The sequence below is a fragment of the Pinus tabuliformis genome, chromosome 9 (genome assembly GCF_031772625.1).
Source record: "Pinus tabuliformis cultivar Carrire ecotype Pingquan chromosome 9, CPIR1, whole genome shotgun sequence".
In the NCBI taxonomy this organism is placed as follows: Eukaryota; Viridiplantae; Streptophyta; class Pinopsida; order Pinales; family Pinaceae; genus Pinus; species Pinus tabuliformis.
The window spans coordinates 995808618-995880706 of NC_142307.1; the positions used below are offsets into that span (position 1 = coordinate 995808618).

Genomic DNA, 72089 nt, shown 5'->3' on the forward strand with positions numbered 1-72089 from the left:
ATCAGCTACTCTAGTCCACTCACTGGGCCTGTTTATGATCTGAACAAACTGATCCACAAGTGCTCTAACAGCCCTTTGTGATAGATCTTAGTCCTCCTTTAAATCATCCTCCTAATTGTACCTAATTGATAGCTTTTATCCGGCCAAAAACTGTAGATCAAACTGCAAACCGTAACCCAGAACCCAGAACCCAGAAACAACTCTCGTTTCTGCTTCAGCGCAGACTCTGTGAAGAGGTTCTGCATTTCAACGCAGGTCCCATGAAGGCTACCTGCATTGAATGTCAAATCCTCTGTGTTGGGAGTGCGCTGATCAGTCTTTGCCTTGTGCAGCTGTGGTTCCCTGCTTCCTTTTGCTCAGTTTTATCTCTGTTTTTTGCAGCCTGTTATCAGTCAGTGTACCTATCTGAAACCCCTTTTCTTTGCCTCAATTCCGCCTCAGTTGTATAAAGAAACTGTATTTGTTCTTTGTGTATTTGTTACATCATTTGCAGTTTCCCATTACAAAAGTAAACTAGTCATACTGTCGCCCTTAGATCTAGACCTGTCATAAGTGTCGTTTTGATCTTAGGAGTGAGTTTGTTTGCTGTTCACAGTTGATTTAGCTTTTACTTTTGTCTTTTGGTTTGAATTTATGCATTTCGAGTGTCAAAACAAGTAAATCATAAAGTGTCATAATCGTCTTTTTGATTTCGAAAAAGGAACTTGTTTGTGTTTTCACTTGAAATCGAATTCAAATTTATATAACAACTTTCTTTTTAGGCATCAATATTAAGAAAGTGAAAACAAATACATGCATATGTGCATTTGCATTTTGTCAGTTTGTATGTTGATTTAGGGAAAAGTGCATTACTATGTGCTCTATGCTCTTTGAGAAAAGATGGTGTCTGTTGTTGGGAAAAGTATCCAATACGGAATGACCCTATCCCACTCTAAGGGTGATAGTACCTCAGCAACAACCGAAGCAAAGCTATCTAAGGTTTCTTCTTTATGAAAGTAAAATAGGGGAGAAAGAGATCCACTAACTGATGTCTTTCGCTAATGGTTGATCCAATCTTCTCTCCTTGCTGCTTGCTCCCAGCTCCTTGCTCTTTCACTGGCCCAGCTACACCAAGATCCTGCAAAATGGCAAGAAAGGGAAACTACAAGAAGCATACATTCATAATTGATTTAAGGATTAGAATAAATCAAATACACAAGTATAACAATACATCATTGAAACACATGTATATAGAAGAACCTCAAATGCTTTATTAATGGAAGAAGTAAAGTTCAAGAAGTGATACAACCATAAGAGGCCCAATCCAGCATCACCTTCCCGGCATAAAGAAATCTCCTCTTCACCTCCTTCAAAGAAAATCACCCAATAGTTCTAAACTCAAACCAACAACACTTCCTTACATTCACAAGATTCCAGCCTCCCTAGACCTCATGAGAAAGCTCTATATATAGGAGTTTTGGAGAAAGGATGAGTCAGCTTGAGGCTGGCATGAAGCTGACTAGTGTCCTCTCCCACTTCAGTTATTCTTCAGTTCTTGAGTCCACTTGGAGGTTCTTGCTTCCACTTGGAGATCTAGACCCTCTTACTCATCACCAGTCGAATTCTCTGATCCAAGTGTCATTTTGGAAGCTTCCTGGGCATTGACACCTTGAGGAATGACTGTGCCACTTGGCCAAACTCGCCCAGCGCAGGTAGCCTTCTTTGCAGTTGACATTCAATGCAGGTACACAGTGGAGCAGTTGACATTCAGCGCAGATGCTCAATGGAGCAGTTGACATGATCCAGAATTAGCTTGTTTTTTAGTGTTTTCAGGTGGAGAACTGATATTTAGTGCTGTGGTTTGCTGACCTTGTTCCTCTAGGGGTAGGAACAACATGTTTAGGGACTTTGGATCCCTTAGATTATGGACATTTCATGCTTCATGCTGTAAGGCACAAAAATGTCTATAACAGTTGCCCCCTAAAGTATGAGGTCGTTTATCGGGTGAAATGCTTTATCAGGAGGATCCGAAGTTCATTCAATCGCTGAGAGGTGACCTGTAATAAAATACAATACAATACATTATTTTTCATTCTGCTTTCATGATCTAGCTGAGGCGGGCATTCCCATGCTCAGCTTTATAAATTCATTTTGGTACATAGAACAGACGATCGTCTGATGGTAGACTGATAATTCTCTGCTGAAATTATCATCCTTTGAATAGGATGATCATCTGCTGCAATGATGTACATGTCAAATGTCTTTATATTTCCTGAATATATATCGCAGCCCGGATGGATGAAACTAGATCCGGGGTCTTCAAACTCGTTCGATCTTCACTCTAAGTACAAGTCTATCCATGTGAGAATTGCGCTGAAGTCGAACATGGAAAGACATCGCTTGATTACCGGTCAATGATGTAAACCGTTAACAAGCGCGAGAGGAATCACCAATAATGATAATGACCCTCAAGGTACTGCAGTACAATTCACGTGGTGTGAATAAAGGACTTGGCGTCGAACACCACGCAAAATCTTCTGGTCGAAGGTCATTGATGTATACCTGTCGCCGGAAGTGAGAAACTTGCCATTGAGGCATGCAAGCTTCAAAGTACTGAGGGGGGTGTTCCTAGATCAACTTCTTGGATAATGAGCTGAAGTCGACAAGAAGCGATCCATCAAAGGAGGGCCTTAATGAATCCCACATCAGTGACACGGAACGGAGCTAATGATTTTAGTGGAGGTGAAAACAATCTGTGAAATATGATTCAGGGTGGCGATCATGGATGGATGAAGGATAATGTATGGCAGTGGATGGGACACGGTTGACTCTTTTTGAACAACATCTCTTGAACATATAACGACACTGATGCGATGGATCGGTAGCATTACCCCAAATGTGGATGGTTTGGCGAGACCGGTGAATGAAACAACCCAATCTGATGTGATACGGAGGAAAAGTGTCATGTTCAAGAGCGACTTGCTACCATTACAGCTTTGAGGTTCTCCCAATTTTTCCCCAGTCATTTCTGACCAGTACCTCTTTATTTTTGTCAAGCTTGAGGAGGATAACATATGCTTGTTCTATAACCTGCCCTTCGGGCAAGCCCATCGCTATGTTTTAACGAGCCTAGTGATAGGGAAACTCGTTCTCGTCTAAAGACAAGTTTGTCGCGATTTAATTATTTTAACGAGTCTAACGACAAGGAAAACTCGGTCCTTTTCATTTTTAGAGAGTCTGAAAAGGTACAGAAAGTTAACTCCAAAATTCCTTTTTCTTCATCTAATCCCTTAAGTCCGAAAAAGTATAAAACAATACAGAAGGGATGAGTTTTCGATAACTTTAACGAGCTGAATAAAACAAGTGCTCGACCTTTTTGTGCAATAATCCCTTAGGTCCAAAAAGATTAAAATCTAGAGGAGGGATAGCTCTTCCTGTCCTTTTAATGAGCTGGAAGGCCAAAACTTGGCAATCTTTTCATATTTTACGAGTCAGTTGAAAAGAGCTCAAAGAAGACTCGTTTTTTGAGGAACGAGTGATAAACAGGGATAGCAGCAGATTCCAGGTACAGGTTGGAATTTTCCAATCACGGCAGTGTCACAAGGATGGCTAGGTGAAATCACTCTTCGCAGTTGTTCCTCAAAATAGGTAAATAATCACATGGAGGTGAACGATCGGCCAAATGAAAAGTGAAGGTGGTAGGTGCACATACGACCAAGGCTTTTATGGCTGATAAATTTACGATCACAAATGGTTTTTTACCGGTACTGGGTTCATTTTTTAAAGAGCTCGAATGCGCCAAAACACTGCTCAACCTTATGTTTATTTTTTAACGAGCATGAACTATGTGCTAAAACTGCTCGGATCTCGCTTTTCTATTTTTTGACGAGCATAAATTCCGCGGTAAAACTGCTCGAATCTTATGTTTATTTTTTAACGAGCATGAACTATGCTAAAACTGCTCGAAGATAAGTTTGCATGCCCCCAGCATAATAATGCAAATCGAGGTGCACGCCCCCCAAGCTTCATTGCATTCAACTCGGTTGTTGGAATGAAGGTTTATCTCGGGGATTTGTTTCATTTTTTAATGAGGTTGACACAAGATAGGAACTATCCTCGAAGTTTTAGATCCATTAGAAATAGAAGCTTTCATATTCCACAGTGGCCACTTTCGCCAGACTACTTGGAGGCGGTAGGGCAAAAGTACCCATTAAAGCAGGGTCTTTTAGCAGACCTACTCCGATATTTTGGAGCGAATGATTACTTCCATGGATCATTGGAATGCTTCCCGTAACTTGCGAACTGTTGGAGAGAAAAGTTTGTTGGTCAACGATTGTAATTTTTCCTTGGAAAGGAAATGCAATCTTCCTAAAATAGGTCGACACAACAGCTGCCATGGCATATATCCATGGTCTTCCTAGTAGGATGTTGTAATCAAGATTCCCATCGATGACTTCAACATCTATTTCTACCATTTTTCCCTCTAGTTCAACTTTCAAGTTACTTAGGATACCATATGGGGTATATGTCCTTCTGTCGAATGCTTTTAATGTCATCGAAGATCGCGACAAGGTTGGAGATCCTAAAGTTTTCCAGCAACTCATCGACATAATGCATGTAGATGCCCCCTCATCAATAATTGTTCGATGAACAGTTTTGTTGAGGGCTTTCACTTGAATAAGGAAAGCTAGTTGAGCTGGTAACTGAGGGTCATATCCTTTATGATCAAAGGCCACAAGATTGGAATCCATTGGGTCAATCCCACCTATTGCTGATAATAAAGCTTGCTCTTGGGAGAAGCAATTTTGCGGTACCTCAAGTGTCGACATAGCAGACGGCGATTGGGCCAGGTCCTGTATCTGTGCTATTTTCGCACAAGGATTAAATTTCGATTTGTGTACTGCTCCCTTTTGCGACTTTATCATTGGCTTAGGAATGATGGGTGGCACAACTTTGGTCAAAGTTGTTGTCGAACTACTAGGTTGTTCATTAGCCTTGTTGTTCGACAGCTTTGGATTCCTATAATCTTTATTCCTTGTCAAAGCATCATTTTGCTGCTTCGATACAGACAACATAAGCACTTGGGATCGGGAAGCATTTTGATTAGCAACCAGATTTTGACCTGGGTTGGGAAACGGATCAGTCAATACTGCTGGGGTTTTTGAACTCTTAAAGAGTTTCCTAACTTCAGCTATATGTGGACAATCTTTCGTCCAATGATCCTCATCGCATATATGACACCCTGCCAGGGGTTTCCTTTTTCTCCCTTTCTTTTTCTTCTTGCCCCCTGGTTGCTTCAGTTGTTTGCCCTTGTCGGTCGACACGGCATTTACTTCTGAGGCAAGAAGTTCTTCATTTGCATTTTGACTAGAAATTTTGTGTTTTCTAATCACGCCATCGCCGGCGTGAGAGTCATTGTTTGATTTAGGAGGAGGAGGAATTGAGAATTCCGGTCTACGGGCGTCAAGTATTTTGTCGTAGAGCGTGCCGGACTGAGTATAGACCAAGTCCAGATATTGCGCACGAGCGATAACCTGCTCTTCCGTTACGACTCCCCCCTTTGCCACATCTTCCGTGATGGCAGGAAGTAATGACTTGATAAACCATTCAGCTAATAGCTGATCGGGAACGTACGTTTTTACCATCCTACGACGACGTCACCACTCATGTATATGATCAGATATGTGGGTGGCAGTCGTCTGTTTGAAGTTGGTAAGGAGTTCTGTTCCCGTTTCATACCTTATTGGTAATTGAAAATGGGTTAAAAAGGTTGTGGCTAAGGTACTGAAGTTTTCGAACGAAGCTCTAGGAAATTCAATGTACCATTTTGCCGCTGGACCCGTTAACATCCTCTGAAAGAGGCGAAGTCGTATCGAATCATCATTCAGGGTGTTTGATGAACACCATAGATGGAATGTCATCACATGATTCGATGGATCTTCACCCGGATTTCCATTAAATTTAGGAATGTCTGACGGAAGTTTATGCGGAATCGCTGGCCACCAAGGGGCATAAGCAATTGGATCATTCGTCAGCCGGTTTAGATCTGGTAGTTCTAGAGTTGCTACAAAGGGCAACTATTGGTTCAGGTTAGGCGAAGCATATCCAAGATAAGATGGTATCGCCTGAGCAATGGGTCTTTGCAGACCAGCATAATGCTGACAACTTTGACAAGGTTGATGGGCATAACCATTATAATATGGTTGCCCATTACTTACAAAGACTTGTTGCTCAGGTCCTTGATATGATTGCTGGAATGGCGGTTGTTGAGATTGAACCAACTCTGGTTGTTGGACCATTTTCTGTTGACCAATACTGGATGATTGACCAAGATGAGGAGTCACAGTACTTGTTTGAGCCTGAGTCGCTCCAGATAAGGAGGCACTAACCTGAGGTTGTGATTGAGTCATTGAGACAAGATGCTGTTGTCTTGCAACCTGAGAAACTTGGGGTCGACATACAACAGGTAGAGCTTGTACTTGCGACGCATTCACTATAGCAGGTATGGTGGGAATATTTGACACAGGGTGTACTGGTTGCATTGAATATACAACTCCTGGTTGTTGAGGCAGTATCGGTACCCAACCGCTGGCTGTAATTCCAGTTTGACCTGAACTTTGTTGTAAACTCCCATATGGTTGTTCTCTCGGAGGGAACAATGAAAGAGCATACTGCCCTCCATATGGTGGAAATCCAGTACTTAAAGGGTAAATTGGCCTTTGAAGACACATTGGATCAATTTGTTGAGTTTCAACATAAGAAATACCAGATGATAATCCGGATGAAGAAATAGGAACTAACCATGTCGTCGTCCCTGATGGGACTCTGGCTTGTTGTTGATAACTTGCTGGCTCAGATGGTATACCGGCGTACATCGTTGGAGTAGCAGCAGGAGGCTCTGCTGCTGCTGTGTCGGACGACACAGTCCTAGATGTCGACGGTTGTTCAGACATATTGAGTCTATCCAATAGATTGCCTAGTGATTCTACAGGAACTTCACTGGTGATAGACTAACTTCGAAGATCAACGAGGGAAAGGTGATGATTATTCCGCTTAAAATAAATTTTAATGACGCTTGGACACAACTTGCTTTTTCAATTTTTAAGAGTCGAGAAAAAGCTAAAGATGACTCTAGTCTCCTTCGATGTTTTAACGAGCCCGAAGTGACAAATGCTCGGATGGACTTTTTCAGTTATAGAGTTTGAAAAAGGCCAAAAGAAACTACTCTGGAGTTCTAGGCAGAGGGTGTGCCAAACTTTTCGCAAAACCACAGAATACGTTTTACGGTACGAGTGGTCGATCTTCGTGAATGTTGTGTTCACTGCATTGCGATCAGTAGGGCGGTCGACACGGCTTCCTATGGATAAAGGCTTTGTTCCTATAGGGGTCTCCCAATATATACGCGACGGTACGTGGGAGCACAAGTCCGTATTGATACTTATCGCTTCACCGTGGAGGAATCACCCAACCACTCAACGCTAAGATATCACGTTTAACGACGCCGGAACACGTCTCTAGCTTAGACCTCTATGTGTTTGCGTTATGTTTCAATGCGTTGTTATGTAAATTCAATTCATTTTAATGTTGATCTTGTTTAGCAGTTTTCCTTTATGGATCACCACGAGATGTATGGTACAACTCCTAAATGCAGTCTAAGATGATAAGCAAGCTTTTCAATCTTTCAACTTTGAAAATCTTAACTACTGAGGGAAAAGAAAGACATCATCTTTTCACACAGATCATAGAGCACACACTAATGCACTTTTTCCTAAATCAACATACAAGCTGTCAAAATGCACATGCACAGTGCAGGTATTTCTTTTCTCTTTCTTAATGTTGATGTACTACAAAAAGAAAGCTGTTGTATAACTTTGAATTCAATTTCAAGTGAAAGCAAACAAGCTTTGTCCAAAATCAAAAGACACCTTAAGATTTACATGTTTCGACACTAGAAATACATAAATTCAAACCATATGACGAAAGCAAAAGCTCAGTCAGCTATGAACAGCAAACAAACTAACTCTTAAGATCAAAACGACACTTATCACAGGTCTAGATCTAAGAGGCCACAGCAAGACTAGTTCACTTTTCGTTATGGGAAACTGCAAATGATATAAGAAATACACAAAGAACAAATACAATTTCTTTATACAACCGAAGCGGAATAGTGGCAAAGAAAGGTGGTTTCAGATAGGTACATTGACTGATAACAGGCTGCAAAAACAAGGATGAAAACAGGGCAATAGAAAGCAGAGAACCCCAGTTGCACAAGGCCTAACTAGTTCAGCGCAGGTAGTACATTGTCAGTTTGACATTCAGCGCAGGTAGCCCCTTCGGGACTTGCGATGTAATGCAGACTGCCTTCACAGTGCCTGCAATGAAGAGATAAACTTTCATTTTTCTCAGGTTCTGGGTCACAGATTGCTCAAAAATCAACAGTTTTGGCCAAATCAAAGCTATCAATCAAGTACACACTAAAGGATGAAAAGGAGGATGAAAAGCTATCACTAAGAGCTGTTCAGAGTCCTTATGGATCAGCTCTTCAAATCATAAACATGCCCAGAAACTGAGCTAGAGTAGCTACCCTCTACTTTGCATTTGAAAGATCCAAATGCAGTTTGATTCGGTACTCCCTGTGTTTAGGAAATGAATAGCAAAAACACAAACAACCAACAAGATACGATCCCCAGCGGAGTCGCCAATTTGTTGTTGGGAAAAGTATCCAATACAGAATGACCCTATCCCACTCTAAGGGTGATAGTACCTCAGCAACAACCGAAGCAAAGCTATATAAGGTTTCTTCTTTATGAAAGTAAAATAGGGGAGAAAGAGATCCACTAACTGATGTCTTTCGCTAATGGTTGATCCAATCTTCTCTCCTTGCTGCTTGCTCCCAGCTCCTTGCTCTTTCACTGGCCCAGCTACACCAAGATCCTGCAAAATGGCAAGAAAGGGAAACTACAAGAAGCATACATTCATAATTGATTTAAGGATTAGAATAAATCAAATACACAAGTATAACAATACATCATTGAAACACATGTATATAGAAGAATCTCAAATGCTTTATTAATGGAAGAAGTAAAGTTCAGGAAGTGATACAACCATAAGAGGCCCAATCCAGCATCACCTTCCCGGCAGAAAGAAATCTCCTCTTTACCTCCTTCAAAGCAAATCACCCAATAGTTCTAAACTCAAACCAACAGCACTTCCTTACATTCACAAGATTCCAGCCTCCCTAGACCTCATGAGAGAGCTCTATATATAGGAGTTTTGGAGAAAGGATGAGTCAGCTTGAGGCTGGCATGAAGCTGACTAGTGTCCTCTCCCACTTCAGTTATTCTTCAGTTCTTGAGTCCACTTGGAGGTTCTTGCTTCCACTTGGAGATCTAGACCCTCTTACTCATCACCAGTCGAATTCTCTGATCCAAGTGTCATTTTGGAAGCTTCCTGGGCATTGACACCTTGAGGAATGACTGTGCCACTTGGCCAAACTCGCCCAGCGCAGGTAGCCTTCTTTGCAGTTGACATTCAACGCAGGTACACAGTGGAGCAGTTGACATTCAGCGCAGATGCTCAGTGGAGCAGTTGAAATGATCCAGAATTAGCTTGTTTTTGAGTGTTTTCAGGTGGAGAACTGATATTTAGTGTTGTGGTTTGCTGACCTTGTTCCTCTAGGGGTAGGAACAACATGTTTAGGGACTTTGGATCCCTTAGATTATGGACATTTCATGCTTCATGCTGTAAGGCACAAAAATGTCTATAACAGTGTCTTTCTTTTCCCCTTGTAGCTAGGATTTTCATTGTTGAAAAGATATAAAAGCTTGCTTATCATCTTTAGACTACATTTAGGAATTGTATCATACATCTCGTGGTGATCCAAAAAAGGAAAAATTCTAAGAAATATCAACCTAAAATAAATTGAATGAACTTAACAACGCTTTGTAACTTAATGCACAACATAGAGGTCTAGGCTAGAGACGTGTTCCGGCGTTGTAAAACCTGGTGAGTGTCGATCTCGCTGATGGTTGGGTGATTCCTCCTGAGGCACGATAGCGCCAGTACGGATTGTGCTCCCACGTACCGTCGAGTATATATTGGGAGACCCCTATAGGCATAAAACCTTTATCCTTAGGAAGCCGTGTCAGCCGCCCTACTGATCGCAATGCACTGAACACAACATTCGGGAAGATTGACCGCCCGTACCTTAAAAAGTATTCTGCGGTTTTGCAAAAAGTTTGGCACACCCTCTACCTAGAACTCCGGAGCAGTTCCTTTTGGCCTTTTTCAGACTCTATAACAGAAAAAGTCCATCCGAGCATTTGTCACTTCGGGCTCGTTAAAACATCGAAGGAGACTAGAGTCATCTTTAGCTTTTTCTCGACTCTTTAAAATTGAAAAAGAAAGTTGTGTCTAAGCGTCGTTAAAATTTATTTTAAACGGAACAATCACCCCTTTTTCCTGCGTTGATCTTTAGGTTGAGAAAATGGAGCCCACCAACCAAGGAATTCCCCTTGGTGGAAATCCTAGTCCTTTCTCCTCTTGGGGAGATGTTGGTGCGCCCCATATGGCCACATTGTCGCTTCCAGTACTGACAATTGGTTTTCCGGTCTGGCTCTTCTCAACCAATGTCGTTCAGAACACCACTATTCCTGAACAGTCGAATCAACAGTTAGACTAGTCCAGAGTTGCCCACCAGCCTTCTACTTCCTCTAATTCTTCCTCTCCTCCTTCCTCTTCGCTTGACAGAACTGGTAAAACAAAAAACCAAATTCCTAAGGAGAAGAAGGAAAAGAAGAAGAAAGAGAAGAAGAAGAAGGAGCCAAAAGCGACTGGGGGCAAACAAGTGTTGTCTAACAAGAATCCACACACAGCACTGACTAGGCCTAAATCGCCATGTGTCATATGCAAGGGAGACCACTTCCACAGAGATTGTCCCTGCATCCCTCGGATACTAAGGGACTGGTCTCCCCGTTTGCACAATCCGGTGGCATCAACCTCTGATAGCCATGTTGAATGCATACCGTCAACTAGCGAAAGTGAAGTCCTTGGACAAAAAGGGATAGCTAGATCTCCTTGTAGACTATGCGAAGGCAACCACGCCATCCACCGTTGTCCCTTCTTAGACGAAGCGAAAAGAGTTTTGGATGATCGTCCGGTTTCACCGTTATGACTCCCTCCTGGATATAAAAAACTCTTGCCGAGTCCTTCGTTAGTTGAAAATCCAGCTGGCCCGCTCAAGTGGTCAGCTGAAGCGCCGGTCATTGAAGATGAACCAGCTGAATCCATACCCGACGAAAGTCAAAAGGTCGAGGCGGCAGTTGACCCGGTCTTGCCTTCAGAGGTTTTGTCTTCGAATGATACAGTCACTGAAGAGGATAAAGATGACACCATCCAAATTCTCTTCATCAACACAGACTCTGACGAACACGGGGGCAATCCCCCCATTCCTTTATCGCAGGAAGGAAGTTCGTCAGAGCGATACTCGGCCGTCTACTCGGTCCCACCACCAAGCAACCTAGTTGTCTCCTTCGACGGGAACCAACTAGGCAGACCCCGTTTGCCAGCAAGCATACCATTCAGAATTATCGTCCAAATATACAGAATGGTCATGGCTGGCACCATCATTGATGAGGGGGCATCTGTGAGTATCCTTTCCTCTACTACTGCTTGGAAAGCACTTGGTTCACCAGCACTTTTGCCTGAAATGAGAAATCTGACAGGCTTTGATAAAGGAACCAGTCGACCTTTAGGGATCCTCCCCAATGTGCCCATAACATTGAGAGGGAAGACCGTTCAAATGAACGTGATGGTCATTCAAGGACCCTTGGATTATAACCTACTCCTACTCCTTGACGAGACTATATATATTGCATGGGAGCCATCGTCTCCTCACTCTTTAGAGTAATCTGTTTTCCGCACGAAGGAAGAGTGGTCAAGCTCGTGGACCAGCTTTCATTTCCCGGATCACGCATCGCAAATAGTCATATACCATCCCTAAATGGTCTCTTCACGCAAGAAATGTCTCAACCCACGGTCCGTCCCCCCGATGAGCGCGAGTGATTCGGAGGGATATGACTGGAACCTAGGGAGCATGCATCCTGGTCTGCTTCGGCAGGAAAACTTTTGGTATAAGGTAGGTTTCCGCGGGAGAATATGACTAGTCCGTACCCCGTCCATGGTTGGAAGTGGGGTTGTTCTGGAATAAGATTCTCTTGTTAAAGTTATGTGTTTGGCGCTCGTTGTCACTCACCTTTGTCTATCTCGGTAGATATCGCCGAAGAAGTGTTTTGTTTGAAAGATTAACAGGACAATCTTTGGGTAACCTGAAAGAGGTAGGTCTCTCTCGGTAAAACAATTGTTTTAGCGGAAGTGAAGTAGAGGTAACCTTGAAACTCTGTTTTATACCTGGGGGCATGCAAACCTTTTGGAGTGCAAGCAAAGAGTGGTTATTTATCTGTTTTTTGGGTTAATCGTTTCCTAACTTGCATAAAGAAAGGATGCGGGGCATAGCTTTGGTAAGGCGTAAGCTCCATAAAAAATGGAATCTTACATGAGACATTCTTATCATATGACTGGATAATCGAGCAGTTTTAGTGCATAGTTCATGCTCGTTAAAAAATAAACATAAGATCGAGCAAATGTTTCAATCCGCGTTTAAGCTCGTTAAAAAATGAACTATCTTCCGGTAAATAACCACCATGAATGTAACATTATCAGCCATTAAAGCCTTGGTCGTGTTTGCACCATCACCTCCACTTTTCATTGGCCGGTCATTCACCTCCATTTGATTGTTTACCCATTTTGAGGAATAGCTGCGAAGAGTGATTTCACTTAGCCATCCTTGTGACACTGCCGTGATTGGAAAATTCCAAACCTTACCTGGAATCAGCTGCTAACCCGTTTCATCACTCGTTCCTCAAAAGACGAGTCTTCTTTAAGCTATTTTCATCTGACTCGTAAAATATGAAAAGATTGCCGAGTTTTTGCCTTCCAGCTCGTTAAAGCGACCGGAAGTGCTATCCCTCCTCTAGATTTTAATCTTTTTGACCTGAGGGATTATTGCACAAAAATATCGAGCGCTTGTTTTGTTCGGCTCGTTGAAACTATCGAAAACTCATCCCTTCTGTATTGTTTTATACTTTTTCAGACTTTAGGGATTAGATGACGAAAAAGGAACTTTGGAGTTATCTTTACGTACCTTTTCAGACTCTCTAAAAATGAAAAGGACCGAGTTATCTTTGTCGTTAGACTCGTTAAAAAGCATTAATAGCGACAAACTTGTCTTTAGACGAGAACGAGTTTCACTATCGCTAGGCTCGTTAAAACATAGCGATGGGTTTGCTCGAAGGGAAAATTATAGAACAAGCATATGTTATCCTCCTCAAGCTTGACAAAAATAAAGAGGTACTGGTCAGAAATGACTGGGGAAAAATTGGGAAGAAACTCAAAGAACTTTTATTGGTAGCAAGTCGCTCTTGAACATGACACTTCCACTCTGTGCCTGAGTCGGGTTGGGTTGTTTCATTCACCGGTCACATCACCATGGTCTCGCCAATACCATCCATATTTGGGGTAAATGCTACCAATCCATCACACAAGTGTCGCCGATATGTTCAAGAGAAGTCATCCAGAGAAGTCAACCGTGTCCCATCCACTACCATACATTATCCTTCATCCTTTCATGACCGCCACCCTGAACCATATATCATCACATCATTTTCACCTCCATCAAAATCATTTGCTCTGTTCCGTGTCACTGATGTGGGATACATTAAGGCCCTCCTTTGACGGGTCGCTTCTTGTCGACATCAGCTCATTATCCAAGAAGTTGATCTAGGAACACCCCCTTCAGTACTTTGAAGCTTGCATGCCTCAATGGCAAGTTTCTCACTTCCGGCGACAGGTATACATCAATGACCTTCGACCGAAAGATTTTGCGTGGTGTTCGACACCAAGTCCTTTATTCACACCACGTGAATTGTACTGCAGTACCTTGAGGGTCATTATCATTATCGGTGATTCCTCTCGTGCTTGTTAACAGTTTACATCATTGACTGGTAATCAAGCGATGTCTTTCCATGTTCGACTTCAGAACATTTCTCACATGGATCGACTTGTACTTAGAGTGAAGATCGAACGGGATTGAAGACCCCAGATCTAGTTTCATCCATCCGGGCTGCGATATATATTCAGGAAAAATAAAAACATTGACATGTACAACATTGCAACAGATAATCATCCTACCAAAAGGATGATGATTTCATCAAAATCATCAGTCTACCATCAGACGATTGTCTGTTCTATGTACAGAAAAATGAATTTATAAAGCTGAGCATGGGAATGCCCGTCTCAGCTAGATCATGAAAGCAGTATGAAAAATAATGTATTGTATTGTGTCTTATTACAGGTCTCCTCCCAGCATTGGAAAAACTTCGGATCCTCCTAATAAAGCATTTCACCCGATAAACGGCCTCATACTTTAGGGGGCAACTGTTATAGACATTTTTGTGCCTTACAACATTGAGCATGAAATATCCATAATCCAAGGGATCCAAAGTCCCTAAATAAGTTGTTCCTGCCCCTAAAGGAACAAGGTCAACCAAAGATAGCTTCTCCCAGAAGTTCTCCACCAAAAAACACTCAGAAACAGTCAATTCAGGATCAATTCAGAGGCTCCACTAGCTGTCTGCGCTGAAATGCAGAGATTACACTGGCTAGGTGCACTGCAACACAGGTAGAAGCACTACCAGGGTGCGCTGAGCGGGAAATGACAAATGGCAAGTTCATTCAACGAGGTGGAAAGACCCTGGAAGCTTCTAGAATCTTCCTCAATGACACTTGCCTCAATGAATTCGACTAGTGATGAGTAAGAGGTTCTCAACCTCCAAGTGGAAGCAAGAACTGACAGAGAGAAGCCACAAGTCAAAACATAAGCTGACTCATCCTCTCTGCTTACATCTATATATGGATATCTCACCCAGAGGTTCAGAAGGCTAGAATTTGGTATTTTGCAGAGAATTGCTGTTGGTTTGAGATTGAGATTAGTACATTGGGTGATTTATGCTTTGTTGGAGGAGAGGAAGGGATTCCTTTGCTGGGAGGTAGATGCTGGATCGGGACTCATTTGGTTGTATCTCCTCTTGAACCTTGTTATCATATCAATAAAGCTACTTGAGTTTCTCCTATATGCTTGTATTTCAATGATGTTTTGTTATATTTGCATATTTAGTTTATATCTGATCCTAAACTAGTTATGAATGTGAATCTATGTCTTTTGTGTAGTTTTTCTCTCTTGTGATCTTGCAGGAACTGGGTGAAGCTGGACCAGTGAAAGAGCAGGAAGTGGGAAGCGAACAAAAGAGAGAGTGATTGGATCGACTAACTAGCGGAAGACACCGGTTAGTTACATCCTTCTTACTCTATTTACATCTCATAAAGAAGAATACTCAGATAGTTTTCCTTGTTTGTTGCTAAGGCACTATCACCTCTTAGAGTGGGATAGGGGCATTCCGAATTGGATACTTTTCCCAACAACATTGATGGAACTAATAAAGTCTCGAGAAGACTTTAGTTAATGTAATATACCATGTATTCATATGTATAGTGAGTTGTAGAGAGAATTTATGGAGTTGTTGAGTGTTTCAGGGAGAGGGTTGATCGGATCCTTTCAATGATCCGATCCAATGTTTCTTAGAAACTGATGAACCTGCGTGTTCTATATATATCGTGAGACAGACAGTCGATAGGGAGGATATAGAGTGATAGATAGAAAGTGTAAACCCGAGAGTATTCACAATGCAGTTGAAGGAGAACCTGTTACTAAGGCTAAAATGCCTTGGAATGTAATTATGTCGTGTATTATAGAAAAGTGTGTGTTTAATGTTGATTTTATGTGCCTGTGTGTTATGTAATAATGTCATTTCATGTTATTTATGTATATATGCATTAATGGCTTGAAATCCAGTGTTATAGAGTGTGTTGATTGACCATCAATCACTGTAGGATCGATTGCAATCTAATCATGTCAATTATATGAACATTGTGTGTTTTCAGAATGTGGCAGAACTATGGTTTTTAACGTAAATCCATCAAAGCAACCGAGAACAGAGCAAAGGAGGAATAGATGCAACAATGCACAGGAGTCATTTGATCTGGAAGATCAACGGTCCAGATGATGTCGTTGAGGAGAAAAGTGAAATATCGCATCGGCGGAGTTATTTACAAATTTTAATTCTCGCAAGCGGAAAAAAAACCAACTTACACTAAGAACTGGCACAAAACACAGTCGGATTTGAGATCCAGACTTGAAATCTTATAAAGGGTGGCCTATATCCATATTGGGTCCGTAAGGATATCGGATCAGTGCCTTAGAGAGGACAGTGCTTGGCCTTGAGGTTTTGCGAAATGCGATCATGTGATTTAATCTCAACCATCAGATCGCAAACCTGATCAACGGTCAAGATGTGATCGTAAATCGCAATCAGAGGAGTTAAGGGTTGGCAGTTATTGGAATGCTGATGTGCCGATATGCGATTACGCGATATCGCCGACTGTCGATTAGAGGTATCGGTGTTTCAGAGATTGGAGGAGCACTGCAAAAAAGTTTGAGCAGGAACGGATAATATTTATGAATGCGGGTTTATAGTTTTTGAGTTCCGGCTTATGTGTTCTGGTAGGGTTTTCCTTTGTATTTCCTTTGTTTCCATTATTTCCGATATATGTATTGTCTCGGGGTTTTTATGGTAAAAGCGGGTTAAGGAACATTCTCGATAGTGTAATTGCTCCGATAAATGTCATATGGTCTGATTTAAAGGCTAAAGGCCTCAAATATGCTTCCAATAGGGTCTTTGGGCCATAACTCACATGCCTCAAGATCGATTTTTTTTAAGGAAATGGGAATTGGTTATACCCCTATCTCCCTTTTCATCAAGTGGTATCAGAGTAGGGAAAGGATTTCCTGTGAGAAGGAAGAAGGATCACAAGCAGAAGGGGAAAGAGGTACAGTTATGTTAAAGCTGGAGAGTTTGTGGTCTTACTGTCGTGCAGAGAGCGGCAACGGAAGGTGAGAAGATTTGCAGAAACCTAGAGCAAGGAGTGCTCAATTAGTTCTAGAGGAGAGAACCATAAGGATGCCAAAAGACAGAGTGAGGAGGGCTTGGTGAGGTATCGTGTAGTAGAGGAAGACTATTACTGCAGAGGTTGGTTGCAGCTCACAGAAGATCATAAAAGCAATTCCACTGAGAGGTGGGTAGAATTGCTAAGGACAAGGAGAAGCATATGACTAGGAGGTCATAAATTTTGTGCCTCGGGAGTCTAATGTAGGAGCATCTGACCCCCCCTTAATTAAAGGAGGAATCCAAAGCGGAGAAGGAGGAGATGTGGACCATCGAGCTAAACAGGGAACAATTTTGTTTAAACAGAGCTAGATTTATGGAAATAATAAAGTCTCAAGAAGACTTTTGTTAATGTAATCTTCCATGTATTCATATGTATAGTGAGCTGTAGAGATAATCTAGGGAGTTGTTGAGTGTTTCATGGAGAGGATTGATCGGATCCTTTTAGTGATCTGATCCAATGTTTCTTAGAAACTGATGAACTTGCGTGTTCTATATATATATATATATCATGAGATAGACAATCGATAGGGAGGATAGAGAGTGACAGGTAGAAAGTCTAAACCTGAGAGTATTCATAATCTAGTCGAAGGAAACCTGTTACTAAGGCTGAAATTCCTTAGAATGTAACTATGCCATGTATTATAGAAAAGTGTGTGTTTAATGTTGATTTTATGTGCCTGTGTGTTATGTAATAATGCTGTTTTGTGTTATTTATGTATATATGTATTAATGGCTTGAAATCTAGTGTTATAGAGTGTGTTGATCGACCATTGATCATTGTAGGATTGATGGTGATCTAACGATGTCAATTATATGAATGTCGTGTGTTTTCAGAATGTGGCAGAAATGTGGTTTTTAACGTAAATCCATCAAAAGCAATCGAGAACAAAGAAAAGGAGGAATAGATGCAACAATGCACATGAGCTGTTTGATCTGGAAGATCAACATTCTGGATGATGTCGCTGAGGAGAAAACGAAATATCGCATCGGTGGGGTTATTTACAAAGTTTAAGTCCGACAAGCGGAAAAAAACCAACTTACACTAAGAACTGGTGCAAAACACAGTCGGATTTGAGATCCAGACTTGAAATCTTATAAAGGGTGGCCTATATCCATATCGGGTCTGTAAGGATATCGGATCGGCGCCTTAGAGCGGACAGTGCCTGGCCTTGAGGTTTTGCGAAATGCGATCGTGCGATTTAATCTCAACCGTCGGATTGCAAACCTGATTGACGGTCATGATGTGATCGCAAATCGCAATCGGAGGCGTTAAGGGCTAGCAATTATTGGAATGTTGATGTGCTTACATGCGATTATGCGATATCACCAATCGTTGATCAGAGGTATAGGCGTTTCAGAGATCGGAGGAGCGTTGTGATAAAGGTTTGAGACCGACCCGACGATATTTATGAATGCGAGTATATAGTTTTTGAGTTCTGGCTTATGTGTTCCAGTGGGGTTTTCCTTTGTATTTCCTTTGTTCCCGTTATTTCCGATATATGTATTTTCTTGGGGTTTTTATGGTAAAAGTGGGTTAAGGAACACTCCCGATAGTGTAATGGTTCCGATAAATGTTATATGGTCTGATCTAAAGGCTAAAGGCCTCAAATACGCTTTCAATAGGGTCTGTGGGCCATAACCCACAGGCCTCAAGATCAATTTTTTTATAAGGAAATGGGAATTGGATATACCCCTATCTCCCTTTTCATCACCCCCTCTTAGTATTATTTCTAACAATTGGTATCATAGCAGGTCCTTCATAAGAATCTTGATCGCTTGAAGGGAGATCCGTCAACATGACTAATAAAGAAAGCACGGGATCCATCAGACTGCTAATCTTCGATGGGAGAAACTTTATCTATTAGAAAATAAGAACCACAAACTATCTACAATCGCTTGGAACGGATGTCTGGGAAATTGTGGAAGGAGGATACACATTTCCAACAGCAATTCCTACAGATACAACAGGTAAAAATCAATATGAAACCAATGCCAAAGCTGTCAATAATTTATTGGGAAGTCTATCACAATCCGATTTTTTCAAAGTCATGCAGCTCAAATCAGCCAAAGGAATAAGGGACAAAATCGCTCTGAGCTACGAAGGAGACTCTCAAGTAAAATGTGCTAACAGAATTCAGTATGAAACTCTTAAGATGTATAGCGATGAAAGCATAGCTAGTTACTTCCTATGTATAGATGAGGTTGTCAATTGTATGAAGAATATGGGTGAAGAAATTAAGGAAGTTACCTTAGTTGAGAAAGTATTAAGATCCTTGTCTGCTAAATTTGAATCCAAAGTGTCTTCCATAGAAGAAAAACAGGATCTGTAGAATATCACTATGATGCAACTTCACAGAATCTTAACTGCCTTTGAGATGAGAAAAGGAGGAATATCAGATATGAGAGAAGCTGCATTCAAAGCATCAACAAAAGGAAAGGAAGAACACAATGAATTAGGACATATTCAGAAGAAGAAGATGAGGTAAACTTTGTCAAAAATATTCAACGGGGTTCTGGAAGGTTTAGAGGTAAGTTACCCTTCAAATACTTTTCTTATGGCAGAGTCGGTCATTATGCTGTCAGATGTCCTCATAAAGATAAATTTGAAAAACAAAAGGGAATATAAAACAAGTTGTGAATAAAAGGAGTTACTATACTTATGAAGGTAGTGATGGTTTATCTAATAGTGATGAAGATGAAACTGGACAAGAATACATACTTCTCATGGCTTATGCCGATGATAATTTTTTGGATGCTTTAGAAGAGGAAGACCTTCATGAAGAAATATCTAAACTCAAAATCTGTTTAGAAGAAAAGAATATGATTATAGATAACTTAACATACCAACTTGTTGAAAAAGAAAAACACAATGAAAAACTAGAATGTGAAATTATGGGTCTAAGAAAGGATCTTGAGAAAACGAAATCTCTCAATATTAGATTTGCTAAAGGATCAGAAACTTTAAATGAAATTATCAAAGTTCAGCGTTCTCCTCTGATAAAGAGAGGTCTTGGATATACTGAAGAAGCATCACAATCACAAAAGTTGTCAACCTCCACCAAAAGCTATATTGATGCAGCAAAGACCAGTGAACAGTATGACAATCGTCAGCAAAGGCATAAATCAGATCACTAGGTAAATCAGACTCAATTTACTCCAAGGATGAATATAAGCCACAACCAACCTCAGGTAAATCATACTCAATTTGATACAAAGATGAATAGAAACTACAATCACCAGGTCAATAGATTCTATAGTCACAAGAACTTCTTTAATGGGCAATTTTTTTCATGTCATAATTTTGGACACAAAGCTGCTCAATGTGTTGCTTACAAAACCATCATAACTAAGAGAAGCACGAAATCAAAGGAATGTAACAGGGATCAAGAAAAGTTCCTATAATAACTTTTCTCTTCTTGAAAATGAAACAAAATGCTCAATCTGCAACAACTTTGGTCATGAAGAATATGAATGCAAGAGAAAATTTAGGCAAACATCTCAAAAGGAGCAAAATCCATTAAATCCCAAGATATGAAGAAGGAAAGAATCTCAAACAAAAAGATGTGGTATAGCCTTGTATGAAAAAGGACAAGAAAATCAGTGGTACATCGATAGTGGATGCTCAAAACACATGAAAGGTGACAAAGAAAAACTTCACTCATATAATGCCTTAGAAAAGGAAAAGAATGTCTCATTTGGAAACGATACTCCTGCTGTCATAAAAGGTAAAGGCTCTATTTTCTTGAAAGAAAAGGTGAAAGCTGGAAATGTTATGTATGTAGACGGTTTAAAGCATAACCTGTTGAGTGTCAGTCAGATGTGCGATCAAGGAAATGAAGTGGTGTTTCAATCAAATAGATGTGTTATTCGTGAACTTGATACAAGAGAGACCGTGATCAAAGGTATAAGAACTCCAAACAATTTATACATACTCAAGGGAGGACAACAACAGTGCTATCTAAGAAAAAATGATGAAAACTGGCTATGGAATAGAAGATTGGGACATCTAAGCTTTTCTCAAATAATAAAAGCATGCAGATTCAAGGCTGTTTGTGATCTTCTAGATATTAGCATTCCTAAAAATACAATATGAAAACCATGTCAAATCGGTAAGCAAACTAGAGCTCACTTCATTGAAAAAGAAGGGTCAACTAGTAAGCCTCTTGAACTTGTCCATACTGACTTATGTGGACCATCAAGGAAAAAGTCACCTCATGGAGAAGAATACTTCATTTTGTTCATTGATGATTTTTATAGAATGTGTTGGATAGGTCTTCGAAAGCATAAAGATGAAGCATTTAAAAAGTTTCAAGCCTTCAAAGCTTTGGTTGAAAATTAATCAGATCAAAAAATCAAATGCCTCAGATCTGATCGAGGAGGGCAATTTACCTCGGATGAATTCTTTGACTTTTGTGAACAACATGGAATAAAAAGACAATTCTCCACTGCAAGGACTCCTCAGCAAAATGGAGTGGTAGAAAGAATGAACAAAACTATTCAAAAAATGGCTCGAGCTATGCTAGATTAATCTAGAACTCCTGCAACCTTCTAGGGTGAAGCTGAATTCGACGCCATAACTATTCTTGACCAAGCAAATGTTCGGGTAAATAGCACTCAAACTTCACATGAACTTTAGTATGGTAAGGCTCCTACTATAAAATACTTTAAAGTTTTTGGAAGAGAATGTTATATCAAAAGGACTGATGAAAAACTTGGTAAGTTTGAGCCCAGAGCAGATGAAGGTATTCTTCTTGGTTACTCCTCCCGAAGTAAAGGATATAAATGTTATAATAAAAGACTTGGGAAAATTGTTGAAAGTATTGATGTTGTAGTTGATGAAGCATGCAAAAATCCAAAACAGATAAAAACATAAGATTATAACAATGAAGAATATGGGGATTATTTTCCCACATCAAATCACAATGATATTGAAGAAGAAACCAATGAAGCACCAGAAGAAGAGACAACGGTAGAAGAAAAGATTCCGTCCAAGTATGTTTAGAAAAATCATCCAGAAACTCAAATTTTAGGGGGAAAAGAGGCAGGTGTACAAACAAGAAGAACTATTACAGAAACCTCAAGCTATCTTGCATTACTATCCTCGACCGAACCTCAAAATGTAAATGAAGCATGAAAATCTGAATGTTGGGTCAAGGCCATGAATGAAGAACTTGAGCAAATTGAAAAGAATAATACTTGGAAATTAGTTTCTAGACCTCATGATAAAAATATTATAGGAACTAAATGGATATTCAAAAACAAACTGAATGAAAATGGAGAATTCATTAGAAACAAGGCCAGACTTGTTTGTAAAGGGTATGCTCAACAAGAAGGTATATATTTTGAAGAAGCTTTTGCACCTGTAGCTAGACTTGAATCCATAAGGATGTTTCTTGCTCTTTTTAGCTTTTAGAAATTCAAAGTATACCAAATGGATGTAAAATCTCCTTTCCTTAATGGAGATTTAGAAGAAGAAGTTTATATTGAACAACCAGAAGGATTCATTCTTCGAAATGATGCAAAACTTGTATAAAAAAGGTTCAACAGATAGCAATCTATATACAAAGATTGAAACTGATAAATTTCTAATTATTGTTGCTTATGTTGACGATACCATTTTTGGTAGCAATGAAGAATCCATGAGTCAGAATTGTTTTTCAGTAATGCAGCAAGAATTTGAAATATCCTTACTTGGTGAACTTACCTATTTTCTTGGTCTACAAGCTCAACAAAATAAAGATGGTATTTTTCTTTCACAAACCAAATATCTCAAACAGAGCTTGAAAAGGTACGACATGGAAGATTCTAAACCTATATGTACCCCAATGGTAATACGATGCAGTCTCATCTCAAATGATGAATCAGCAACAGTACATCAACCAACTTACAGATCCATGATTAGCAACCTGCTTTATCTAACAGGTACCCGACCTGACATCATGCATGCAGTAGGAATAGTTGGAAGATTCCAAGAAAATCTAAAGGAATCACGCCTTTAGGCAATCAAAAGAATTTTAAAATATCTTCAAGGAACTTAGAACTTTGGTTTATGGTATCCTAGAAATACAGATCTTACTCTTCATGCATATACAGATGCAGATTAGGAAGGAAGTGTTGATGACAAAAAAAGCACTAGTGGTGGTGCATTCTATATGGGTTCCAGGTTAGTGTGTTGGTTCAACAAAAAACAAAGGTCAATTGCTTTATCTACAGCTAAAGCAAAATATGTGGCTGCTTCATCTTGCTGCACACAACTACTTTGGATGATACAAACCTTGAAAGACATTCAGATCACACGTACTCCACCCATCTCCATTCTATGTGATAATACAAGTGCCATCAGTATTTCAAAGAATTCAGTCATGCATTCCAAGACCAAGCACATACCCATCAAATACCATTTTCTACGTGAACAAGTGCTTGAACAAAAGGTCAAATTGGAGTATGTTCCCAACAAAGAATAGGTTGCTGATATATTCACTAAACCACTGCCCAGAGAGACACTTGAATATCTCAAACAAAATTTGGGAGTAGTTGCTGCATCATTGTGCTGTTAAATCCAATTTTTCAGAGAAAGGTTATTATACGCATGTTTCATGGAGTATACTCGCGTACACATGCGGGTTTCTGTGGATCAAGGAGCATATATGTTTTTCAGTCAAGAAAAACAATGGGGCAGGCTTTGATATGGGTGCTCTGACTGATATTGATGATTAATGTCTATTGATATGCTTTGTTCATTAATTCTTATCTGCCTGACAAAGATGCCTTGATCATTGACCTGTTAACAATGCACAAGTAGCATAGGTTCAGGGGGAGCATTAGCCTTCACGTACATTCAACATTGTTGGCATTATGGTTGCTGAGTCCAGCTATGGCTTCAGATATTTATAACATTTGTTGCTTAAGTCATGTAAAAGTCTAGGGTGTGATATGTCTTCTCATACATTTGAATGAGTCCTCTTAGACAAATGATGTAATTTTTATCCCCACTTTACATGGGATAAATGATGTAATATTTATTGTTTCTGTCATGTATAAATAATAGGTATATCCCGACTTAGTTGGGTGGATGAGTCAAATTTGGTATATCCCCACTTGGTTGGGTGGATGAGTCAAATTTGGTATATCACCACTTGGTTGGGAGATGGATGTATGTATGAGTCATTAATGATAGGAAGGTCATCCTCACATAGTTGAGTAATAGAATCATGTTATTCTTTTAGAAAATATTTTTTTGCAGACTCTGCTTGTGCTCAGAGGGAGCATAGACGTTTTCAGTGCATCTCAGCATGTACAAAAGGGGAGCTCAATCAGAGAATTGAGCATGTACTCAGGGGGAGCATGAACAACATAATGTATGTCAAAGGGAGAAAATATCTTGGACCACCCTTTTCCCTTGATGTCAAAGGGGGAGAGTGACTTGGTGTTGTTGTTGCCATCAAGTCCAAAGGGGGAGATTGTTGGCATTATGATATAGGTTTTTTCCTTGATGGAAACTCACTGAGATGAAAGATCACAGTGCAGCAGGTCAACACTAAAGAATTACAAATCAAACTCCAAAGAATGAAGAAAGAGAGGTATATGCAGGTTCACCTTGTCCAAGTTGCGTATACATGCAAGTTTACTGAACAAAAGAAGCGTATACGTACACACACACTTTCACAGAAGGAAAAGCGTGTATATCTTAGAAAACCAAAATTTTTTGTCCAAGGTATTTAATTGGTCTAATGTATTTGGTCCGAGTTATTGGTCCTAAGTAGTTTTGGTCCATGTATTGAAAAAGGTCTAAAACTATATAAGGAGGAGAAGATCATTAGGCCAGGGCGTGCAAGGATTTGAATATATTATGAAGTGTTGGGTCAAATATGCAAGTTAATGAGCTTTTGATGGTTTGCTTGATCTGATCTAAGGATGCACCAGGATCATAAAGGCTTAAGAGTATTATCATTATGTGGTTTGATCTTAAACAATCTAGATCTGAATACTGATGCATGTTTTATTCTATAAATGTGATGATATGGGTATGACTGAAGTCTGGAACAGTTGTGATGTTTTTAATTTAGCATTTACAAATCTGTAGGCAGGTTCGCTTTAGTAAAAGAGCGCATACACGCTGGTTCAGCGTATCAAAGTAGCATATACATCATAAATTTGAATTTGCAGATCTGCATGCCGGTTTCCTTTGGTAAAAGTGCATATACACACTAGTTCGACACATGGAAGTAGCGTATACCTTATGAAGTATGATGTTTAAAGTTTCAGTTGTTTCTATTTTTCGTTGTAGAGTTCTAGGTTCTGCTTTGTGTTCTGGTGGCAGTATTTTGTGACAGTTTTCTGAATGATCAGATTGATTGATTGTGATTTGCTTCAGTGATGATGGATTATCAAGTGTTTGATTGATTTAGTTGTGGTTGATTCAGAAAGTGATGATTGTGTTTTAGTGATTGGTTGATGCAGATGTATTTGATGGTTATATTACAGTTATGATTTTCTAAGTTTCAATGTTGTTGATGGGTCCAATAGGAAAATTGAATGAAACGTGGCCTTCAGATTGTGGTGTTGTGTTCCAGGAGTATCCAGTCTGAAAATTCATGAAACGTGGTCCCTGGTGGAAGAGTGGAGTTTTTTGTAGGCTGGCACCTACATACTAGTAAACATATTGGCTAGAACAAGAGCTAGGGGGTTGTAGCTCCCTTCCAGTAGTAGCTGGGGAACGAGAGAAGGTTGTAGCCTTATGCAAGTGGGTGCCTACGTACTGGTATGAGTCTGCACCAGTACAAGATTGTAAACAAATTTTCTCATTATTAGAAATAAGACAGAGACGACAATAACATGTGGTTTTTACCCACATTGGGTTTCCACCTTATATCTTGGTGTTCATGTGTGTTGCTTATGTGTGATGCTTTATTCTGCTTTTATTGCATTGTCTAATAAATCTCTGATATACTGGTATAAGCTCAATACATGATAAATTTTCTAAATCAAAAGTTCTCTCCACATACACTGGTTTCTTTAAGTACAGTCGTGTGTACACGCTAGTTCACTTCACCGAAGTAGCGTATATAAATCTATTTAGGAAATAAAATTATAGATCAGATAATACTGATTCACCCCCCTCTCAGTATTATTTCCAACAACTGTGAAAGAAACAACATATTTACAATCAAGCCACCAATCATAAATGAGAAGTTGCTCTCTTATCTTCATTGACTGCATTGATTTAGATTTAGACCATCCATTCCACTCTTGGGAAACAATAGTGGCTTGTTAGGATGCATGCACCTCAACCATACGTTGAAGAAGAATGAAGTATGTAGCATATCTTGTTTCTGCAAGCTTCAAAAACCTCTTCCTTGAGTACATCTTATAGATTGCTAAAGAGGCATGGTAGTTGTAAATGTACATTTGTTCATCTCTTATATCTAAAATTATTTTTTCAATCCAATATATTTTTCTAGTGTCTTTGAGGACATTATTCAAGTCATGTACATAACAAGGAGTCCAAAAGATATGCCTATATCGACTTTGAACCATCAAACCCGCTACTTTGCAAATAGGCATTGCATCTGTGATTACACGTACTACATTTTAAAGACCAAGCTCATCATTTTTTTCTTTCAATACTTCAAACATGAAGGTAGCATCCTTTAGTTTCCCACTACAATCAACTGCTCTTAAAAAATAGGGTCCAACTGGTAATATTTAACAATGGCCTTTGTTGAATGTCTGTCCAACCATCCATAACAATTGAACATCCTAAATAAATCCAAGATGATTTAAGGGGGGCCATAAGCCCCTACATTCTTGTCACCCCTTTATCTAACAATGATGTCCTCATTTTGTTGTAATTTGGAGGTGCATATCCTAGCCCAGCAGCTATGATTTTTTGCACCATTTCTTTGTAATGTGGAGAATAGGTAGCATTAAATGAAATTCCATTTGCCATAAAAAAATCAGCAATAGCATCATCATCCTCATCCCTATGTACTACATTGTAGATTTTAGAAATTTGTTCCTGAGCAAAACTAGCGGGCCTCTTACTCCTCTCAGAAGTAGACCCCCCTATAGACTCAAATTGTTTTGATGCATTTTGATTAACTGAATCTTCCATATCATGGGGAAGAAGATCCAGGTACTTTAAAATTACAATCATTGTCCAAGTTCATTACATTGGATCCTAGGGAAGGCATATGAAGCTTTGTCAACCCCACCCTTTTCAAAATAGTACATGCACAACCCTTTACACCATCACCAAATACGGAGAGAAGATGATGCCACACCCTAGTGTAGCTTCCTTTAAACACATGGTTACACAATGTGCACATCCATTCTTCACAACCACCACTATTATTTTTCTTGTTTTTATTAATTTTCTTCACAAACTTTAACAAGGGTTTCTTGGGGTTTATGCTTTGTTGGACTTGACCACTTGGAATTGGAGGAAGAGAATAATTTTCATATCCACTTGTTGGTATTGAACTACCACCCTCCATGATTTCCCTGATTAATACAAGAGACAAAAAAACACATTATAAACAAAATGTACAATGAGAAATCAAAAAATAACTTGTACTTACATACAAAAATACAAATGTACCTATCAAGTTATGCCTATGAATCAAAATTTGAATCAACACTAAGGCTTAAAAAAAACAAGCACACTAAGGTTTACATATCTACCTATGTGGGATAATACCAATAAAACAAAAAAAAAAAAAATGATTTTTTGCATTTAGTATAAAAAAATAAGTGTTAAAAAAAAAAAAAAAAAATTAAATTAGCATAAACTATTTATTTTAACTCTTAAGTGATTAAGTGATTGGGCTACCCACGCACTTTTTATTTCTTTCCATGCTTACTAGGAACAATATGTTAAGTTTTTGCACCATTAGAAATATATCTATGACAACATATCAATGAGATGACAAGAAGTCCAAGACAATAGAAAAACAGATTGAGCATTTTTTTTAGCAGATCTTCAATATGAGGTCCCATGAGTCACTGTGCCAAGGTTCTATATTGTCAATTTTTACTCACATTTTCTTTTGCATGTCACCAAAGGCCTTAGGGAAATGAAATTTTCAAATTTAATTGCTTCTTGTATTTTAATATTTAACTTAATTACATTGCAGACTATTTTGAAATTTGATGTATATAAGTGAATTTGAAAATAAAAATGAAGTTAAATACTTGAATTTTATTTATTATTAAAAATGTACCACCTAAATAAAAATAGCTATCCAAGTTAAAAATAAATAAATCAAATTGAAAATAAAAATGAGTTAAATACTTTGAATTTTCTTTATTAAAAATCTACCATCTAAACAAAAATAACTATCCAAGTTAAAAAGCCTCATGGAATTGCGATTTGCAAATTTAATTGCTTCTTGTACTTTAATATTTAACTTAATAAGTTAATTACATTGCATACTATTTTTAAATTTGATATATAGAAACGAAATTGAAAATAAAAATGAAGTTAAATACTTGAATTTTTTATTATTATTAAAAATCTACCATCTAAATAAAAATAGCTATCCAATTTAAAAATAAATAAATCAAATTGAAAATAAAAACGAGTTAAATACTTGAATTTTTATTATTATTAAAATTCTACGATCTAAATAAAAATAGATATCGAAGTTAATAATAAAAAAATAGCTATTTGAAGTTTAAAATAAATAAATAAAATTCCCTGATAACATCAAAGTTGAGGCCATATCAAAGTTAGGGTTACAACCATCTAATCTATAGAGATTAGAAATAGATGGGTTAACACCGTATACTAGTTCATGATAGTCTTAGCTGCATTTAAATATAGGCAGCTGGAATGCTTAACCAAAACCTATACAAAGCACTTTTATACATAAAAGAACATATTGTGGATATTATTCCAGTTTTTCCTTCCAAACCTTTAAAAATGCTTGAGAAGAAATTTATCTAAAGGTTGAAGTTTTTGTCAAAGAATGAGTTAAGCAATTTACCACTTTGTAAATTAATTTTGCACCATTACTAATATTAAATATATGATTAATATCCAATCCTGTGAAAAAAGGTGTAAATTGAGGATTTTACCACCCTGTAAATTAATTTTGCACCATTATTAATATTAAATATATAATTAATATCCAATCCGACGAAAACAAAAGTGTAAATTGGAGATTTGCAGATTCTTGATATTGATTTCTGTCATTGGCAATAAGGCCTTTAACCTCATTTTGAGTTCAACTTGAGTTCAACTCCTTTAACCCCATTTTGTTGTAATTTACAAAGAATAAGGCCTGGAATTTTCTAGAGTTGGTGTACAAGAGATTCGAAGATGAATCTAGAGAGAAATTTCTTAGAACCAATTGAAACAAAATTATATACTAATTCCAACCTTAGAACTCTAAAACTTTCTCCTCAATTCTTTTGGATATACTATAAATTTTAGATTTTTCAAATTTCTTTATGTTTACTCTTTTTTTATCATAGTTTTACGAGGCATTTGGTTTTGGCTTTATTACAAGTGTAACACAAGCGTATATCTCCTCCATTTACGCTATAGAGCTTCTAGATTCTTCCAGCGTTAAAGCATCGTGATTCTAAAAGTAGCGTACGACTTCTAGGCCAACACTCAAACCAGAAAAATATGGATATTGGTAAAATACAAGTGGGGAAAAATCGATAAAAAAATATGATTGGCCAAGCCAGGAGACGACAATTCCTTTTAACAGTGAAACCGAAATGTTTAGCCAACGATTTCGAAGTATTGTCCAAGCCAAATTCACTCTTGACTCCAAATTTATTATCGAGAAGATAAGGAGGAGAAAAGAGAATCAACCCTGAATCATCCACAGAAGTACCTTTAATTATATATCTAGGACACCATTAAGTCACATGTTAAGCTCCATTGATTTTACACAAAAGCTACCTTGATTTATGGAATTGCAGCTTTTCTTAACTTATGGAAACCAACTGCAGTAGTTTCCTTAAGTTAAGAAAATCAACTGCAATTACTAAATTTATAATTGGGAGCTACTAAAGTGGTCCATCACTTTGATCTGATCTCTACCTTGATTTGTGATTTTTTCTAACACATAGATTTTAGAAGCTTGATGGAAGCTTAGCTATATGTTCATCTGTTTGGTCCCCAAGCTCATATCTCAATCCCCTTCAGTTCTACACCATCTAGCTGAGATAGCAGAGCTCGGAAGTGCCTTCAGACTAGTTGTCTTCTTTCCTTTTTGCATGTGCAGCTGGAGCGTGGTGTTTCAGAAGGAAATTGCATCAACAGTTTCACCAATGGCTGGAGGTAATTCGTATCCCTGGGCATTAAGTTTCAGTGATTCTTTTCAGTTCTTTCCGCATGCAGAATCGCTGTTTAAGTTTATTAGTTTTCTAACAGTTGGTATCAGAGCGGAGTTTACCTCTGCCTTGGTGTGGATTCGAATATTTTGAAGTGATTTTTATTTTCATTTATTCGACTGAATCTCATCGTCAGTTTTGTATTGCTTCGTTTCATTTCATTCGCTGGTGTTGTTTCTGCTGCTTCGATGCTTTCTCCACTGCTGTTCTTCTTCTCCCCTTATTGTTTTAATGGTGGAGTTAGTTTCGAACCTTCACTTTCTTCACGCAATTTTCTTATATTGATATGCACATAGATCATAAAAAGAGCGTGCCTATCAGCCATGAATTTTGGGAAACAATCAGTCTATTTTGTCAGAGTAGTCAAAGCATGCTGACGAGATATGGTCTGTTATACGCATGGAATTGCATTGGACATATCTCGCATTTGGCTATAGGGCGAAATGTTTTTGGAAGACCGATTGATTATTCATGCGATTTTAGTGGCTGTGTGAGACCGAAATTATGCTTTATACCCGAGATTTGAATTCGAATGAGGCGGGTAGTGATCGAGCTCGCAGCTTAGAATCGTATAAAATTTTTCCCAACACGGGAACTTAAAATTTTTTTAATTAATGGTGCAATTAAATTTTTTTAATTGCATTCAAGTGTATATATGTTAGATATATATCGATACAAGTACGGGCAGAGATTCCGATCTCATGGTGCGTGCCTATATAACTGATGACGATGGATATATATGTTGTTTGTATGTGCAAGTCCTCCATTTGAAAATAGGATGATTTCTTGTTCCGGAGCAGAGTAGGATTTCAGGGTTTAATTTTTACAGGTGCCATCGTTATTGAGGTATGCAAGATGCAGGCTCTTTGTATTTGTATATATTTATTGGATTTTTGCCCTCTTAACGTGTATGTCAATCGAGTATTAACTATCACGGTTTGAAATTTGAATTATATCGTTTTGCTTGAAAAAACGGATCCTGGCGGTAGAAGACTTGTGTTGTTTTAAAATGGATCGGGTGAAAGTCTTGAATCCAAAGAATCAAACCAAGTTAATTTTGGTAAATAGGGCATTCTGTGACCGAAATTAATTTTGAAACCCTTTTGTCTTGCGTTTATTTATGGCTTAATAAGAATTGAATTCTTGATTGCTTGAAAAGCCTGTTCAAGCATGCTCCTCTTTTTATATGGTTCACTAAGAGGGAAAGAATGCTGCAATAGATTTGTGTTCGAATTTTTTCCTCAACATGAGGCCTTTGAATGATTCTCTTTATAGATTTTTTTTATTTAATGAGCTGAAGAACTAGAACTTGAATTGAATTGTGTAGTATGAATGAGTACAGAGAACTGTCCTGGTTATTGAAAGTTAAAATAATGGAATGCGTAAGACTTGACGAACAGAAGGCTATTGACTGTAAGGCACTGCCGTGGGTTGGTTATTGAAAATTATGATACTTTTGATTATGTTTGTATGAATTGGTTTTCGGTGTTAGTTATAAACCGTTTCCACAATGTAAATCAAGGAAGTGTCGAACTATTTTTCGGCTGTGCATGTTGCACATGTTGGAGTAGTATCTACCTCATTTATGTTTGCTTCTACTTCATTTTGTATCATGCAACGTTGGTTTTCTCTTGTATTTTGTCATGTTTGTAGCTTATATGTGTAGATGTATACACATATAATGTGTTAGGTTTATATGCACTCAGCAGCAACGTTGCTCATGGCGATTTCACTGCTGATTGACTTTAAGCGCTTTCTCATTATTTTGTCCAAGACGTGCATCTTCCAATCACTGTTGCACATGTTTGCTAGTGTCTGATGCATCAGCTGATGTTTGACAATGAAGCGTTATATGCTTGATTATATGCAGCCCATCTGAATGAATTGAATGATCAGTTGGATTAGATTCTTGAAAATGAAATGGGACATTATCCATTTTAGAATCGGAAAGTTAAACCACATTATATTCATTTTCAAGCAAATTCATTAATTGATCATTGAAAATAATTTATTCATTTATATTATTTTCATTTAAATAATATCACAACAAATCAGTAAATATGTTTCCTTTTTTATGGATTGAAGGAACAATATTTGTGTGTGAATAAAGGTTGCTGTTGATATAAATCATGGTTCAGATCTTGTGAGCAAAATAGCTTGTTTGCTGGTCTATTTTGTTGTTTTATAAACTTAAGGACAGAGCCTGAAGTCAAGCCAGCTAGTCTTCGAACTGCATTTGCTATGCAAATGCAAAGTAGATCAAAGCTGATTCAGTCAATCTCCGGGTTAAGTTTATAAATTGAACAATCAATTTGTAGTCATTTTCGGTAATGCTGACTGCTTTTGATTTTGCTAGAGAATTATTACAGTTTTATGGAGTTTATTAAAATGTCATTTTGACTTACTCCTTTCAGTAAACATTATTTTTCTCTCTGGTTAAGTTTTGTTTATGCAACAAAATAATGTCTAGTGATCCATATGATTTTAATTAATTAGAGTATAGCCACAGCATCTTTAATTAAATAAAATTATATATTGATTGGCAAGATCACATAAAGATTATTTAGACATTAAATTGTAATTAATTACACTGAATATAATAAATTTTATCCCACAGGAATTTTTATTATATTTATGTGATTAATTAGGATAAAATTTCATAACCTGCCCACAGGAGTTATGAATTAATAAGTTTTATCATAAAGTTTTATTGAATCTGTTTGAATTAAAAATTTAGCCCACAGGCAATTTTTATGTCAATTGATTCAATTCTTTTTAGCATGTTTTACATTGGTAAAACATGAAAGTTCATAAAGTTTTATTGAATCTGTTTGAACTGAAAATTTAGCCCACAGGCAATTTTCATGTCATTTGATTCAATTCTTTTTACCATGTTTTACATTGGTAGAATATGAAAGTTTATTAAGCCTCAACATAAGCATGTGATTCTTTATTTTGATGCAGTAGTACAACCTGCAAATTTCTCTGAAATTCGTTCTGACATTCCCGAACTTGAGGAAGTAATATCGTTTGTTTGTTATGAATCTGATATGGTTAATGTTAATATTAACACATGGTGGATTGATTCTGGATCAACAATTCACATTTCGAATTCCTTGCAAAGGTTTGCAAAACCTAAGGAAGCCAGTAGGAAGTGAGCAAAGCATCTTATCAGGAAACAAGATGGGCTCGCATGTGGAAGCTATAAGAACATGTTATTTAACTTTAAGTAGTGGCTTTGTTTTTGAGTTAGAAAAGACCTTTTACGTTCCAAGTTTTTCTAGAAACTTGATTTCAGTTTCAAGGCTTGTACCTTTTGGATATTCCTTAAACTTTTCAGAAAAATCTTTCAGTCTATTCTATAAATCTGATTATGTTGGGAATGGTATTTTGTCTAATGGTCTTTACTGCATTAATTTACAAAACAATGTCACATATGATTCAATGCATGTTCACACTGGCACTAAAAGATGTGTTGTTAATGAAGATTCCTCTAAATTATGGCACCGGAGACTAGGTCATATCTCCATAGATAGAATTAAAAGATTGGTAAATGAAGGAATACTTAATACTCTAGATTTTACTGATCTTGAGACTTGTGTGGACTGCATAAAGGGAAAGCAGACCAACAAGTCAAAGAAAGGTGCCAATAGGAGTTCAGACATATTAGAAATCATACATACTTACAGATTTTATTTTCCATCTCACAGCACTAGGATTGTGGAATCAGGAAATGCAAAGTTTCTTGAAAATGACTTGATCAGTGGGAGCGATCAAACCAGAAACATAGTTTCTGAGAAAGATCATTCAGAATCTCAACCTTCCACTTCAAGTGAAAGATTGGTTATTATTCATAGCACCCCTCAAGTACAAACTGGTGTTGAACAACCAATTGTTGAAGTTCCACAAGCTGCTGACGATATTCCAGTAGATCAAGGAGTTCAAGAGTTGCCAAGAACTTTTGAACAACAAGTTGAACCACATACTTCTCAGGAAGATGATGGTACAACATTAAGAAGATCTACTAGACCTAAGAGATCAACAATTCCTAATGTATGCTCAAGTCTACACAAGACTTGACATTGCATTTGTTGTGGGAATGTTGGGATGATATCAGAGTGATCCAGGTTTAGACCACTTGAGAGCTGCAAAGAAAGTGATGAGGTACCTTTAAGGGACCAAAGACTACATGCTTATGTATATCCTGTTTTGAGGCTGCTTTACATGGTGTATGGCTTAAGAATTTCATTTCTGGGCTTAGAATTATGGATTCTATCTCTAAGCCATTGAGAATACATTGTGATAATTCAGCTGCTGGTTTTATGGCTAAAAAAGTGGGAGTCGAAATAAACACATCGACATTAAGTATTTAGCTATAAGGGAACGTGTTAAAGAAAATAAAGTGGTCATTGAGCACGTCAGCACTGAGTTAATGATCGCTGATCCTTTGACTAAGGGCATGCCACCGTTTAAATTCAAGGATCATGTATTGAATGTGGGACTTGGTTCCATTATGAAGTTTTTCATTGTATGGACAATGATATTTTAATGAAATTCTTAATTATTGTGATGTTTTTTCTCATATTTATGTGCACCTTAAGTTGATTTGAGAAAATTCATTTAAGAAGGACCAAGAATAAACATAAGGTTTATTCATTAAGATATTGTTGCCACATACATTATAATAAGAATAAATGCATAGTAATACATGGAAGATAATACTCGTCAAAAGAGGACTTATCGCCATGATTCATGTATCTATTACTTAATACAGATTGTCAATGGTTTTTGAGACATTAAGTTTGGAAGTATGGACCAAGTGGGAGAATGTTAAGCTCCATTGATTTTACACAAAAGCTACCTTGATTTATGGAATTGTAGCTTTTCTTAACTTATGGAAACCAACTGCAGTAGTTTCCTTAAGTTAAGAAAATCAACTGCAATTACTAAATTTATAATTGGGAGCTACTAAAGTGGTCCATCACTTTGATCTGATCTCTACCTTGATTTGTGGTTTTTTCTAACACATAGCTTTTAGAAGCTTGATGGAAGCTTAGCTATATGTTCATCTGTTTGGTCCCCAAGCTCATATCTCAATCCCCTTCAGTTCTACACCATCTAGCTGAGATAGCAGAGCTCGGAAGTGAATTCATACTAGTTGTCTTCTTTCCTTTTTGCATGTGCAGCTGGAGCGTGGTGTTTCAGAAGGAAATTGCATCAACAGTTTCACCAATGGCTGGAGGTAATTCGTATCCCTGGGCATTAAGTTTCAGTGATTATTTTCAGTTCTTTCCGCATGCAGAATCGATGTTTAAGTTTATTAGTTTTCTAACATCACACGCAGAGCCTTTGAGCATTAATGGTTTACAAAGTTCAAGTTAAATGCTGCATTCCCAAACAACCTGAATATATACCCAAAAAAAAAACAGAAGAAGTATGCTTGATATTTATTTTTACCTGAACCTATGAAGGCGAAACAATAAGTTGTTTATTGCTGTAGGGAAGACACTATTCGTTCCTACTCTCAACACAGTTCGCTCTCAACACACTTCGCTCTCGGCTCTCAACACCAAATAACAACAACAAAAACTCTCAGTGAAAAGAGGTGTAGCAACCAACATTTATGGAAGAACTAGAGGTTCCTTTTGGCACCAAAAACATTCTCGCCAATTCCTATCCACAAAAATTGGTGGAAAGATAAATAGTGCATCGTCTAATTATTGCAAGTGTGTATTTTCCCTCTGATCGTACAGTGTAACAACAAGTGCGTCTTTCTCTGCCCGGGTCCCTTTATTTGGGGCTTACCTTATCTTTTTACTTCCCATATTGTTCGTTGGTAAAACCGACTATACAATTTCGTGGGTGAATAGCTCACACAACAAATTCTGGACGTGGGAGGGTCACCCGCATCTAGCATAAGTGAATCTCTACCCAATTGACAAGGTTTTCACTTATCACCATGAAGAAGGAATTTCCACCCATAGTTATTCAATATCAAGAAGTAATACAATTGAATTCAAAGGGTAAATTACTAAATCCGTATATGTACTCAATCAAGTAGCCAATTGTCATAATTTATTCTTTTCATACGAACAGGGTCTACTCACACCGACACTTTCCAATGAAACCATATCAGTTCGTTCCAAACTAGCCATCATAGCAAAGAGAGTGCCGCGACTGTCGGGTGTTCTCACACTGACACTTCCACTGAAACCATATCACGAATCTTTCATTCCAAACTAGCCGTCATAGCAAAGAGACTGTCGCGACTGTCGGGTCTGCTCACATCGACACTTTCCAAACTAGCCGTCATAGAAAAGAGAATGTCGTGACTGCGGCCAATTCCAATTTCCGTATGGGAACGCTGGAACGTTGCTGATTTAAGCCTTAACAGTTCCAGAAACTGTCTGAAGTTTCCTTTGCCGTTCCCACAGAAAAAGGAACGTTCCTGTGCAGCTCCAAAGTTCCAGGGAGCGTGGGAACCACCCGAACGGGTTTCTCAGCTCTCAGGAATGGTTCCCATGCAATATAGGTTATAATTCATAAAGAATACATATTAATGGTGTGGGAAGCCAAAACTCGTTATTAACCACAAGGTGGATGGTCATTTTACCTTTTTTGTTTTGGGTTGGAGTGTCAAGATTTGGCTTGATGCGGAGAGATTGAAATGGAATTTTTAGGGAGTAGCTGCAATGGGAGGGAGTTCTTCCCCTCTCTACACATTTCATTTCAACCCTGTACCCTTTTTCAAGAAGAAAAAACCTCCATCTTCTATTAAAAACAAAAGACAGGTACAGATACATAGGACTGTGGATCCATGGCAAGAGCAGAGAACATATGTGATCACAAAAAAACCCTGATACAAGAAGAATGGAAAGAAAAGTCAAGAGCATATCTCTTTACAAATTATGAAGAAGAATATATTCCAAAAGAGAAGCACAAGAATAGGAGAAATGGAACAGAGAACGAGGCATGAGGCAGAGCACTAGTGCCAGAGCAGAAAATGTGCACAAAATGCACCGAAAACTTATGGATGATCCCCTGAAAGATTGACCTCATACACATTGTCTCCAATCAGAAAGCTAGCAGACAGAATAATGACAGAGAAAGACCAAGAAGCCAAACAAACTTCCAGGCAACACAACCTGAAAAAAGTGTTGACCCAACTGTCCCAATTTGACCAGGTTGAAGGACAAAAAAGATATTAGATGTCAATTTGGCCCGATCGCATAAGAATATCAGAAGAAAATTCTTGGAAATGTATCGAACTTAGAGATGCTTCGCATCCTTGCTTTGATATAACATCAATGTCGTTGTTTTGTTCTCAAAAAATATGAGAGAAAGAGATGTGACCGAAGGACACGATCGGGGATCTGGTTCTCTATTTCCAATTAAGGAGGGCTGGAGTTTGAAGGTTTTTGGGGTTTTTGGGCCAATAAATAATAACCTTAGAGTCCCCAAAGATGTCGATATCTGTCAATCCAATCCAGGAGGGCTGGAGTTTGAAGGTTGTTGGGTTTTTGGGCCAATAAATAATAACCTTAGAGTCCCGAAAGATGTCGATATCTGTCAATCCAATCCAAGAAGCGCAGAAGAGTGTTACCCAATAATTCCAAGAGTTCTGTGTTGGTATTCGAGCCCTTACCACTGTACGAAAGGAAACTGTAATAATGCACAAGATCCAGAGATATAGCCATCCCACTACCACTTGTTCCAGAAGAATTGGCTCCATTGAAGAAGCCAATAGGAAAATAAGCCCAGATGTATGTGGAAGGGTGGGACGAGCAAGCAGAAATGGAGGGCTCAACAACAAATTCCTTAAAGAAAGTCATAATTGAAGAATTTTAATTGACAACAATATCTTATTTTTACATTTAATTTTTAGATAAAAACACAAAAACAAAAAACCAACAAAATTTATGTTAATAAAAATTTGTTATATATAGCATAAGTTTCAAAATATACACTATTTCTGTTGACAGAGTTTCACATTCCATAATATCTATTTTTGTTATGAGTCTAAAATAGGAATTAAAATAAACATTACTACATTACTACATCTTAATGAAATTGACATAAGAACAAAAATATTACAGAACATAAATGCTTATATTAGAAGTATATAAAAAGACTTTATGGGTGATTTTTTTTATGGTTTTATTTTGAGATAAAACCCCACCACAAGGTCCGTTCCCTAATTGTTGTTGGGGGAATATGGTTGGTAAGAAACGAGGCCATCTTCAAAGATAAGGATACTTCTACAACCAAGATTTTTATTCAATGCTTGGCCATCACACAAATTATTTCTTGGGATGAACATGTTTTATGTTCTCATCATCCTCATGTTACAGATATACAGACATGCAAAATTTGGGAATTCTTTGATGTGGTAGAACAAAGGACCCCCCTCTCTAGGAGGAGCTTGTGTAATTGTTAATATTTCTCTAGCATTTTCCATAGTTTTCTCTACAAATATTGGTTTTGTTTCAAACAATTAAGCTAAATTTGCCATAAAATTATTACTTCATATGGCTACCTCACATGGAATACTCTTTATTTATGTTTATGGAGACTCTCAAAATGATATTAATTGGGTAAAAGGAACAGAAAGAATCCGTAATTATATTTTCTCTCCAAATTTTAGAAAATACAACAACAAATTCTTCACTTTACTTAAATTTCCTTTGATCACCTCTACGAGAGCCAGAATACAGAAGCAGTTATCCCTGTAGAAGCCTGGATTGGATATGAACAAAGGAACATTTGAAATCACAGAAACTAAAGAAAGGTAGCAACACAAATATTTTCTTAACAGTGGGGTATAAGAACTTTTTTTTGAAATCACATGAACGTTTATTGATGTCTCTTTTCTCTGATTTTTTTAAAAACTTTTTGTAAAATATTTTGAGATGTATATGAAAATATATAAGCAAAGGGATCTACTGGATTTTTTTTATAAAAGATGAAAAACTACTATCTTCCTGTCACGAAGAGAATAAATTAGGACAAAAAATTATTGATGAAATTCAATGACTACAAAATGTCATGCAACATATACAATCTGTAATTTTGTATTGAAGAAATTTGAAAAAAATGTAGTAATATCTATTCAAATATATATTTAAAATAAATAAATAAATAAACCCGAGTACAAAAAAACTTACATGAATTTTAATGATTTTAATGGAAAATATAAAATATAATGTTTATATCAAAAAATTAAATACTACATATAAATTTTATATTTAAAAAATTTAGTTAATCAACCCCATAATTACAAAATGTTGTACTCTCCAGGTTAAGGAAAAAATATCAGTGAAAATATTTTTCTTAATGTTTCAACAATTACATTTAAAGTTTCATTCACAAATTCCAGGTGGTGTCTCATCTGTAATCTAAATATCTGAAAAAGAGAACCCAATATGTAGAAGGTGAACCCAAAGAACCTTTTGCAAAACACATTTCATACTCATATAAACCTTCGATCCCCAAAAAAAGTAATTGTAAATTTTCTCTAATTGTAAATTTTCTCACCTTGACTGGGTGGGAGCTTTCTTCCTTTTGCAGGGGATTTGAAACAAAGTAGTCTATAATGCAACTTTTTGGAGATTTTGGTCATCCAAAAAGTGCATTATTGTGGCCATCCACCCCTCTGATTCTCCGTCACTTCTATCTATGTCACCTCGCCAGAACACTCCTCCATTACCTCCGTCCCGGATGCCAGCTCCCACCGTCCCGGATACCAACTCCCAGCATTAACTTCACCCGGTCACCGCCAACTCCATTTGAATTTCCTCCGCAACGCTGCATCCCCTGCTACTCTGCCCGTAGTTCAAAATAATTAATATTATTTTGTATTAATGGAGAAATTGTTACACAAGTTGTAACGTATCTCCTTAGTTTAGGATTTGTTCCTAGAGTTTAGGAGTTTGGTTGCAACTTCCTGATCTCTAGTAATGTACTTAATGATGTAATTGCTCATTGGATGGAAGTAGAGTGTACGGAGAGAGTTCTCTTTGTTTGAGTGCAGTCTCCAGGTGCAATACTCACCTGTGAGCTGTAACTCCTTCTTTTCAATTCAAGTATGATTTTTATCTTGGTATCAGAGCAGAGTATGGATAGCCTTAATTTTTTTTTTTAGGATGCAACATTGATTACAGAACTGTAGTGGCAGTGGAGTGTATAGAAGCATTCGTAGGATCAGGTGGACTGCAGTAACACCTGGAGCACAGGTCTCAAATGACTGATCATCTCTGAGTGCAAGAAAGTGCTAGCGCGGTTTCGTCATGAACAGTCACGCCATTTTTTAGCGGAAGAAGAGCTGGTGCGGCTTTTTAAGGAACAGATGCGCCACCTGGCGCAGTTTTGATGGTGATAAGCGTGCCAGTGCGCTAGAAAGTCCTATTGGCGCAGAAAATCAAGCTTTAATCGCACCAATTTCGTAAGATGCGTGGATTTTGTTTCTGGCGCGGGTATTTTGCTGTCGAAGAGCGCCAACATCTTTCTTTTTGAAAAATCTGCAATTTTTTGCAGATCAGAGTTTCCCAGTGGTGGCACTTTGAATTTCTGGATCTGTTCGGTGGCAGCAGATCGGAGTAGCCCGGTTGTGGCACATTGAAGTTCCTAATCTACTTGGTGGCAGTAAATCGGACTTGCCTGGTGGTGGCACATTGAAGTTCCTAATCTGTTTGGTGGCAGTAGATTGGACTTGCCCGATGGTGGCGCATTGAAGTTCCTGATCTGTTCGGTGGCAGCAGATCGGACTTACCCGGTGGTGGCGCATTGGAGTTCCTGATCTGTTCGGTGGTAGCAGATCAGACTTTCTCGGTGGTGGCACATTCGAGTTCCTGATCTGTTTGGTGGTAGCAGATCGGATTTGCCCAATGGTGGCGCATTGGAGTTCCTGATCTGTTTGGTGGTAGCAGATCGGACTTGCCCGGTGGTGGCTCATTGAAGACTGATTCATCAGAGGATCAGAAATTTATCAGTCCAATATGAATAACAGTGATGAGTACTCTCTTAAGCCAGAAAAGACGTGGTCTATTATCAGGCCAGTAGATTATTTGCTCAGGGAGCAATGGTTGCTGTTAATTTTGATAGGAATCACCATCGCATCGACTTTCTTTATCCTTCAGCGTGGTTTTTTGGCTTCTAATGTTAATGAAAATGGAAGGTTTGTGCCCAACAAACCTCATTGGGTTGTTTATGAGACGCCTGTTTCTCGGTGTGCTCAGTATCATTCGGGTTTGATGGTGAATTTGGGGGCTAAAGTGTCCCTATGTTTGAAGAGAAAGTCCCTGCGAGTTGTCGTGATGGGTGGAGCTGGCTTTGTTGGCAGTCATCTACTTGACAGGCTCATGGCAAGAGGCGACAGTGTTATTGTTGTCGACAATTTCTTCACAGGAAGGAAGGAGAATGTTTTGCATCATTTTGGCAATGTTAATCCCATCGGAGTCCGCAGTTGCTATGATGAGGGTAAGAGAACAGCCAAAACTCTGACTATGGGAGCAAATGTTGAGGTGCGGATTGCTTGAAATTTCAATACGTAAGGTTTGCGAATGTGCCGTGATGATGGTCGGGTTGTAAGTAATTTTGCTGCTCAGGCTTTGCCCAAGGAGCCTTTGACAGCCTTTGGAAATGGGAAACAAACACAGAGCTTCTAGTTAGTTTCTGATCTGGTTGAAGGCCTTATGCGACTTATGGAGGGCGAACATGTTTGTCCTTTCAATCTTGGGAATCCTGCGGAATTTACAATATTAGAACTAGAACAGGTTAAAGAAGGAAAGGATGACTCTAACAGTGATTGGCACATTCCATTGCTAATGGAAGAAAACAGTAAGGAAGATGAAGAGCAGGAGCAAAAACAAGAAGAAGAAGTAACAGGAAATGTAATCAATAATGCAAGCCCAGAAAAGGTTGAAATAGACAAAATTGAGGTAAGTCCCCTACCAAGGAGATCAAGTAGGAATACTCGATTGAAAGACTATGCATTAATGTCAAAGTTTTTAAACATTGTAGAACCTACAAATTATGAGGAAGCAAGTAAATCTGATGCATGGAGGGCTGCAATGTATGAGGAAATAGAATTAATAAACAGAAACCATACTTGGGATTTGGTTGAATTGCCTGAAGGTAAAACCCCCATAGGATGCAAATGACTGTATAAACTAAAAATAAATGCAAATGGGAGTATAGAGAAACTTAAAGCTAGACGGGTAACAAAGGGTTACTCACAGCAAGAGGGAATAGATTTCGATGACACCTTTACTCCTGTAGCCAAATTAAACACCATTAGAATGCTAATTTACTTAGCAACAAAACACAAATGGCAGCTACACCAACTAGATGTTCAGTCCGCATGTCTAAATGGTGACTTGAAGAAATTTTTTTATTTAGTATAGCCTGAAGGTTTTGTGAAAAAGGGGCGGGAACATCTTGTGTGTAAATTGAAAAAGGTACTTTATGGTTTAAAACAGGCACCTAGGTTGTGGTATGAGAAAATTGACTCATTTTTTGTACAACATGGCTTTCATAGGAGCTTGAATGATCCAAATCTGTATACCAAGTTTAATAAACAGAGGAAAATTAGTTTGATTTCTTTGTATGTAGATGATATGATTGTAACAGGGAATGCCAACAATCTGATCAAAGAAATCAGATGTCACAAGTGTATGAGATGGAAAGACTCTGGACAAACCTTTCTTACTCAAGGGAAGTATGCCAGAAGCTTGCTGGAAAGGTTCAGAATGGTTATTCTAGCAGGTTTTTCAGATTCTGATTGGGCAGGTAACTTGGATGATCAAAGATCTATCACAGGTTACGCATTCAGCATTGGATCCGGGGTCATAGCATGGAGCAGCAAAAAACAAGAGCACTGTAGCTCTGCTTCATCGAGAGAAACTAATGTCAAAAGAGATATGTGTTGAATATTGTAAAACTTGTGATAACATGGCTGATATTTTTACTAAGCCTCTTGGGCGTGTAAAGTTTGAATTGTTTAGAGGGATGCTAGGAGTTCAGGATAATCCTTTCTCCATTAAGGGGGGGAGTTGAAAATAATTAATATTATTTTGTATTAATGGAGAAATGGTTACACAAGTTGTAACGTATCTCCTTAGTTTAGGATTTGCTCCTAGAGTTTAGGAGTTTGGTTGCAACTTCCTGATCTCTAGTAATGTACTTAATGATGTAATTTCTCATTGGATTGAAGTAGAGTGTACGGAGAGAGTTCTCTTTGCCTTCTTTTCAATTCAAGTCTGATTTTTATCTCCCGTACCTAGAATTTCCATTGCATCCACTCGAGTCAGAAGAATTACTCCACTACTGAGTTCTGCTGCATCTACTCAAGTCAAAAGAACTACTTCACTGCATATGCTCAAGTTAGAATAACTACTCTATTGCATCCATTGAATCTCATGGACTCAATTTATTATGTCCAGCATTATCTTGCTCCCCCACGAACCCAATCTCTAAAGCTCCCGGAAATATATGAAAGAGATCATCCACAGTGATGGACCGAAAGCCAAAATAAAACTCACAAGACCTCGCTTCCAAAGCAATCCCTTTTATCTCGGCGTCTGGTGAAATAAGATATTTACTTGAAAACATAAGATATTTGAATGATGATTCAATAGATTGTTTTTTCTGACAAGTTTATGTATATGAACTTGTTTGGAATTTTAGCTGACCACAATTTGAAGCTTAATTTTCCTCGGATCAAGTTTTACTTTGACAGGGTAAGGAACAAGATATCATAAAATTGTTAAAATAGAAATATGAAGCACCTTTTGAAATGTGATCACAAAAGATGACGTTGCAAGAGTTTCAAAATTTAGACTGGGAAGATAACTTGAAACAGAGGACATTATGTCACCCAATTACTACTATCCGATAAATTCAAAACAAATAAAAACACAATGATTTGATACATGTGTAATAGCATACCCCAGCTGCAATGAGGTATCAGAATCCTCATAGTCTTTCATGGGCGATTTATGTAATTTGAAATTAAAATCATGAGTAGTTATTGATTCAGATGACTGAGGATCCTGATTTTCCAATGGTTCAATGAAGAGAGACTTCTCTACATCATTATTTCCTACATGCCAGAGATATCCTTCCTTTTCAATATGAGTAATAATTTATCATTACCTATCCAGTGATGACTTGTTAAGCTACTCATGTTCTATTTAAGTAAAATAATATACCTCTTGACAGAGTTTCATATTCTCCTCTATGATTCGTATTCCTTGTTTCAAGAATACAATCTACTATTTTGAATCTCAACTAATCTTAGGATACATTGTTAAAAATAGGTGGATTTAATTTTAACAATAAACTACAGTCATTATATAAGTTAATAAACTAGAGCCATTATATAAGTTAAATGAATTAGGGAAGCCATGGTTCATCAACATTGAAGTTCAATATGAAACATCTTCAACATTTCTATATACATTTGGCTATGTATTTATGAGTGAAACAATTGGAAAAACAATTTTTTTTTTGACAACAAACTATTATGAATAAATTGACAACATTGAAGTTCAATTGGACATTTTTCAACATTTTGACTATACATTTAGTGGAGTATTTCTCAATGAGAGAATCAGAAAAACATTTTTCCTTGACAACAAACTATCAAACTATTAGGAATCAAATGATACTTATATTGTTAATTTAGTAAATAGATGTAATGCAATAAATAAAAAAATCTCAAATATTTTAAATTTATTTTATTTTTAATTATAAATAAATAATTAATATATATAAATATGTTGTAACCATAGTTACCATACCTTATGTTTTCAAGTAAAATTCCAATCCTGCTCATCCATTCTTGTTTCCTATTTCCAATATTTTGCACAAATGACATTTTTATCAATGCTCCTACACAATGGGCTTCCTTATTAACTTAGGATTCTTTTATTTCTTAACAAAATGTATACTTTAAGTTTGAATTTTTTCTTCAAATAAACCATTCAAGGATTAGATTATTAATTTATCAAAACTCAAATATGGAAAATTTAGGCTGTAAGCAGAGGTGACTGTCAAACTCTAATTCTGTTCATACCAGAAACTTAAAGTTAAAACTACATGAATGAAGCCCAAATGTCAAAAGACTCAAAAGTATGGTTAAAGCATTTCAGTTGTACTGAATTCAAACCTGAGGGTCGTATTTCCTTTCTAGCAGGAGCATTAAAATATGGCCCCAATGAAAATGAAGTTTCCATGTCCATCCTCTTGGTTTGGGATCCTATTGAGTTCATGATCCTCTGCACGTCAAACCTTTCCTATGAAACATTCAAAATATTCTCTCCAATTTGAAGTGATGTGGATCTCTCCACTTTCTCTTGCTCTGGACTTCCTTGATGATCAAATATTTGCATAGATGCCCCTTCCTTATCAATTTCTTCCTCTATAATTTTAGAACCTTTCATTCCCTTTTGTTCAATTCCTTGTTGGCACTTGTTAACTACTTTTTCAAATGCCTTCTTTTCAAATAATTGCTCATCATTAAAAAAATTCTCAGAGGGGAAATGACATTACTGTCCAAAAATAACCTTCTTTCCATGGAAAAAAATGAATGTGACTTTGCACTGTACTCTTAAATCCTCTATTTTCTCCAAAATATTCTTGAAAATATGGTATGTTTTGTGCACCCTCATCTGCTGACACTTCTCTAACAAAATTCTTACTTTCTTGATTTGAGTTAGCTCGTTCTTTGATGTTCAACTCTCTATCAAACATAGCACCTGCAACTTGAGAACATGTTTTCTCGTCATGTCCTGACAAACTAATCTACCCTCCATGCAAATTTCTACAAACATCCTTAGAAAATCGTTGGAAATAGTTTCATTCATTTTCTTGTACTCTTCTCTATATTCATAGATATCATATATATCATCATGGATGGATGGCATCTCTCTCAAACCAGTTTGGGAGCCTAACCCAGGAATTTTAACAAAGAAGTTTCTAACCCATCCCCAGCCTTGGGAGACCCAGGGAGTTCGAACTAGGCAATTCAAATCAGGAAGTTGCTAGAACAAAGCTAGCAAAATTTAAACTGGGTCAACATCCTGATAATGCCAAACTAAAGCACTCTCTTTTGTTTCTATTGCAGATAGCAAAATTTAAACTGGGTCAACATCCTGATAATGCCAAACTAAAGCACTCTCCTTTGTTTCTATTGCAGATCCATCTCTAGTTTCCTTATACAATTTCATAACAATATATGCAATTCATTTCCAATCGAAGTCTGCCACAACCACACAAGTTTCCCATTTTGCATCTTGGTTCCACCTGAGATTTGCAAAAGCATATAATAACATGTTAAATCATTAGTTTGGAGCATTTACAAATCTAATAATCCTAAAATTGGAGACCATTTCTGCATTGACGAGAGTAAGAGGGCTTTTTGGTGTTTCAAAACTTCAAATGTTGAACACTAGTTGGTGCATAGAATTGGAGGAGCTGTCAATTATTGATGCATTGGTGAAGAGATTACAGGGTCATTTGAGAAAGCTTCGAAAGCCTATTATTAGCTGGTGCATGAATTGTAGGAGCTCCCAAGGATATTAAGGGCTTCATGTTATTTTCAAAGAGAATTTTATGGACATTATGGATTTAATAGAAATAAATACAAAGTTCTTTAGATCGTTACCAAGACTCTTCAAAATAGAAAGTGCCTCCGGGTTGGGTGTTTTGTTAATAAAATTTCATGGCATCATAGTACCATCATAATCCAATAAAATCACCCTACTCTTGGTCCTGTCCTTTTATATGAAAAGAAAATATGTTATGTTATGTTATGAAATATGTTATGTTATTTCTTTGTCATCATAAGTAATTTCTTTGTCTCTTTTGACTCCCTTTACAAGTTCAATTCATCTTATCTTTGAGTATTTTCTCATCATTGTGTAATTATCATTCCTTGACCCATTACACATCTTTAAGATATTTGAGAATCAACAAATGTCACTATTAACAAACTAATAAAATATCATATTTCAACATTACTCTCATAATAATGTGACAATACAACATTAACTCTCATAATGACTTGTGTAACAAGTGCCACTGTTAACAAACTAAAAAAATATCATATGAAAACATGAGGCCCACAGTTACATTGGCAAATTTGTACAACGTTCACAACATCATTTCCACAGGGCGGTGAGCTTTTTCATTGATGATTTTGTACTCCAAACTGGAAGAAATTCGGGTTCTTGCTCAATAAATAGTGTAGAATAGTTTCTTTTTACATTTCACCTTCTTTCTTCCATATATGTTAATGAAGGGGACCCACGATAATACTCTACCTGTAAATGCAACTATTTATTCTCTTTTAAAACTTCATTTTTTAGATTCAACTTCCTAATATGTTTCCACAGTTTTTGTAGACATTCAGACAACATGGAAAAGAAATGGAAGACCATTATGGGCCTTGAGGTGTAAGACCCTAAAGAGAAAATCATATTTTCTAGTAAATATTTAGTTTGGTCTGAAGTATACAAGATGAACATGAATATTGATTGGGTTGAAAAAATTCCTAAACTAAGAATTAATGATTTTATTCAAGGAGAGGAATCGAATCTAGATGCTCCATGTTCCTTCCAACGTTGAAAAAGCAAAACTCCAAGATCAAAGCCTAGTGCTGCCTTGTTTACATGTTGATATTAACAATGCTTTATCATTTTTCATACGTGTTGATATTTCAAAATTTATTTTGTAGTTATACTAGCTCATATGGTTGAGAGGACAAGAGAGAAGAATGGAAAACCAAACAAAGGTGTTTAACTATCAAAAAGAGGGGTTTCCAATGCCATTTTGTTATAAAGGTCATGGTTCAAGATCTCGACGCTACAATAATAACAAACAACATGTATGATCATGAAGATGGGTAGGGATGGCCTTGTCATGGAAAACACGACACTTTAGGTGATGATGGTCCTTAGAGGAAGCCAAGACTTTCAAGAGACATGATTTCTTATTTAGAAAGTTGTTTTTTCCTTCAAGTGCCAATTAACTATGTTTGTAATATGCATATTAAGAAATATTTCAACGTAGATGCCACAGCTCGAGATAGGGATTTTTTCTTACATAGAAAAGATATTGTAAACATCTATAATTGTATGACAAAATAAAATTACCAATTGCATAGCAAAGATGAAATGAGTGTGAATCTCTGGTATGAAAAACACCATAATGATTTATTCTTCTACCAGAAGCCCAATGGTGGAGAGATCCCTTTTATCACTGGAATACAAACAAAATGGATGTTGGAAACTATGGTCAAGTTATCCCACAATAGCTTGATAGCCATGGACTCAACATTCAGTACAAATAAATATGGGGTGAATATTTTTGCAATGACAGCTTTAATAAATCATTTTGGTTATAATAATTCAATATAATTATTGACTTAAAATTAAATTCATTTTTTTATATGAAAGTATCAATTGTACATGCTCACAGTGTTTGATGAGCAACAAAGTGGGGTTCCAGCTGCATGGGTGGTGATGTCACGCAATACATCATAAGATATAGCGGTATGGTTGAAGCACCTCATGGATAGGTGTTTTTGGTTTCATCCTGACTGGAAGGTCAATGCATTTATGGTTGATGATGCATTGGATAAAATCATTGCTTTGAGGTAACATCAATAATATTATTTGACATTGCAAGTTGCATTCATTCTAAATATTTCTCACTTAAAATGAATTAAATATGGTAGGAGAATCACTAGATGTGATGTGAGCTTGTGTATTTGGCATGTAAGGAGGGCATGACTATTGAATGTTAATTGGTTGGCCAGCAGTTCAGAAAAAGAAAAGGAGATGTTCAATGAACTTGTTTATATCATGAAAAATTGTTCTAATGATGAAGTGGAGAATGCAATCAATGGATTTTTCACCAAATTTGCAATTGAGGAGAAGTTTTTGGACTATTTCCACAAGAATTAGGTTGTTGGTGAAAATATGCGTAAGTTCGCATACTATTTTTTTTAGTTCATACATTTTTTGTTTCATAATGACAAGATATATTTACTAATTCGATTTTTACATTTAGGGATGTGGGTTAAAGGTTGCCGATATTTTCCTCATGCAAATCAGGAGACAAATAATGTTGTGGAGTCATACCATGGTTATCTCAAGACAACCTTTCTATGTGATAGACGAAAGAAATGCTCTCATAGGATGGATTGGCTATTCTATACTCTAATAAAAAAATGTTGAGCCATGTTATCGATTCAAGGAAATTCTGAAAAAAGAAGGATATTTTAACAACCACAAGAAAGAGATGCAACTTGAATCATCAATGGAAAAGGCTAGAAGAATTCTAGACAGTGATTGTAGGTCTCATGAGAGCATATCTCATGCTTATTGGGTGAGGAGTCAAAGTAAACTTGATAAGAAATATCTTATCATATGGCATCACACAAATTCTATCACTTTTGACTGCCCATGGTCTATTCATGGCAATATTTGCAAGCATGCCATAAAGGTATATTGGTTTCATTCCTCCTTAATGGATTCAAACCCTTTATTGGATCTTGATACCACACCTAATACATTGAATGCCCCTCCTAAGATAAGTATAAAGGCACCAAACCTTGATGTAGATACTAGCACAACTATTATGGATGATGACAATGTTGAAGAACTTAATTTGTTGAGAGAGGAGTTGTTTGGCTATCTAGACATGTTTCGGAATAGTCCTCATTCTACTGTGAGAAAGACAAAACAATTGATTGATTTGGCTAAAAAAAATTCTGGAAGATGTTAATGATCTTCATATTATGGATTATGACTTCACCCTTGGGTTGGGTGCTTATGAGTCATCTTTGAAGATGAAGAAGACTTTCCTTAGTCCTAAAAGCAAAAATAAAAGAAGAAAAAAAATGCCAACTTACATATTGATTGGAATGTCCCTGCATCTGAAGATGAACCATTTCAATTTTAACACCTCAACAAGCGTGGTCATCCTTGCTCTAACAATGCATCCTCTATTGTCCTAAGTAAGTTCTATAGAGAGATCAGGTGATAAGTGTTTTCTCTTAACTATGTTCATTGGTTGTTGTTGATGTTGTTAATGTAGTGTTTGAATGTTTGCAGGGGTGCACCATCCTAATACTATGCCTTCACTTGAAGCATGTAGATAGAAGAACCATCACTTTATTTATCACATGAGTCAAGGTGAATTTGATGGGAGACCTAATGATGTAGTTTGTATTCTGATGCCTCTATAAATTACTATAATATTATTTTCTCTTATGGAAATTACATTGTTATGTTACAGATACAATAGATTCTTCAATGGATCTCCCTCCATCTGAGCATGATTGGCTCATTGACAACACCCAAATTGGTGATTTTCCAGGTTTGTTGCTATGCCTTTTCTCTCAACTATGTGTACTGGTTGTTGTTGATGTTGTTAATGTAGTGTTTGAATATTTGCAGGGGTGCACCATCCCAATATTGTGCCTTCACTTGAAGCACATAGATAGAAGCACCATCCCTCTATTTATCACATCAGTTAAGGTGCATTTGATGGGACACCTAATGATGTAGTTTGTATTCTGATGCCTCTATAGATTAAAATCATATTATTTTCTCTGATGGAAATTACATTTTTATCTTACATATACAACAACTTCTTCAATTGATCGCCATCCATCCAAACATGATTGGCTTATTGACAACACCCAAATTGGTGATTTTCCAGGTTTGTTGCTATGTGTTTGTTCTTAACTGTGTGCATTGGTTGTTGTTGATGTTGTTAATGTAGTTTTTGAATGTTTGCATGGGTGCACCATCCCAATAGTGTGCCTTCACTTGAAGCACATAGACAGAAGCATCATCCCTCTATTTATCACATCAATGAAGGTGCATTTGATGGGACACCTAATTGATGTATTTTGTATTATGATGCCTCTACAAATTAACATCATATTATTTTCTTTGATGGAAATTAAATTGTTATGTTACAGATAGAATAACTTCTTCAATGGATATCCCTCCATCCGAACATGATTGGATCATTGACAACACCCAAATTGGTGATTTTCCAGGTTTTTTGTTATGCCTTTTCTCTTAACAATGTGCACTAGTTGTTGTTGATGTTGTTAATGTAGTGCTTGAATATTTGCGAGGGTGCACCATCCCAATATTGTGTCTTCACTTGAAGCATGTAGACAGAAGCACCATCGCTCTATTAATAACATGAGTCAAGGTGCATTTAATGGGATCCATAATTGATATAGTTTGTATTCTGATGCCTGTATTAATTCACATGATATTATTTGGTCTGATGGAAATTGCATTGTTATCTTACACATACAAAAACTTCTTCAATGGATCAACCTCCATCCGATCATGATTGGCTCATTGACAACATCCAAATTGGTGATTTTTAAGGTTTGTTCCCATTTTTATGCTCTTAGTCTGCTCTTAAATTGTGCAGTGGTTGTTGTTGATGTTGTTAATGTGGTGTCTAAATGTTTGCATATTGAACCAGGAAACAGAATAAACCAGGAGGTCGGAGGAAAAGACATAAAGTTTAGCCAACTTGTAGGTTTCTCAAACAAGTTGTGAGAGAAAATGCAGCTTCTTCTTCTTTAATATCCCACATACCAACATTCATGTCATGAATTTCGTTGCAGTTGTTGATGCTAGGTTGTTGAGGATTCTTGGTGTAGTGACCAACATTCATTAGGTGTGATTCTTATCTATGAGGAGTTGGTTGTTAGGGTTTTCTTGGTTTCGCTAGCTAGGGTTTGAAATTGTTCCAACTTGTGATAAGTTCCAAGTATGTACATGTACTTCATCTTTTCTATATAAATAAAGTGTTTCAATGGTACAATAATCGAGTACTTGCAGATTTGATTATGAACTTGTCTTCTCTTTCTTCATTGGGTAATTTCCAACACTTTTTTTATAATGACAATATCATATGAAAAAATACAATAAATCACTATATACAACAAAGATTGCAATGCCTCTTGCACCTAAAGCACTTCTTATATAAAAGGGCAGTACCTGATATGTATGGTATATGTAGACTTGAAAATGTGTCTCTTTGACAACACTTTTTTTTTTCTGGATTTAAGACCTCTGTGGTTTATATCTTTTAACTTTGAAGATTAATACTAATATTTAATAATTATTAATATTTATTGAATATTAATACTAATATTTAATAATTATTAATATATATTGAATATTAATACTAATATTTAATATTCATTATAATAACTTTGATTAATTATTAAACCCTTAATAATAAAATTAAAAATTTAGTAGTAAATATTGATGATTAAGATTAAAATAATCAAATTATTTATTATTACATTTCTTTAAAATTAATTGAAAATAATTAAAACATGCCGACTCCATTTAGATCTTCTCACCTCAAAACTATTTAAAACCCTCATTCAAGCTCTTCTGCTTTCATCATTCAAAGAAGTTCTGATGATGGATCCCTGTTGGAATTTGAAACGTTGACGAAAAATGGTTTTTACTGTGGGTTCTTCGGTTACTAAGTTAAAACACTTTTTTTGTTTTTGGTTTACAAATAAATCAACTTTACCAATACCTTTATTAATGGTTATTGTTGTGCATGCTCATATTTCTTCAGAATGGAGTTCTTCTGTGGTATTTTCTAAAATAAAATTCGTATGTCTATACTAAAACGAGTTGCTAGACTTACACATAATTTCTGGGCAAATTCAAACATTTGAAGGTGACATATATGTATGCATTGTCCATGTGGAAGGTGCTGATACTATTGATATTTTATCTTAATTAAAGCAACACTTATATGTAGTCATATATCTCTTATTTTCTTGTTGATATTTCTCAATCTATCCCACAATTGTTGGTTGTCCCATGGGTTATCAGTGGTATGTGTATTTTCATCTTTAATACAAGTGATCTTGGAATGTTATGGCTGTTATGTTATTTGTGTTATATTGAAGTGTCTTTGGCATATATGTTTACTGTACCTTCCTATTTGGAGATAAAAGCTCAAACAGTCACCTACAATAGTATGTAAACCAACACTTTGACAAAATATCAAAATGACTAGAATTATATAAACATATAATCTCAGTGGTCATATTTCTTCATAATGGAGTTTTTTTGTGGTATTTTCTAAAATAAAATTCATGTGTCTATACTAAAACGAGTTGTTGGACCTGTACATAATTTTTGGGCATGTTCAAACATTTGAAGGTGACATATATGTATGCATTGTCCATGTGGAAGGTGTTGATACTATTGATATTTTATCTTAATTAAAGCAACACTTATATATAGTCATACATCTGTTATTTTCTTGCTGATATTTCTCAATCTATCCCACAATTATTGGCTGCCCCATAGGTTATCAATGGTATGTGTAATTTCATCTTTAATACAAGTTTCCACAGCCACACAAGTTTCCCATTCTGCATACCCATTGTATGAGACCATTTTTTTCACAGATCTCTGAGAGGACACAAAGATTACATCTGATAATGGGAAGTCAATTTTCTCTATCACTAGCAGAATGTATTCCCAAGAAGAAACCAGAAATTATGAATATGCCCTAATTTTGTTAACTTACACAGTCAGCGAAGATCTTCAATATGAGTGTGTTGCCCTTTGAGAATTGATTGCTGACTAGAAATATTACTTCAGCTGCCTAGAAAGGCTAGACTGTCATTTGTGCCTGTGGTGGAGGAGGTCAAGGAAAATGAGACTGTGCACAATAGCAGGAAGAACTGGAAATGATGATTGTAGATCAAAACTTTCAGGCCAACCCAAAGAAGGAGGAGAAATCTTATAGTCACCATGACTTCTTTCAATAAATGTGCTTAATGTTTTGCAAATGTTGCTTCATATTAGGAGTTTTTTACAAAATTTATACAAGTAGTAGCTATTCAAAATCCTTTCTGAAGGATTGTTTTGCTTCTTACTTAGTAAATTCCAAAGGACAATTCTCAGGTTTTTTTTGGACAGTTATAATATATGCATATCATTATCCTGACCAGTGCAAGTATAACAACTTTCTAATACAAAATATGTCTATTTTTTTTTCAAAAAAATAAAAACACGATTACAAATGAAAACCATGATAAATGAATCCACGCACAGGAAAGGACTAATCTATTTCAAGTCCCAAGAATTTCCAAGATTATTAGGGTTACCAAACAATGGTGAATCTAAAGATAGAGTCATACTATTTCTAGAAGACAAATAAGCTTCCATAACAAAGTAGTGTATTGAAGGCAACTATCAAGTTGCTAGAGAAACAAGCAAAAGGAATAAAAAATAATAATTTTAGAGATAATATTTCAATCAGATGTCTAATTTTACCTTTGAAATACTATTCTGGTGCATGCCCTATATTGGAGTGTTGGCTTGTTGGGGCCTGACCCAGGTTCAGAGTTAATTAGCCAAAAAAATCCATGTACTACTGGCCCTTTCGGCAATAGTTTGTGGAGCGTGGACTGAGGTCTGACCCGAAGTAGTATAGGGGGGTGCTAGAACCAGGTTTCCGCACCCTTGAGATGTCTGAGTGGTTGGTTTGGTCCAACTATGAGTCCCTACGTGTAGGTCACTTCGCGCACTTCCCTGTCCTTCGCGCCCTGATGTATTCACCTTCACGCAGCCCTAACCAAGGATTGTGGGGATCTCGTGCTGCTGGAGCAGCGCTCTACAACATTACTGGTTAATTATCTTCGTGTAAATGGAGGCCTTACATTATATTTATTCATACAACACATTCATATAAGTTCATGCAACAAATAAATGGTACACTTGCAAATTATACCCAATAATCCATAAACCAGGAAAAGATACACAAAAATATGGTAAAACTTCTCTTTATTAATTCTTCCCACGATTACAGACTCGACTTGCCCTGCGCACTCAGCTGCAGGGGTTCGCGCACTCAGCTGCGGACTACTAGGCCTCTACACACACAGCTGCAGAACCTTCTCCTACTCTATGATGCAAAGACACACTTTACACTTTGACTCAATCCCTTAGACTCATCATACTTCTATTCTATCCATCTCATTCCTTTTGTTATTTCTACACTTAGAGCCTCGCTCTATTTATACAATCCCATGGTCTGCAGACCATGGCCGGATCTTTCAAGCTGACATTACATTACAAAAATAAGGGTGGACAACCCTGTGACTCTATTATGACTTCGCGTTCCGCGCCCACAATTCGCAGAGTCTTTTGCAATAGTCTTGGTCAAAACTTGGGTTTTAAGCCCCAAAACATGCCTTGGGAGATTCCACACCCAACAAGCCCCCAACACAAACATCGTGACTCGCCCTCGAGTCAATCAGTTAATGCGGAGATCTTCATGCGGAGTCCCTCCAACTCTGCTCAAACCATTGCAAGGTCGGCAGTGCACTGAATGGTTGCCTGTTGAATCTCCTGTAACAGATGTTCCAAGACCATGGTGTCGAAACGGCTTCCCTGGACCTATTTTTGCATCCCTTACATTTGTGTGAGCTTTCCTTCAATGGTTGTGGTAATGGTGAAGGCTTCTTCAATCCAAGGTTTTACCTACACCTTCAGAACTGCTTCTCAGTGTCGTGCGGTGTCCACTTGCTCTTTCAACGCTTTGGCCTGTTGCATTTGCGTGAGCCTCTAAGTGAGGGCCACCGTCTGCATGGTCCCTTTGACGTTGTTGTACTGCTGAAGGATTTCACGCGCCTCTAAGCGTTGGATGTTAGGGTCCTCCTACAGATTCATGAGGACCTCAACATTCTGGTGCAGTCCCTTACTACAATGTCAATCTCTTCCAGTCCTGATGTAATAGCACTGTCGCGCTGTTCTCTTACTTCCAGAGGGGTGGACAGTTGTGCCTTCAACCGCAGCTCTTCTATTTGAAGGTTCAGCTCCAGTTGAACCTTATTCATTTCCTTTCACACCTCGTGCACCCCTACTACTAATCTGTGGGTGCACGCCTTTGCTGGGATGGCCAGCCCAGGGACCATATCATAGGCTTCTTCCAGTACCTATACCATCTACCTGTTCTACGACACCACTTCATCGCGCTACAAGCTCAACTACTCCATGTTGATCTTTTCCTCGCTCAACACTTCTAGTGCATGACTCTCCCTAGCATGTAGTTCTGCAGTAATCCCATCCTATAGGACATATAGCATTTCTTGCAGGAGTGCATCCATGTTGATCCCGATATCTTTCAGTGCGCTAATCGTAGGCTTGTCGACCTCATTTGTTGTCACCAGTTCCCCTTCTAACAGCACTATTGTATTTTTTGTCCAAGTGCGCAGCATCTACTCTGCTGCAATTGTCCCTCCTTCGAGGTTGGTTGAAAGGGTACTAGCCTGAGGAGTTTGCAACTTCCACATCTGCTCTCTAAGGGCCCCCAACACAATCTGATTCTCCTCCGCAAAATTCTGGAGGGCCTTGGTGGTCACGTCGCGCACTGTCTCGCCGATGTCATGTAGATCACCCTCAGTAAAGGTGATCGGGTCGATCAACATCTTGGATGCTTTCATCTTCTTGCGCGGCCCCATCGGCTCATTCGGGCACTGGCGCTTCAATAGTGTAGACGTTGTTTGTGGGCCCGCGCTGCCATCCTCTTCCTCTGCTTCCATTTCTTTTTCATGCACACGCAAACATGACTCCTAGCACTCACGCGCCCTCTGGGCTGCCTCCTGTGCTACTACTGCTACTACAGCCTTTTCCTATGCTACTGCTGTCTATGTAGCATCCCGCACCTCCTGCACTTTTGTTGCCACTGCTTCTTGTCTTCTCTTTTCTCCCAACTATGTCATGTGCAGCTTGGCCTCCTCTTTCTTCTTCTGCGCCGCAGATTTCTCCAACACCGTGATGTATGGGGCGCGCCACTCCGGTGTCCATGTGTCTAGTACATAAAAAATTACATCATCTGTGGCCATGAAGGGTAGCTCACTCCATTTCTTGGTCGGGTCCTTGCGCGCTCTGATATATATGTTGTGCAGGTCCACTATAAATTCTACAAATCTTTGCAGGCTGTTGTAGACAGTGGGTGATAATCGTGACTTGTGGTTAATCCCCATTCTGATGTTCATTTTCATGAACGCCCAGAATATCTTGTTGTTGCGAATCTGGTTCACGTCTTTCATGGCCCACAACGAAGCGTACTTCGTGGCCTCCGGCAGATCCCTGTCAATAATGGGGAACTGACCATCCTCTGGCAATTCCCTTGCCACGAGCACTATGGACAGCAAAAGCCATGCATAGTGGAACTTTTTTCCTTGTTCCTGTGCCTCGCAAAAATTTTCCAGGAACTCCTTGCATAGGAACTCGGACCAGTTAAATTGGACCCCCTCTGCACACTACTCAGTAAGTGCCAACCCCAATGCGGGTACCTCGTCCGCGCAGCACTTGCGCATAACTTTACTTGCTAGTATTTGGGTCGCCACTTTAACTGCTTTGTTGTTGATGTTGGATATGGTGTAGCCCCTTTTCTTCTTCTCTAGCTTCTACTTCTTCTTCATGGCCTCTGTGATTTCTAAGTCACTGCTCTTCCCCTCTGAGATGTCCGTGGGGTCCTCTCCTTTGCACGGAAACCAGGTAATAGGATGGATTAAGTGGTCCGTGATTGGGATGGGCTCCTCCAGCCACAAACACCCACCATGCACCAGGCAGAGCAACTTCCCGATGACGAATATTGTTATTGCGGCCCGGCGCAAATGCGGCACCCAGAGCAAGTTTAGTAACCCTGCTTTTTCCACTCCGAGCAACCACTTTCGCGGCTCCAATTCGATAACCCCTGCCGTAGTGTTCTGCTTGGGCTTCATGAGTTGTGCAGTCTCTAGATGAGGGAATTTCTCATGGTCAGCGAGATCCCAATCTTTAAATTTCAAGCTCGGCACCCACCCAGGTGTGTGCCCTCAAATATGATGTCATCTAGGAGGAGCGGAGTCTGGAGAGAGCTCTTGCTCTCATCGAGATCCTTGGGCACTTTTTCCTTCCCCTTCCACGGGGAGATATAGGCAAGCAACTTTGTTGAAGGGTGTGCAAGACTCGTTTCTTCCTCCATACCTTCGTCCTTGTCTTCTTCAATTATAAGGTCCTCCAGGTCTTCCTCCTCCTCTTCGGTTTCCAAATTAATTTCTTTTCCTTTCTCTTCCATCGTAAACCTGGTGCGCAGCGGGTTTCGTGGGGACACACGCACCGGAACCATCGACTATTTGTATTTATTTGATTTCGGCATGTGCGTAGTGATTTACGGATTTCCACCATAATCCCGGCGCCTTCAGGGGCATCCCCCACAATCAAGGCCTGCGCGGCCTCTTTAGCAGTAATCTTTGCAACTACCCTAACTTCTTGTGACACTGCCATCTTGCTGGTCTATAAATCTTTCAATTGCGTAATTAGGGGCTCAATCAACGCTGGGCACAAGGCAAACAGATCTCGGCTCAGAATACGCAGGGCATACAACAACTCAATTTGAAAATGACCAAGTGTTGTTTGCTGGGCAACCCTCTTTAATTTATAGCGCCTTTTGAATTTGAATTCGACCATTCCCCCTAAATTCGGTTCATTAATGCTCCCTTGGTGGCAGATTTTCGAAAATATCACCCATAAAGCACATCTTAAATGCCTTTCGCCCACTCCATTTGGTCTCAAGACGAGCATCACATCATGAATAGTGACTCCAACGGTCACTTTCTAGCCAATCCACGCGTCAGTGCAACCCCCCTTGCGCGGTCGCGGACCTTGTTACACTTTGCTTCCGCGCGCAGCTCCAACGTTGCGCAGCTCCCCAACAGAGTAGTTTATAGTCCCGTGTCTCCTTTCCACTACTGGAGCACTAAGACTGTACTTCCCACGGCTAGTCAGGTGGTCGTGCCACCTGGTTAGGGTTTGATCCGATCATCCATCACTTTCCTGGAAAATACCCACATTTTCTTGTTATCGGCCATGTTGCGCACTTTGTTATCTGCAGCATGCCACCATGGTTGATCCATTTAGTAATATGCAACCCAATCCAAGGCATCAGGCTGATCAATTCTCAGCGGTAGTCCTCAAATTCGTCGATGTGATCGTGCGCACCTTGTTTTATCACCCCAGGTTCTTTATCGAGAAAATCCTTCTTGATCCTGTCCTCAAGCTTCTTGACTTCTGCTTCTACCAAAGCGCTTTTCTCCTTTAATTGCATCCTTTCTTTCATAAGTTATTGGAGCCTAAGTTCACCCTATCAGATGTCTTCATCAGGCCTCATGTGTTCTGCTTCATTCTGTTGTGCGACCCCCACTTCTAAGGTTCCGCAAACTGTCGTATCCACCGGTGCTGCTATGTGCGGAATAGGCATTTGATACTCTATGGGGATTACAACTTTTGCTTCATACTCCAGCCTTGGAGGTGCCTATGCCATTATTTTCTTGCACGTGGTCCTATAAGCCCATAGAACCGCTGGTACGTGCAGGTCCCAATCAGTCCATTGTGCCTTGTGTATCTTGTTCAACGCTTCACATACTTCATTAAAGGATTCTGCGTGGATAACCTTCTGCACACTTGGTCTTTCCATACTCCATGGTTCCAACTAGAGGGGTCATTTGTGCCATTACCTTGCCCAAAACTAATTATTGACTGTGTCTCCTAACACGAAGGTTGTGTGCATCCACGCAGGTTTCGTACCATATTCCTATATCCATTTGGATAGGTGGGCACGTGGACCTTTTTGTCCGACAATCTTATCTATTAATCGCATCTTAGGCTTCCCAAACTGCGTGCACATCATTCTGCTGCATTCGCGCCAGTCCTCAAAGTTTCCTTGGTGTGTACCCCACCACCTTGCGGGCACAACGCGTAGTACCCATTTCAAAGCTTCGACACGTTGTTGTTCCAGCACCTCCCCTTCTAATTTGTTCAGGAAGTCATCTACCTCACTTAACCCATCATACATAGGTAGATCCCTTAGCTCCATTGATATGCAATGTAGGGATCTCGTCATCATGTTACAATTTAGTGTGGTTACCTCATGTAACCGGTTTTGCCATCGTTATATCTCCTCGTCTAAATCTGATGTGCAGGATTTTTTGTGCTCCCATGAGATTCATCCACCCACGGTTGGATTTACCTAGTCTTGCTCTCACGCAATTATCTTGTATATGCAATCCAACTCGTCATCGCTTTCATAGTCGCACACTAGCTCTGTTTAGCGCAATCCTTCTGCAGGGTCCAAGGGTACAACTACGCCCAGAGACTTTTTCTTAAAACTCATCTTGCGCTTCTTCATATTTATCACCCCATTCATGTCAGTGACCCAATCTATTCCTAGTAGTGCAGGGGAGGGATTGTTGTCGTCAACAATCTCTATCACTTCGAAATCTTCTAGTGCACTTGCTCCTTCGATATCCATTGTGATTCTCTGCAATCTTCCCATAGGTAGGATCTTTTGTTGGTTCGCCATTCATATTTGGATAGAATACCATTGCAACGTAGGTCTTCCCATGCAATCCCATGTCTATTTCTGCAGAACGTTCGCGTTTGATCCTAGGTCTAGAATCACTTGGTCCACCTCGTATTCCCCAATTTTTTCGGTCAATCTCATCTCTCTTCTAGTCCTCATCACGTGCTTTCCAATCTTTCGAACTACACACGATTCTCCTCGTGCGGTCCCACCGCATCTATTTATGAGTTCCTGCAGCCCCTTTACAACCTTGTTGTCATGCAACAGCTTCATGCACATTTCTAGGAATGTCGTGATCATTGATGGGTCCATTTCCAGCTCTCGCTTGTCCTTGCTTCCTGAAGTGGAGGCATTAGCGAAGCTCTCCCTGGCTTCCATGAAGGTTTCCTTAATGCACTCCAAATAAAACTCTTGTTCTTTCATCGGAGCCTTGCGAGCCCAAGTACTCTCTTCAGGTTGCTTCCCTTTGTCATCCCTTGTCATAATTCCACTTCGGAGCACAATATTTACATTAGGTTCTTCCTCGCGTAGCTTAGACCTCATCATTTGCAGGTTCTGAGTCTGGGGAAGTTGGAGTGCTCCCTTGTCACGCAACCTTGCTATTAGTGTAGGACAATCATTCGTCTCATGATCAAATAATTTACAATAAAGGCATGATGGACGCGTCAAATTCATTCAATCATAGGCATAATGTCCTGGTCCTCCACAACTGTAACATATCAGCTATCTGCAACCTCTTTCAGGTCCTCCTCCACCTCACCCTCATTCGCGCCCCTGAAATTCGGTTCGCGCCATCCCTGCGTTTTGGTCAAGAGGTCATGTTTCGGCTTGAACTCTATAGGTGGGAGTCCTATCCATCATCAGTTCATAGCTTCTGTAGGTGTGCTCATCATGTCCCACTGACCTACAAAAATTACAGAACAATTGTTGTGAATTTTATGTGTACTTCTGCAACAAATGGCAGTTATCCGTAGCATGCTTCCCTTCTATTTGACAAAATGCACACCACCTTGCAGGTGCTGCGCTCGGTCATGCTGTGGCTCTAGTCTCAATGGCATTGGTCCTCCTCTCATGAGGTAATCTGCGAACACTGGACAATGTTCCTTGTCATCGCGCACCTCTCGGCGAGCTATCTTTTCTGTTTCAGACTCTACATCTCAAGGCATAAGTTTTTTAATTGCTCGTGAATCTGCTGAACTCCCAAGTTGGGATCCTATATCGGGGTCTTGTGCAGTCTCATCACGATCTCCAAGGCCTCGGTCTGAGTTGTTAGCCTCTGTTGTAATAATGCATTCCTTTGATGCGGTGTTAACGATGCTACAAACCATTCATGGTGTTGTCCATTCGTCAATGTCATGTTAGCTTCACGAATTGTGAACTTCAACCTCTGATCCAACTCCCAAGAGGTCTCGCTTGGTAGCATTGTGATCTCTTTCAACCTAATGATTGACCGCGCCTCTGAGTTCGACCTGCAAAATTCCCTGTTCAACACAATTTGGATGTCTATGATCCCTGCATTCGGATTGTCATTAAAATGCTTAATGTACTAGGTTAGCACGTGATCCTGCAGAGTGATGACCAATGTTGCCTTCTTTATATTGTCATCCGTGACTCCCTGTGCTTCCCATACAACTCTTATCATGAACCACAACTGGTCTGGATCTTCATTTCCTACTCCCTTGAACACTGGCAATTTTATTGCGCTTGCCATATTGACTCACGGTAATGGTGGAGGTGGTATGGGCGAAGATGGGGGTGAATAAAGTGAAACTGGTGGTGGCGTGGGTGGCGGTGGTATGCACAAGATCCTTTTCCTTATCAAATTTATTGCACTTCTTGGTGATACCTTCACGAGCTCCTCCCCGTCCCCTCGCGGAGGTGAAATCAAGGGGCTAGTTTCTAGTTCTGTACTACCTTCGTTTTTGTAGATTCTCCCACTTTGCATAGCCCCAAACATTAATTTATCCACATAACCCGCTTTTCACATAGTAGAATTTTAATCCAAGTGTTCAAAGACTTAACGTACTTACCTTGCAGTAATTTGAGGAAGTGTCGCTCTGCTTCGCTGTAGCTGACTGAAGTATCTACTGCGAACTCAGTGATGAATCCTCCTATAATTTGATCAAGCCAGTGGTCCACAGCCTGCATGGTATTATCCTCCGATGCTTCCAATCCACACTCCAATTCTGGAGTCCACACATTAGGTCTGTCGAGCTTGCACCTTCCTTGGCTATCTGCTAGCTTCGTGATCCACGCGTACATCTCAGTAGAGAAAGATGCAAAGAAATTTTTATGGATCTCTGTGTACAAGTAGCAGTCTAACCACTCTTCTTTTGATAGTCGTGGATTCCTATTCTCTTGTGCCGCGAACTCGTGAATCTTCCTATCCAACCAATCTTCAATTCCTTTCTTTGTTGGATTCTAGTGATATGACATCAGACATCTCTATGCAGATCCCAGTCCCGGAAACAGAACCATTTGTTGGCTTGTTGGGGCCTGACCCAGGTTCAAAGTTAATTAGCCAAACAAATCCCTATAATACTGGCCCTTTCGGCAACAATCCATGGAGTGCGGACTGAGGTCTCACCTGAAGTAGTATGGGGGAATGTTGGAACCAAGTTTCCACACCCTTGAGATGTCTGAGGGGTTGGTTCGGTCCAATTGTAAGTCCCTGCGTGCAGGTCACTTCGTGCACTTCCCTGTCCTTCGCGCCCTGATGTATTCGCTTTCGTGTAGCCCTAACCAATGACTGTGGGGCTCTCACGCTGCTGGAGTAGCACTCTTCACTGTTAATGATTAATTATCTTCGCATAAATGGAGGCCTTATGTTATATTTATTTATACAACACATTCATATAAGTTCGCGCAACAAATAAACAATACACTTGCAAATTATACCTAATAATACATAAAATAGGAAAAAATACATAGAATTATGGTAAAACTTCTCTTTATTAATTCTTCCCATGGTTACAGACTCGACCTGCCCTGCGCACTCAGCTGCAGGGATCCACGCACTCAACTGTGGACTACTAGGCCTCTACGCACACAGCTGCAGAGCCTTCTCCTACTCTACGACCCAAAGACACACTTTACACTTCGGCTCAATCCCTCAGACTCATCATACTTTTATTCTATCCATCTCATTCCTTTCTTATTTCTACACTTAGAGCCTCGCTCTATTTATACAATCCCATGGTCCGCAGACCATGGGTGGATCTTTCAAGCCAACATTACATTACAAAAACAAGGGTGGACAACCTTGTGACTCTAATATGACTTCGTGCTCTGTGTCCACAATCCATGAAGTCTTTTATAATAGTCTTGGTCAAAACTTGGGCTTTAAGCCCCAAAACATGCCTTGGGGGGATTCCACGCCCAACATAGAGGCATAATAGGAGGGATGATATACAATTAAGTAAAGTTTCTGTTAAAAATGCTAAAAAAATTATTTTCTTGCAAAAGTAAAGCCACATAATACTTGAATTTGGATTTATATAGCCAAGAATTTACTATTAATGAAATAGAGTAATGGAGAGGGGAGAACTGTTATATCTGTGTTCCAACTTAAGGCAATTGGACTACCACAAGAATCTGTGTTAAATAATCGAGCTCAAAGCAATTGGATTAGCACAAGAAACATTCCAGGTGTTATTTGATAAAAGGGAAAACATGTGTGTTCAATTGTTTAAAATAGTTTCCAAAAGTAGCTAGTGACATCGATGAATATGAACACAAAGAAAAAGTAAGACAACAAGTAGGAAATCAAAATTAAGCATTCAAATAGGTACATCTAAAATTGTTGATATTAGATTTGGTGAACCTCTCACAATGACTTGTTCAAGGTATGGTACAAAGGTTCTCGTCCATCTTTTCCTTGTTTGGGCTTGGGGGTTTCTTGGCTTCAAAAAAGTGAGAACTAGTTGAAGGAACTTTTCAGTGTGTTGTCGAAGCAATGGAGGCTAACTGTGATGCCATTCTTCCCATGTCCTTCTTTGTTGAACAACCCAACAAACCCAATGTTTGTGACTTGATTCTAAGCACTGGGATTGCCTACAACAAGCTAAGGGGAAAATAGAGTGATTAGGGGGCTCCTTGTTGCACAAGTATGCCACTTTCATTTCAACCTTCTGGACTTGGACAGTGTTCTGCAAGTGAATATTTGCACAAATCAGGGTACGGACATACCAGTAAAAAATTGTTCAGTTTGTGCCTTGCTACGAAGTGCTTCATTTCTTTTCTTCCAAATCAAGTAGAGGACTTTGATCCTAAGAAGCTGCCACTTTGCTTTAAATTCAACGAACAAAAGGAGTTTGTCACTTGTTAAGGTGATTTTCTAGGAGATGCCTATTGGGAGTAACTGGCTACAGATTTTAGATCCAATTTTGGGTGTCATATATCTTCTCATTTCAACCCATAAGTTATATACCTGAACTATTAAGTTTAAAGAAACTGGAAATGCAAAGTCTCTAGTTCAACTGTTTCATGGAAAAAAATAGCCTAATTCGTCCAATGAATCAATCAACCATTTATTTGTTATTGGTGAAGAAATTAATAATTTAAACCATTCTTCTGATTTTGTTCACCTTATTTTCCAGTTTCAGATATCTTCTCATTGAAACCCACAAGTTATATACCTGAACTGTTAAGTTTAAAGAAACTAGAAATGCAAAGTCTCTGGTTCCACTGTTTCATGGAAAAATAATTTCGTTGAATTCGTGCGATGAATCACTCAACCATTTATTTGTTATTCGGGAAGCAATTAATAACTTAAGCCATTCTTCTGATTTTGCTCACCTTATTTTACTTCTTCTCAAAACCGCAAGGACAGGGTAAGATTTCGTTGCCTTCAAGTGAATGCATATTTGACAGTTTTCTAGGTGCTCATAGGATGATTTTTTCTAAAAATTTACTCCTACTTCCACTAGGGTGCTAGTTCTTCTATTTATCGTTGATATGCGCTTTCTTTCTTTGAAGATATTTTGAACTTTTTATTTAGTTAGTTCCTCCAGCATTCCAATGGGCCTTTCGGAGAGAACATATTCTGGGGAAGCAACAACAGCTGGAGCACCATAAGCGGTATAACCATGCAGATGAGAGGAAGTGGTATAACCATGCAGATAATAGTTGCATGGGTGGATGAGATGAAGCGGTATAACCATGCAGATAATATTTGTAACTTGGGGCAAGAATGCACCCACTAGACTCACATCGTCTCGAGAAAACAAGTTGGATGCGCAGCCATCAAATGTAACAGTGGCGACACCTTTATCACATGCTGGCAACTATGTTGGTGCTAGACCATACTGAAAGTTTGCGAGCCCACCATTTCGCGTTTACTCTCCCACTTGGCTGACCGGTTTCTCCCTACAATAATTTCATTCTTTAGAGTACCACCAATATTGATATTCTTCCATTAAATATACATTTCATCCTTTGGATGTAATTGCACATTGCCTGGTTGATATCACATTGATTCGTGATTTTCGGATGTAAGTTGTTGCGATATTTGAGCATCACATAAATGAATCGTATATTTTTTTGTTGCTCGACGAAACGATCATCGACTGTGAATAAGTTGGCCATTGGCGAAGCTTCTCTATTATTTTCTTTGGGTTTTGATTCATTAATGAATTACGATATTAGTTATAAGCAATTGTAGTAATTTACTCTCACTTGCACAAATTTTTCTCCAATAGTTGGAATTCATCTCATTTTTTTATTTAATGTTTATGATTTACGCTGGTCTTCAATGAGGTAAATTTCTCGAGAATTTTGTTCCGATGTACGCAAATTTTAAATTATGGTAAAATTCGAGTTATATTTTCTTATTAACTTTATTAAAAAATAATATATGTTACTAGATTATTGTATTTAATAAAAAGTCCTCAAAATAAACCAACTTAGATGTACTTCACTGAAATATATAAGCTCTAATAAAAGTTAAGAGAACAGTTCTTCGCTGAAACGTGATGCTATAAAATTCGCACATCCAGCTTGCTCGGCAATGTTTTGGTCAACATGGTTTATAGTTACTCATTTACGTGATGCTATAAAATTGCCTCATCCAGCTTGCTGCACAATGTTTTGGTCAACATTGTTTATAGTTATTCATTAAGGCACTGTTTTCTGACGTTTGATGTTGAACTTCCCCCCTAGACTATTTGAGCGCTTCACATTTGTAGATAATTGTAGGGTATGACTTTTGTAGGGCACCGCTTTACCTTTAATAATGCAATTAACATAGGGCAACGGGTTTTAGCTATAAGACGAAGCATAGCAAGCATACCCTAATGGATCTTTCATTTCAAATTTTGTATTAATCCAGGATATGTGTTTTTCATATGGATTTTTTTATTGTAGATATATTTTGTTTTCTATTTTGTCTTAACTTTTTCGCAAATCTGAATGAATTTTCACATTAGGTTTTTGAAAACCTCGCCCATAGGGGTACTTTTGCATTATAAGGTCAAGCATTTTATTGATATGACTCTTGAATAACGTCTATTGAATGGGTCAATATACGACCACTATATTCTCGAAAATGAAGAAATCACGGAGTTGATCTAGGAGTCGCTGCAAAAGGGGCACATCTTACCAAGATCTTCACCTTGCAGGGTCCCTATTATACTTATACATAAGAAGGATGAGACCTGGAGACTCTACATTAATTATTGGGCACTAAATAAAATCACTTTCAAGAACAGATATTCAATACAACAGATTGATGACCTTCTTGACTAGCTCAAAATGGCCAAGTATTTTAGCAAAATTGATTTAAAGTTTGGTTATCACTAGTTCCAATAGAACCCACGAATGTATGGAAGACCACCTTCAAATCTAAGGAGGGCCATTTTGAGTGGTTGGTCATGCCTTTCAGGTTGACAAATGCCCCTGAAACTTTGATGAGGTTGATGGATGACATCTTGTTGCCCCTTTACCAACTTGTTTGTGGTTGTATATCTAGATGAAATCTTCATCTTCATAAGAGTTGGGAGTTGCGAAGAGAACTTGCAACACATTTGACAAGTCCTTCAAACCTTGCGGAAGCACAAGCTATGTGCCAACTTGAATAAATGAACTTTTGGCATGAGACAAGTTCAATATTTGGGTTACATCATTCATGAGAAAGGCATGCATGTGGATCCAAGTAAGATCCAAGTCATTTTGGATTGGGCAGCCCGAGCACTCTAACAGAGCTTCACAACTTTTTGGGCCTTGACAATTTTTATCATAGGTTTGTGTTTGAATTTTCTCCTATCACTTGGTCTTTGAGTCAACTTACCATGGCAGAGTGAAAGCAAAGCTTTTATAGTTTGAGTCCCAACACTACTACATGTAGGGGGGTTTTAAGACAATATTTGAGTCAATTGTCTTAACTTAAGACAAAAAGAAACTCAAATATTGTCTCTAAGCGGGTGTCTCAAAATATAATGTCTCAAAATTTTGTCTCTATAAAGACAATATAGAACACATATTATTATTGTCTCTATAAAGACAATTTGATTTGTCTCTCTAGAGACAATTTCATTTGTGTCTTTTTAGAGACAATTACATTTTTGTCTTAATAGAGACAATTCCATAATTCAAACTATTGTCTCTCTAGAGACAATATAAAAAATTATTTAAAAAAAATAAATGTCCATAATTCAAATTATTGTCTCTCTGGAGACAATATAAAAAATTATTTAAAAAAAATAAATGTCCATAATTCAAACTATTGTCTCTCTAGAGACAATATAAAAAATTATTTAAAAAAAATAAATGTCCATAATTCAAACTATTGTCTCTCTAGAGACAATATAAAAAATTATTTAAAAAAAAATAAATGTCCATAATTCAAACTATTGTCTCTCTAGAGACAATATAAAAAATTATTTAAAAAAAAATAAATGTCCATAATTCAAACTATTGAGTTAAAGATGTTTCGAACGCATGAAGATATGAAAGCAAATTCAAACCGAGAAAAAATTTAAACTGAATGACATGGGAGAAGATCAGTTATTTCCCATGGCACTTACTTTTGCTCTTGCTAGGGCGATTGTTAGGACACTATATAACGCATGGACAGTTGCCAACGTAAAGATGAAGTAGTGGAGCTGGTTCATGCCAGTGAGGGAGACCAGAGGATACTTACCCTTGAATCAAGAGGGAATGAATAATTATCAAACTATCATAAATATCTTGAATCATATCAAATGGACTAACACAATCTAAGTAACATCTAATAGCATTGGGAAATTCGAATACGCAACATAGAGTTTGGTGTCCACCTCAGAACAATGATTGATAGCAGGAGCCATTGATTATTCCTTTTGACATGGAAGCATACTATAAGCCATTCCTTTCGTATACAAATCTTAGAAATGGGCTTCTCTCCAATGGTCAGTAGAAACAAGATGAATCCCATAAGCATCAGTTCTGAAATCCAAAAAATACCATTTAAAATGTATTATGTCAGTCAATGTCATGTGATGCAATCTCATTCTGAAATTCTCAGAGTTGCTAAAAGATAGACTTGCTACAACTATCTGAATACTTCTTATGAACAATTCTCAGCTTATTTCTTCCCGTATTTAGGTGAAAATCAACCATGAAATACGCACATTCCCTGGAACAATGCACATAAATGTTATTACCTCAATGTACAGAGTTAACAAAATGTGCGTACGCCTCCAGACGCTTAGTATGTGCATTAGTATTAGATAAAGATTCAATTCAGATAGGGTGTTAGTAGCTGAGTTCCAACATATAGTTGATCAAGACACAATGTTCTGGCCGTAGCTGATCAACAATGCTTGCATGTAATTGATGAAGAAATCTAAAATGTCTAGGAGTAGGATTTCTTTAGAAGGGTAAAATCAGTAAAATCATGATGCTTTAAAAATTTTAAGGCTTACTTCAGGTCTGCTTCAGAGTAGCCTGTATGAAGGGTAAGTGTTTTGTTCCAACATGGATCCTTCCTCAAAGTGCATCGAGCAGTGTAGACAGCAGCAACAACAAGCATTGATGGACTGTAGATAGTCCATGTGCTTTATGGACATATATTTCCATGCCAAGCACTTAATGTCCAAGAGGCTTATAAAGGGATAAGAGGCAAAAAGAGGAAACAGGCATATTCAACAATAAAATAATAGAACGAACGAGAAGTGAAACACAACCAAACCACATAGCCTCCAATTCAAATATAAGTAGACAATACTGGCGTCCCTTGTATGATTGCAAACAACATAAATGTTTTCATGTCATTGTCAATAAAATTGAATGTAGGCTAAGAGCATCATGATTTGAATTCCCCGAGACTCTAACCAAATATTTTTGTTGAATTTACAATTTCTTTCATCCAATTTACAATTTCTTTCATCCATTAGGACATCAGAACATGCTGGAATAAGAACACAGGACATACTATTCATGTTCTTGAATATAACTTTAACACCATGTATAATCATAATTCCACAAGGCTTGGTAAGCAATAAGAAGCACTATTTCTATACAGTTAAAAAGTGGCCATCAAAATATTTGACACAAGTTAGCAAGACTAATGGTCCCAATGCACAATTATTTTGCCAAATCAGAAAATACACATCTTTGGGGATGCACACTACTGCAAATCTAGAAATAGTTACATTAATCTAGGTTAAGAGAGCAATTCTCCTAGTTAAGCAGATAACTAACTCTCGAAATTCTTCTCTGGCATCTCCGTCACTCTCTTTAAAAATTGAGAATTGTCGTCAGTAATACTTCCTTGTGTCTAGCATTTTAACATCTCCAAGGCTGCTTTTGGCTGATCCATTGGGACCATATGACCTGCATCATGAACCTGGTGCAGCAAAATAGAAGATTATGTAAGGAAGAAATTATCTACTTGTACAACGAAATCAAAGATGATCATCGAGTGCCTTTTACCTTGAGAAAACTGAGTGGTCCATAACTGGTTATTAAACCTGCTTCCTTATCGTCTACAAGGAAGGATTTTGTAGGTGCCTTCTTGAAATTCTCACTTCCAGACCAATCCATGGAATTCACCCATCTTGACTTGCCTGAAAGACACATAATTTGAACAATTAACTTTTCAATTTTGAAGATTATACTGACAAGCCTGAAAAACACAACTACAAATAAGTTAATAACAAACTTAACACCTAAATCATAAAGTCATTCTCCAAAACAAAAACAATATGTTATATGTATACAGTATCATTACCTAACCAATTGCAAATGAGATCATATTCTCCTGCATAAACTAGCAACTTAACACCATCCTCCAAGAGTGTTGGAATGCCAACTTCCATATTCCGCATCCAGTCAGTAAGCATAGCTTCATAAACCAAGGGGATACAGGAGACAAATTTTCGGCTGCCAACCCCCAGGGCATCCCTAACGGAACCCTGGTTTAAGTAATTCTCCATATTTGAAAATCATAGCACAGGCCACCATTGCACTCCTTCCGAACATCATAGTACTGTAAAATATAAAACAAAATAATGAAAAAAAATATCGTAAGATATATAAAACAACGATGACAAACTACATTTTAAGATACAAAATGCTGATAAAATAAACATAATGTCTGGCTGTCCAGTATTTAGAATTTAAGTCTTACATTGATATTCCCAGCTAATGCCATAATGGAATTGAAAATTGAGGTGCACACCAAGTATGATGCAAAGCATGTGACAGTCCCTTCGGTACCTGGCAAGTTATCACACCGGCTATAATCAGAACCTACATTAAGAACCTTCGATAAAGGATCCAGCATAACATCAGCCGTAACCAGTTACTTAAAACACTTCACAAATGGTAACTAAGGATCATAAAGCAAACAACATTTAGCCATCAAGCTTCTCGCAATTTAAAACATAGTAACAAGATTTCAATATGAACACATACAAATCTAGTTCAGTAAACAAAGTATACATCTCATAAATATGAAAATATGCATTTTGTTCCAAATTTTAATAGGATTTTGGCCCCATGAAAAAATATTCCTTGAAATTTGATGACTAGTTTATATTTATAGGTGTCTATTTCTGAGATTTTTGGGCTGCTTTTTATGGATTAAAGGTCTACAAGTATCAAATACATGAGATATATTATCAAAAACGATAAAAAGTGGACCATACTGCAAAATGTTTGTAAAAACACACAATAAACAAGAATGAACTAACTAGAGGAGGGAAAAGCATCACCTATGCACAATAT

At 38.1% G+C, this 72089-nt stretch overlaps 2 pseudogenes across 1 annotated transcript; one reads left to right on the forward strand and one right to left on the reverse strand.

Annotated features, from left to right (window-relative positions):
* Positions 1–41443: 41443 nt before the first annotated feature.
* Positions 41444–41983, forward strand: LOC149152075 (UDP-glucuronic acid decarboxylase 2 pseudogene; annotated as a pseudogene).
* A 28292-nt stretch (positions 41984–70275) lies between these two features.
* On the reverse strand, positions 70276–71581 carry LOC149152076 (serine carboxypeptidase-like; annotated as a pseudogene). The gene is made up of 4 exons (XR_016263376.1): positions 71491–71581; positions 71092–71349; positions 70794–70927; positions 70276–70707 (listed from the first exon to the last, which is right to left on the reverse strand). The product of XR_016263376.1 is annotated as a serine carboxypeptidase-like (transcript).
* Between the last annotated feature and the right edge of the window lie 508 nt (positions 71582–72089).